This window comes from Corella eumyota, chromosome 4 (genome assembly GCF_963082875.1).
Source record: "Corella eumyota chromosome 4, kaCorEumy4.1, whole genome shotgun sequence".
In the NCBI taxonomy this organism is placed as follows: Eukaryota; Metazoa; Chordata; class Ascidiacea; order Phlebobranchia; family Corellidae; genus Corella; species Corella eumyota.
Window position 1 is genome coordinate 3123484 of NC_137493.1, and position 61927 is coordinate 3185410.

Sequence of the window (61927 nt, forward strand, 5' to 3'; positions counted from 1 at the left end):
AAAAGTACGTAAAATATTTTTATTTAAATTTTTTTTTTAATTTTAAAAATAACTTAACATTACATTTTTTCTCTGTTTTGAATAAATTTACTAGAAAAAGGTTTTAAATTTTTATTGTCGCCTGTTTATATAGTTGTGACTTTTCAACCTGTCAAGAAGTTAAAATCAGTTCAAATAAATAAAGATCAAGAAATGAGCACACACTCATGTAAGTACTTTGGCTCGATTTTTAAATTATAAAAGTAATATATACCAATTTAAAATATTTGATGAACTGTTTAAAAACTTGCGTTACTCTATTATTTGGAATTTTCCAACTGGTAATCAGATAACCTAAACCCGAAGTACTTTGAACTTAGTTTTTAAATTATAAAAATAATCTAACAATTTAAAATATTTGATGAACTACTTAATCACTTACGTTACTTCATTAGGAATCTTCCAACCTTTAATAAGATAACCTAAGACCAATAAAAAAAAATTAAATAATGTTTTCATTGTGTGTACCAAAAGTAAGTCACTTTTTTCATATAAAAGTTAGTTATGTTTTAAAATTAAATCTTTTTAATAACATAATAAATATTTATTTATTCAGCTGTGAAGTTAAGGAAGAAAAAACTTCCCAAGATAAAGAAAAACCAAACAAAAAACTTTGACAATTCTTGGTTAATTTTAATCAAAAAAAAAAACATTTGGAAAAATTGGATCAGACAAACATCACCTCAGAAGTCTTTAATAAACCTACCCTTGGAGAATGGGTTAATTAAAATATCGTCGTTATTCACCAAACCTACTCTATTTACTGCTGAATAACTAAGAAAAACGATACTTTTATTTTTTTTTTCATTCTGTATTTTTTCGTTTTGTGTTTCCTTTTTGTTTTGTGTTGATTTCAGTGTTGTGTTGATTTTTTGTTGTGCTTGTTTAGGTGCAGTACTTAAATTTTTAACTAGGCTCTAAGGTAGGCAGAAGCTTGGAAACTGTTAATCCTAAACAAGGCGTCTTGCAAGTATCTTTTAGGATGGGCACTTGGTTTATAACTTTGACGTAAGCTCTTTTACTTAAAAATTTTGGGGTAAGCACTTGTGCTTATACCTAGATTTGGCACCTTTACCTATAACTTTGAAGTAGGCTCTTTTACTTGTAACTTCAGGGTAAGGCACTTTTTTTTAACTTTGATGAAGGTCTTTTTACTTCTAAATTTTGGCGTAGGCATTTGTGCCTTTACATAAATTAAGGCATCTTTAGCCTACCTGTAACTTTGAGGAAGGCATATATATCTATGACTCAGTGGTAGGCCATATTAATATAACTTTAAGGAAAGCACTTTCGCGTTGGCCTAACTAACATTCAAGATAAAACATTTCGTAAAAATTTCTGATAGAAAAAAAGTTTGAGCTAATTTTTATTTTGGGTTTAATTAGGTCACGTAATATTTTGGCCTATAATATTGCATATAATTTTTTTTTAAAAATGAAAAATTTTAAATCAAAAAGTAGTTGTTTTGTTAGAATCGCATAGGTCTAATAAACGTATTTACCAAATATTTTTCAAAAATATTAATATTCATAAAAGTTATGACATTTTTATTAAAAATTTATGAAATTTCAAAACCTAAAATATTATATTTTATTAGACGCGCATTGGCCTAATTAACATTCAAGATAAAACATTTCGCAAAAATTTTTAGTAAAACAAAAGTTACAGCAAATTTTTATTCTGGGTTTAATTAGGTCACGTGATATTTTTGGCCAATGCTATTGCATATAAATTAAAAAAAATAAATAAAAAATTTCAAATCAAAAAATAAGTGTTCTGTTAGAACTGCACATGCCCAATTAACGTGTTTACGAAATATTTAAAAAAAATATTAATATTCATAAAAGTTATGACACTTTTATTAAAAATTTATGAAATTCCAAAACCCAAAATATTATATTTTATTAGACGCGCATTGGCCTAATTAACATTCAAGATAAAACATTTCGTTAAAATTTTTAATAGAAAAAAAGTTAAAGTTAATTTTTATTTTGTGTTTAATTAGGTTACGTGTTATTTCGGCCTATGATATTAAATACAAATTTTTTTAAAAAAAAAATAAAAAATTTTAAATAAAAAAATATTGGTTTTGTTAGAACTGCATAGGTCTAATAAACGTGTTTACGAAATATTTTTCAAAAATATTAATATTCATAAAAGTTATGACACTTTTAATTAAAAATTTATGAAATTTCAAAACCCAAAATTTTATATTTTATTAGACGCGCTTTGGCCTAATTAACATTCAAGATAAAACATTTCGTTAAAATTTTTAATAGAAAAAAAGTTAAAGCTAATTTTTATTTTGTGTTTAATTAGGTCACGTGTTATTTTGGCCTATGATATTACATACAAATTTTTTTGAAAAAAAAATAAAAAATTTTAAATCAAAAAATATTGGTTTTGTTAGAACTGCATAGGTCTAATAAACGTGTTTACGAAATATTTTTCAAAAATATTAATATTCATAAAAGTTATGACACTTTTATTAAAAATTGATGAAATCTCAAAACTTAAAATTTTATATTTTATTAGACGCGCATTGGCCTAATTAACATTCAAGATAAAACATTTCGTTAAAATTTTTAATAGAAAAAAAGTTAAAGCTAATTTTTATTTTGTGTTTAATTAGGTCACGTGTTATTTCGGCCTATGATATTAAATACAAATTTTTTTGAAAAAAAAATAAAAATTTTAAATCGAAAAATATTTGTTTTGTTAGAACTGCATAGGTCTAATAAACGTGTTTACGAAATATTTTTCAAAAATATTAATAATCATAAAAGTTATGACACTTTAATTAAAAATTTATGAAATTTCAAAACCCAAAATTTTATATTTTATTAGACGCGCATTGGCCTAATTAACATTCAAGATAAAACATTTCGTTAAAATTTTTAATAGAAAAAAAGTTAAAGCTAATTTTTATTTTGTGTTTAATTAGGTCACGCGTTATTTCGGCCTATGATATTACATACAAATTTTTTTGAAAACAAAAAATAAAAAATTTCAAATCAAAAAATATTTGTTTTGTTAGAACTGCATAGGTCTAATAAACGTGTTTACGAAATATTTTTCAAAAATATTAATATTCATAAAAGTTATGACACTTTTATTGAAAATTTATGAAATTTCAAAACCCAAAATTTTATATTTTATTAGACGCGCATTGGCCTAATTAAAATTCAAGATAAAACATTTCGTTAAAATTTTTAATAGAAAAAAAGTTAAAGCTAATTTTTATTTTGTTTTTAATTAGGTCACGTGTTATTTTGGCCTATGATATTACATACAAATTTTTTTTTTTTAAAAATAAAAAATTTCAAATCAAAAAATATTTGTTTTATTAGAACTGCATAGGTCTAATAAACGTGTTTACGAAATATTTTTCAAAAATATTTATTCATAAAAGTTATGACACTTTTATTAAAAATTTATAAAATATCAAAACCCAAAATTTTATATTTTATTAGACGCGCATTGGCCTAATTAACATTCAAGATACAACATTTCGTTAAAATTTTTAATAGAAAAAAAGTTAAAGCTAATTTTTATTTTGTGTTTAATTAGGTCACGTGTTATTTTGGCCTATGATATTACATACAAATTTTTTTGAAAAAAAAATAAAAATTTCAAATCGAAAAATATTTGTTTTGTTAGAACTGCATAGGTCTAATAAACGTGTTTACGAAATATTTTTCAAAAATATTAATATTCATAAAAGTTATGACACTTTTATTAAAAATTTATGAAATTTCAAAACCCAAAATTTTATATTTTATTAGACGCGCATTGGCTTAATTAAAATTCAAGATAAAACATTTCGTTAAAATTTTTAATAGAAAAAAAGTTAAAGCTAATTTTTATTTTGTTTTTAATTAGGTCACGTGTTATTTTGGCCTATGCTATTACATACAAATTTTTTTTTTTAAAAAATAAAAAATTTCAAATCAAAAAATATTTGTTTTATTAGAACTGCATAGGTCTATTAAACGTGTTTACGAAATATTTTTCAAAAATATTAATATTCATAAAAGTTATGACACTTTTATTAAAAATTTATGAAATTTCAAAACCCAAAATTTTATATTTTATTAGACGCGCATTGGCCTAATTAAAATTCAAGATAAAACATTTCGTTAAAATTTTTAATAGAAAAAAAGTTAAAGCTAATTTTTATTTTGTGTTTAATTAGGTCACGTGTTATTTTGGCCTATGATATTACATACAAATTTTTTTTGAAAACAAAAAATAAAAAATTTCAAATCAAAAAATATTTGTTTTGTTAGAACTGCATAGGTCTAATAAACGTGAATACGAAATATTTTTCAAAAATATTAATATTCATAAAAGTTATGACACTTTTATTAAAAATTTATGAAATTTCAAAACACAAAATTTTATATTTTATTAGACGCGCATTGGCCTAATTAACATTCAAGATAAAACATTTTGTTAAAATTTTTAATAGAAAAAAAGTTAAAGCTAATTTTTATTTTGTGTTTAATTAGGTCACGTGTTATTTCGGCCTATGATATTACATACAAATTTTTTTGAAAACAAAAAATAAAAAATTTCAAATCAAAAAATATTAGTTTTGTTAGAACTGCATAGGTCTAATAAACGTGTTTACGAAATATTTTTCAAAAATATTAATATTCATAAAAGTTATGACACTTTTATTAAAAATTTATGAAATTTCAAAACCCAAAATTTTATATTTTATTAGACGCGCATTGGCCTAATTAAAATTCAAGATAAAACATTTCGTTAAAATTTTTAATAGAAAAAAAGTTAAAGCTAATTTTTATTTTGTGTTTAATTAGGTCACGTGTTATTTTGGCCTATGATATTACATACAAATTTTTTAAAAAAAAAAATTAAAAATTTCAAATCAAAAAATATTTGTTTTATTAGAACTGCATAGGTCTAATAAACGTGTTTACGAAATATTTTTCAAAAATATTAATATTCATGAAAGTTATGACACTTTTATTGAAAATTTATGAAATTTCAAAACCCAAAATTTTATATTTTATTAGACGCGCATTGGCCTAATTAACATTCAAGATACAACATTTCGTTAAAATTTTTAATAGAAAAAAAGTTAAAGCTAATTTTTATTTTGTGTTTAATTAGGTCACGTGTTATTTTGGCCTATGATATTACATAAAAATTTTTTTGAAAAAAAAATAAAAAATTTTAAATCGAAAAATATTTGTTTTATTAGAACTGCATATGTCTAATAAACGTGTTTACGAAATATTTTTCAAAAATATTAATATTCATAAAAGTTATGACACTTTTATTAAAAATTTATGAAATTTCAAAACCCAAAATTTTATATTTTATTAGACGCGCATTGGCCTAATTAACATTCAAGATAAAACATTTTGTTAAAATTTTTAATAGAAAAAAGGTTAAAGCTAATTTTTATTTTGTGTTTAATTAGGTCACGTGTTATTTCGTTCTATGATATTACATACAAATTTTTTTGAAAAAAAATAAAAAATTTCAAATCAAAAAATATTTGTTTTGTGAGAACTGCATAGGGTAATAAACGTGTTTACGAAATATTTTTAAAAAATATTAATATTCATAAAAGTTACGACGCTTTTATTAAAAATTTATAAAATTTTACACCCTAAATTTTATATTTGTAAATGACAATAACAGGAATCGAACCTAGAGTTGAGAATTACCTTTACCAGTACGCTACCTTGACATTAGAACCACTGTTGCAAATATGTGTATATATAATAAAAATAAAAAATTGAAAAATAAATATTCATCTTGTATATGACTCAAGGCACATTTCAAGCATAATTGTGACAGAGTTTGCAGTTCACCCTAAAAAAAATTTGCCATATCCTTTTTACAAATTTTTTTAATAGTTATTTAAGTTATACCAATACAAGTTTAATCAACCCAATAAATTTAATTTTAAAAATTTGGCGATTTTTATGAAATATGTTCATAACTTTTATGAATGAATATAATTTTTTTTTAATAATAGTTTTTAAATACGTGTATTGGTAAAGTAAATAAAAAAACGCCTAAAAAAATCGTAAGTGGAATGAGAAAACCATCCACAGATGGGGGGGCTCTTTCCACTTGTCCAGCAAAAACAGCTTTCATCTAGAAAAACAAAATAGGGCAAAAATTATTATCATAAAAAGTGTTAAATAACTTATACCCGTCCATTTGTTAGATGGAGCTGTTAATGAAAACAGGAAAGGTAAAAGATACAAATGATAAGAACAAGCCTGCACATATGATCTTATTTTCAGGAAGTACCATAAAAAGTTATACGAATAAAAAAAAACTTTTGTTTGTGGTGCCTAAATAAAATTTATTCTTTAAAATTATTGCGCACCACAAATAGTAAGATATTTATTTATAAGATGTAAGAGCAAATGTGCAATTATTTGTGGGGTCCTCCTCCCAACAATTTAAATCAACAAAAATATCATATTTATAAATTTGATGTTTGGAGAACAGGTTTGTTATAACGTAAAGTTGACCCATACCGTCCTGGTCTATTTACAATAACTTACAGGATCAAAAATACGAAGGACTCAGATCTTGGAAACTACAATTGCAAAGCATCTATAGGTCGACTTGGAAAAGTTTATAATTTTAAGGACCAGTACGAAAACTTTTCTTACACAAAAAACATAAGTAAGAGAAACATACTCACAATATTTTATATTAAAAATTATTATCCAATATTAAAAAGTTATTTAAATTGACAACTAATATTGAAACATTCATGCAAACTAATTTTCAATATTAAATAATTTCTGAAATGAAATGTTCTTAACAAATTTTTAATTAAATTTTTATCGAAATTAGAACTTTAACACTAAGAATTATGTCACTACACAATTTAACTTTTGTTACGCAATTAGCTCCCCCGCAGATCAGGTTAAAGCATAATAAGACAGTAGTTGTGCTTAAAAATTAACAAGGTTTTGCTATGCAAGCCCACACACCTAAGTGATTCAACACTTTAGAAATAATAACTTCACATAGGAATTTATGGAAAAAACGATTTGTATAAAACATTTTAGGAAAGTTTACTCTTTCTTAGACATTATTATTTTGGCAAAGCAAAACCTTTTTGTATGTTACAATATACCTCCACCGAAGGAATTAAAATAGATAAACAAATATCATAAGAATACCTTTCTCATGGGATTATTGTTGCTGCATTTGATACAACTACAAATGCTGTGTTAGCAGCGAGTTTGAATGTAATGGAAGGAGTGGAAAAACTACTTAAAAACAACTCTCTTACGTTTGTGGATCCAAAATTAGAAGCCAATTTTCGATTTATCGAGTTTATCGAATAGAACCTTTCACAACTATACCTTATGCCAAGCAACTGATTAAATATAGTACAGGTGTAGTACATAAGAGTTGCAGAACTAAAGGTGTAACTTAAAATGTGTGTTTTTACAATAAAACTAGCTCAAACCTTAGTGAATATGTTGTTGAAATATTTACAATGGTATTTTATCCAGGGAAATTGAATTTTAAGGGTATAAAGAAAATTAGGCAGGGCTTAGTTATAGAACCGCATATCCATACAATGCTAGTGTATTTTCCTTGTGTAATAACTGCTAAACTTAAGTAGAAATTATAATATTGGAAAGTTTTTACTACGATTTACAACTACATGCAATTGCTTGACATTGTTTTTCTGAAATTAGATAACGTATGGTAATTCCTATCAAAAAGGTAAAATGTAAAGCATTTATTATGGCATTAAATATTTTTTTTATTGATTTTTATGTTAAATTACGGAAATAACATTTTTTAATGTATTTTCGTCTTTTAGCTCTGGTTTGTTAGTAATAAGCCATTGCACCACGTCAAGGTCAACCAGAAAGCAACAGGTTATTTTACCCAATAGGAAGGCAAACGATGGGATTTTAGAGGTACCTTGGAAAGGTAAGACACCTAAAAAATTCCAACCAAAAGCCTTTAATTTAGTAATCAGCCAATTTTTTTCCCCAACCCCAATTTAAACTAAGTTCGAGGGTGCGCGCGACTAATTTTTAATGCTCGGTATAGTAAAAAACGTTCTTCCTTTTACGGTTCTAAACCGTATAATTAAAGAAGGCTGATTTTTATCTAAAATATAAAGAGTCCAAGAGAATCGTCAAAACGAATTAGGAGCCTGTAAAATAAATGATTATAAGTGTTAATTTATAGCCTAAAAAATATGATTTAAAACCTGTAAAAAAACAAAAATGGTTAGAGAAAAATTGTAAGAGAGATGGCAACGAACCATATTTAAGTATTTTAATTACCATGTGAATATGATTCCAGATCTTCTTTCACCAGAACGAAAAAGAAATACTATACCGAGCAAACTGACAACTAATTATCCTTTCTACTTTTTTCAACTTCAGACAATGTTAATAACTTTGTGGTTTACCCAACTCCAACAAAGTTGAAACATTTTTTTAAACTCGACCAATTTAAATTTTAAAATCGCAATTTAAATTTTTTGTTTAGGCCTAATACAAACACAATAAAGAATTGGGAGAAGAGAAAAATATTTTGGTTTTAGGTTCTAAGTTTTAAACAAGTTATAATAACCCTAAATTATTGCAAATTAACCAGATACCTAAGAACTATTCGATAAAATTACCTAACATTACATTAACTTTTAAAAGTTCCGAGTTGTTGCCTAATTACAAAATTTAAACCCTAGATGAGAATAGTTGTTTTTTAACTTTATCTAGTATTTAAGATATGGCATTGAATACATACCTACGATATGACGCCACACCAATGATAATAATGACAAAAAATGGGTCAGAATTTTGTTTAAGTTTTAGAGTTTATATATTTTTACTTAACTCTTAATTATGTTCCATCCACGTTCTCCTACCCTGCGAAGTTAAATTTCCATTTTCACGAGCTAATAACTTACAATTCTGCAGACTAAGCATGGCGCTATATACTACCCACGAGTAAAACGCACCATGCTCACTAAGGAAGAAAATAATTGATAGAAAGTAGAAAACCGGGGTTTATAGATGCCGGTATTTAATTAGCGCGAAACTTTGAATATAATTAACTCTGCTGCACCCCCAAGCGTGTTGCTTCTTTAGTTATAGTTTAGTCCCTGGCTATTGAGGATAAGCCTCCACAATATTTAATTGTTCGATGCGTTTTTACCCTATCAGATGAGCTGTGCGTTGTTTATGTTGAAAAAGTAATTATGATATGCCACGGAATACAACAGCAATAAAAATTAAATGTGAAAAAAATAAACAACATGGGACAACCCGGACGACCATTTGGCGATACGTGGTTCTGCTGACCATAAGGGCCAAAACACAGACTAGTTCTGGCACATGGGACACTAAGGGGACCTAACAGTAATGGTAATGTGACAATGGCCGCCGGGAACGCATCAGCTCATTGACTGTTTAATCCCAAACTTCGACCGCCCCACGAAGCGAAATGGGTAAATCTAGGTTTGGGCAGTCCGCAAAATAAATATACACTGGGAGAAGAGAAAGATATTGCATACAATTCTGTTTAATTCTAGTACTTGTCAGACCTCAAAATTAGTGACTGAAGTCAAAAATTCTAAATCTAATCTCAATGTCCATTACTTTTTAGATCATTTATTAATGACCTTATCCCACGTCACATTGACCATACGTGACGTCACAATTGTTGAATCCAAAAATCATCGTTATAGTGATTGAATCTAAAATCATCATTTTTGAACAATAGAAAATCGCATATAGGAACAATAGGAACCAAGAATAAAAGAAGCCGCATCATTTCCGGATATCTAAACGTTAAAAAGGTATTAAAAATGTGCCAAAAGTATTTGTGTATCAAGTTAAAAGTTATATAAAGCTATATAGATACAAAACATACTTTAAGCCATTTGGGTTACGTCATATATAAAACAACTTGTCATTTGCAAAAGCTTTTACTTCACAATTTTACAATTAGTTTAAATATCGAATTTTCATTTAAAATATTTAAAATAATTTACCTTCAACATAGGGAGAAAGAACATTTACAGTTCCCATTCTGGCTCTAATCTTATCAGTTGTGACGTAATTAGCGATGACGTCACTCGCAGGTGATAAGATGAACATAAAAGTGATGTTGATATATCACTGTAACAAAAAAAAGTAATTAATTAGTTAAAAAATAATTAAAAGACAATAATATGAAAGTATATTATTCTAAAAACAAATTTTTTCAACCATAAATTAAAATTACAAATAGTTAATATAAACGCAATTACCTTTTATAAATTAGGAACTGGCGGTATGAGTGACGTTATTTGTAGGCTATAATGACGTCACTTAGGCACGATAAGTTTTTAAGGTCGTTTGGGGTGGGAAAATTTGATCTAATAAATAAACTAAAAAATTGAATATTTTATTTAAATCTTAATAATTATACCCATGGTTATACAAATTGTTTAAAAATATATCCCTAATTGATTAAAGCTAATATAAAAATATAATCACTTACAAAATATATTAAAAATAAATACCTTTTAACTTATTTGAGTGCTGCTTTTCTTTTGCAAAAAATTATCGGTATTTGCAAAACAATAGCGTAAAATATATCCATATGGGGTAAATCTTCCTCGGGTTTCTAATACAAAAACATAATAATAATATAAATTTCCATTTAAAACAGTTACATTATCAGATTTAAGTTTAAGACTGTGACGCATATTACTATATTTGACATTCCTGTATACGTGTTACGTACAATTACGTCATATATGTATGCTCAAACGTCACAAACAAAATCTAATAACGTCATAGCTTGATAACAAACACAATTACAAAATTTTTATTTAAATAAAGTTTAGTAATTTACCTTCGGCATAAAGCGGACGGGCGTTCCAGTTCCTATTCCGGCTCCAATCTCATCAGTTGTGACGTAGATGATGTCACTTGCTGGTGATAAGATGAACATAAAAGTGACGTTGAATTATCACTGCAACAAAAAATTAAATTTAGTAAAAAATAATCAAGACACTTATTATATATACATTAACAAAACAATAATTAAAAAAAAGAACTAAAATAATATTTAATTTTTCTTAAATGCATAACTTTAAATTGCCAAAACCCGATAATGATGATTGTATGAAGTTAAGTATTTACCTTTTATTAATCAGGAACTGGTGTTATGAGTGACGTCATTTAGGTTGTAATGACACCACTAATGCACGATAAGTTTTAAAGACCATTGGGCTACAGTCGATCTAAAAAAATAAAATAAAGTCCTTAAAATTAATTTAAACAAGAATAGAGTTGTATTTTAGTACTACAAAAAAAGTATGTAGTTAAGGTACTGTAAAGAAAATAAGTTTAATCAAATACCTTTAAGCTTATTTTGGTGCACTTTCATATTTCTTCGACAACAAGGCGATCACGCTGTCGAATTGATGGCGTCATAAACTTGTGATTGTTTAGTTGATAACGTTGCATAATAACTGGTGACGTCAAATGACGTAAGGTCTTGGAATGCTCAAACTCCAGCGACAAAGAAGAGAACAAATCAGAGATTCGTTAAATAGAAAGCGACGGATTTGTCGTCAATCAATTTATTTGCTTTCAACTAAATTTTGTTTTACAAATCAACTAATATATTAAAAAATCGAAATAACCTGGTTTTTAAATACAAAAAAGTTTGTCAAAATGAACCGAGAAAATATATATAAATAAAAATTTACTCAAAAAACAAAAAAAACATGCAACATGCAGCATACATGAAAATATAAAATATAAATTGCAGCAAACATGCAAAAAAAATAAAATATAAATTCTCAGTTCATTTTGGCAAATTTTTTACATTAAAAAACCAACCTATTACGTTTCTTAATACACCAGCTTACCGATAAAACTAAATTAATGTCTACACACGAATAATTAACCAACTTGAAATCACCATGACGTCATGGTATACGTTACAATCTACGTCACAAATAACCAACCATCCCCTACTCCGCCAACTCTCGTCGAAACATTGTCTACAAAATTTTTTAATTATTTTATATATTTTTGAGGTGATTAACAGCTATATGTTACAAAATATATAAAAATAAGCTTTTAAACTAACCCAAGGTTCGAACATTTAATTAAAAATTTTAAACAAAACATAAATTAAATTTGTCAAACATTTTTAAAATTAATTTTACCTTATTTGGCGTAAGATCGACCTTCAAGACCTTTGATGTTAAAATTGATTTTGATTTCCACTTCTGAATGTAGTTGTGCTTTCTTGTCTCTTGTATGACGTCATAAAATTTAAGTTGTCTATAAATTCTTGAACTTTTTTCTTTTAGATGGTTTGTACTCCAGTATGGCGTAACAATAACTATACTCTTTTGATTCTATGGTAAAATTGTCGCAAAAATACTTGAAAGTTGACGATGAAACTTGATATAATCTGAGCATAGATTTTAACAACCTTCTACCACGTGGTCGAGACAAGAAAGAACTACGTGTCTCAGTTTTCTAGAATTTGCGCTTCTTGAAAACCTGGGGCCGAAAATTGCAAAATCCGGCGTGAATTTAATCAGCGCGCGCGTCTCTCTCGTTTAGGTTGAATTAGTGAAATGTTTTTCTAGACGAGAACTTACAAATTGGTTTGTAGGCATTTACGCTTTAATTAAAATTTTTTTACTTTATACAAAATCTTAGGTTTTTACGATAAATATATAAGTAAATTTTAAAAATATTAATTTTTTTTAATAATTTTTAAAAAATTTTAAAAATCATTAGTTTAATTAAAATAGAGTTCATTTTTTAAATTTTTATAAAACATTGTCACTTTACATTCTTACCGAAATGTCAAGGTCTTCCATTTTTGTCTTTTTTGCAACATCCTCCACAAACCTCTCGTTGTCCCGTTGTTTTTCCCTTTACTTCTCCCATCTTCTGTAAAATTCAGAAAGCTTTTAAACTTGATCCGTTTTTGAAAATAGTTTTTTTTATTAATCTTAAAATTAACAATATTTTAAAACTGGGTTAGAGAATTAAGATATGACAAAATAAGTTTTAGTGTATAAAAGTTTGTTGAAGTAGGGACAAATAATTATGACATTGTTGTAAGACTTATCTGAGACATAGTTAGTTGAGTTATAACTCAATAGTTTATGAATGTGACCAATTATGATTCTAAAAATGTTACAGATTGAAGAAAAAACTTTCTATTAGTTTAATGACAGAATAATATGTTGTTGTACCAGTTGATTTTGTACCTAAATAAAAAGTAAATTTGTTAGGATGGATTTTTAAACATTATTTTAAATATTGCTAGGCAACAAACTATTATATGCCAAAAAATTTTAATTTTTTAGACAGTTTAAGATGTTGGGCAAAAAATTTTAAAATTCATTGGTTTAATTAAAATAGAGTTCATTTTTTTTTAGTTTTTATTAAACATTGCCATTACATTCTTACCAAAATGTCAAAGTCTTCCATTTTTGTCTTTTTTGCAACATTCTCCACGAACCTTTTGTTGTCCCGTTGTTTTTCCCTTTACTTCTCCCATCTTCTGTAAGAATTAGAAAGCTTTTAAACTTGATTTATTTTCAAAAACGATTTTTTATTAATCTTGAAATTAACAATATTTTAAAACTGAGTCAGAGAATTATGATATGACAAAATAAGTTTTAAGATATAAAAATTTAATTATGCAGGGACAAATAATTATGCAATTGCTGTAAGACTTATTTGGGACATAGTTAGTTTAGTTATAACTCAATAGTTTATGAATGTGACCAATTATGATTCTAAAAATGTTACAGATTGAAGAAAAAACTTTCTATTAGTTTAATGACAGAATAATATGTTGTTGGACCAGTTGATTTAGTACCTAAATAAAAAGTAAATTTGTTAGGATGGATTTTTAAACATTATTTTAAATATTGCTAGGCAACAAACTATTATATGCCAAAAAAATTTAATTTTTTAGACAGTTTAAGATGTTGGGCAAAAAATTTTAAAATTCATTAGTTTAATTAAAATAGAGTTCATTTTTTTAGTTTTTATTAAACATTGCCACTTTACATTCTTACCGAAATGTCAAGGGTTCCATCTTTGTCTTTTTTGCAACATCCTCCGTGAACCTTTCGTTGTCCTGTTGTTTTTCCCTCTACTTCTCCCATCTTCTGTAAGATCTAGAAAGCTCTTAAACTTGATCTATTTTTGAAAATAATTTTTTAATAATCTTGAAATTAACAATATTTTAAAACTGGGTCAGAGAATTATGATATGGTAAATAAGTATTAGTGTATAACAGTTTAATTATGTAGGGCCAAATAACTATAACATTGTTGTTAGACTTAGATGGTCAAAGAGTTTAATAAGTTTAATATTTGGCAGCTTAGAGCCATAAAGGGATTCTATGATGTTTATTTGGTGTTTTAAATATTGAAATCGATGTTCATTTCATCAGTTGTTTTTCTAAATAAAAATACAATGTCAGATTTGTTTAAATTATTTTTTTAAATATTATTTGCTTTAAAGAACACAATATGATAGATTAAACAGTTTAAAATCTTTAAAATATTGGATAAAAAATTGTACAAAATGCAAAATAATTTAAATTTTTTTAAAATACATAGCAAAAGTGTTATAAATGACAATAACATTGTGAAATTAAGAATAATACCAACTGCTAGTTATGATTTGTTTAAAACCAACTTTTCTTTAATTGTTCTTGTTTGTCATTAACATTGTTACCAGAATTCTCATTGGGTTTTCATTGTTCCTCCCCATTTTTATTCCATCAGGTTAAATACCATAAAAAAAAATTAAAAAAGTTTAAGATATTTTTTACATGACATAAAGTTGATAAATCTATTTAACTGTTTTTTTTGCTTGGATTTTTATATATATATATTGCAAATATATTATATATATATTAAATTAAAAAGGTTTTCTCATTTAAAATTTCCAACAAAAAATCACCATTAACAACAACAATAAACAAAAAGACACCACCAAAAACACCCTTCAATAAAATTCATCACAAAAAAATATCCAACAAAAAAGCCACCAGCAAAATTATCAGCGATAAAAACCACCAGCAAAAACAATTAACAAAAAAAACAACAGCAAAAACAACCAACGAAAAAGCCAACAGCCAAAACAACCAACAATAAAAGCAAACAGCACAAAAACAACCAACAAATGAGCCACCAGCTAAAACAACCCACAATAAAAGCAACCAGCAAAAACAATTCACAATAAAACCCACAAGCAAAATCAACCAACAACAAATAAGCCACCAGCAAAAACAACGAACAAAAAAGCACCAGCAAAAACAACCAACTTTTTTTGTAAAGTAGACACCAGCAAAAACACCCCAAAAAGACACCAGCAAAAACAACCAACAAAAAAGACACCAGCAAAAACAACCAAAAAAGGCACCAGCAAAAACAACCAAAAAAGGGCACCAGCAAAAACAACCAAAAAAAAGTCACCAGCAAAAACAACCAACAAAAAAGCCAACAGCCAAAACAACCAACAATAAAAGCAAACAGCAAAAAACAACCATCAAATAAGCCACCAGCTAAAACAACCCACAATAAAAGCAACCAGCAAAAACAATTCACAATATAACCCACAAGCAAAAACAACCAACAACAAAAAACACTAGCAAAAACAACCAACAATAAAAGTCAACAGTAAAAACAACCAACAAAAAATACACCAGCAAAAACACCCAAAAAAGAGACCAGCAAAAACAACCAACAAAATCACCAAAAAAAGCACCAGCAAAAACAACCAATAAAAAAGACACCAGCAAAACAACCAACAAAAAGGCCAACAGCAAAAACAACTAACAATAAAAGTCTACCATAAAAAATAACCATCAACAAAGATACCAACCTTAACAACCAACAACAACAAAAAAACACCAAAAAAGTCAACAGCAAAAACAACCAACAAAAAAGACACCAGCAAAAACACCCAACAATAAAACACAACCAGCCACAACAACAAAAAAATCAAGAACGGCAAAGCCGGAACACACTTTAAAATTACAATATATTAAAAATTGCAAAATGTCTATAACTAATGGAATAAAAATTATACCAAACATGTTTTAACTAAAAAATTAAACGTGAGGCCTATAAGTATATTAACAAAACTTACGTGATGACGTTTATAATCAAGAACTAGATAAGAGACGTTATCACTCGTTGCTATGCTTTCCACTTTTGACGTCATCACTCGTTGCAAGGCTTTCCCGTCTTTTCCCTTTTTTGGTGCAAGTCCAAATCGTGTCAGATTTTTTTTTATTCAAACTCATCAGATTCTGTAAGAAATTTATAATTTTTAATGCTTTTTCTTACTTATTCTTAATTATTAAAACAACTCCTGTATTTACTTAACTTACTTACAGACAGATTAAACCATTAACAATCCAAAATCATTATTTTTTGTAAATTTGAAACTTCTCTGTCATCATTATCGGTAACCTACCTTCTCTAGACTTGTCTGTGGCAATGGCTGAACATAATCTAAAAAAGAAACTGTAACATTTTAATCTTATAATAATCACTTTTATGTTCAATAAAGTCTTTAGTAAAAATTTTATACTATTACATAGCTTTATAAGCAACTGTTTATGACGTTATTATAAGTTATAATGCCTGAACTTTAATTTACCTTCCTAGTGCGGGATGAACTTTTGACATCAATATATTATATTCTAAACAAAAAAACAAGTTAATTTTCAATTTTTAATAGTATATATATTTATTAGAACTGCTACTTATTCTTAAAAACAAAATAAGATCGTGGCTCTAACTACAACTTCATCAGTTGAAAAAAAATTGCCAAAAAGATTGTCTTTAGCCTAATACTAAATAAAAACAGTACACTACCCAGCCTTAATAATGTTAATATACCCAAAATTGGTCGAATTTAGCCTAAAGTTAAGTTAAAAGTTGCCTTTTTAACGATGTAATCGCCATTTTGAAAATGCCTAAATTTAGCCTAACAAAATTTGTATTTTGTTGCAACCTACAGCCTAAGAAACTAATTACTTTAAAAAAGCTTGGTTACATTTTACCTAACTATAAATTAAAAAACATATTTCTTGCCTAAAACTGACCTTTAAGTCTTTTAAAACGATCTGTAAAACTTGTAAAAATCTCCGCAGCAAAATTCCGACCGGTTCTCGACGAAAGTTTTAGCGAAAGACAGAAATTTCGTCTCAAGCGCAGCCCGATGATTTGACGTCAATCAATCCTATTGGTCGAAAAAGTGTCGTCTGATTTTCGCGGCGGGAATTTCCATAGAAATGTTATTTTAATTAATTTTTTATCCCATTTTAAGTCTGATATCTTTTTTTATTCCATTTTAAGTCTGATATATTAGATTATTGGATAATTATGCTAAGTTTTTGAAATTGTTTCTAATTGTCTATCAAAAAAAGTAAAATGTAACTAATTTATAATAAAAAAGAAAACTTCTGTTATCATGTATTTGTGTCTTTTAACTCTGGTTCGTTAGTAATGAGCCATTGTATCACGTCAAAGTCAACCAGAAAGCAACAGGTTACTTAACCCAATAGAAAGGTTAATATTGGGATTTTAAAAGTACCTTGGAAAAGTAAGATACCTGAAAAATCCCAACCAAAAGCCTTTAATTTAGTAATCAGCCTATTTTTTCCGTTCCCAACCAAAAGCCTTTAATTTAGTAATCAGCCTATAAGTGCGATGGCGGAAGAGTCGTCAGTGACCAAGGTTTACCACAAGAGTTAGACAGGAATCAGTGCATTAGGGACACTAACGTCAAGAGTTAAAAGTTGCTGAAATGTAAGTAATTACAAAAAATATAAATTTATATTTTTACAATGCATGCGTCAAGTCAAAATTTAAAACGATTTTTTCTTAAGCTTAAATAAATAATTTTTTAAATTGTGTAACCTTACAACAAAGAATTCAAAATTTTAAAGAATTTGCATAATTTTGATTATTTTTACCAAAATAGATTTTCAACAATGCAACAGGTTTTAGTGTATTTACCGAAATTCTAAATGTCCTTTAAACCATGATGTCATTCTCATTAAATAATAATGACATCACTGCGGCGCGCAATTCGACAGAGTAGCACAAAATCATATTAAGAAAGTTTATTAGAAAGAGAACATCAATATCTTGACATTTTTTTTTTGGTTTGTAAATAAGCATTAACTTATAATAAAGCACCCCATTGACACTGCACGTAACACAAGTTTGATAAGAAAAACTTACTAGTTTACTTAACAGTTTAATAATTGAATGTAAACGTACTTTAATCCGACATAATGATAGATGTTTAAACCATACTAACTCATAGTTTTAAATTTTTATAATTAGAAAAGTTTCTTAATCATCAATAAATTTTGCAACCACTTTATGAGCAGCAAATTCTTCATTTAATTGCGTAACAACAAACCATTCATCATCTTCAATGTTGTATTTGTGGATTGAGTTTTGCTGTTTACGACTAAAAAATTAAAAAACAAATTATTTATACACCAAATTTGCCTTTCAAGATCTTATAGTAATGTAGTAGCCTACCCGCCAACAACATAGATATCATCATGTAATAAACAACCCCCAAAAGATCTTCGCTTCACCAACATATCGCTTACACTGTTCCATACATTTGTGTTAACATCATACATTTCCACTGATTTTAAATCACCATGTTTATTGCAACCACCTGTTAAAGTTACTATAAGTTTAACTACATAAATATTTAAATAATTCTGCTAAATATTTTTTCTTTAATTAGGAACTATTTTGTTTAGCTAATGTTACCCATAACAAAAATAGATCGTTCAGTTGCCGTAGCAACAAACCAATGTCGAGCAATTTGCAAAGGTGCAACTAACTCCCATTTGTTTTGGTTTGAAATATAACGTTCTACAGAGTTTGTTGTTTCATTATATGTTTTCCCACCAATTGAATAAAGATATCCTTAAAAGCAATAAATTCTCCTTACTATCATATATTTATAACAAAGTCATTTGTTACAAATGTCATTTATATATTTAAATTCTTTCACCTTTGCATTGAACTAGTTCATGATAATGTCTAGGCTGCAGCATATCAGCAAAGTAACTCCAGTTGTTTAACTTCTCTGTGTAATATTCACAAGTGCTTGTTGATTCAAAACCTCCAGTGACACAAATCAATCCTATAAAAAAGTATAATAAATAAATAAAAATATTCGACATTTTTCGAAAGTGCAAACAGAATACTTTTCGCAATTTTTGGTTATAAGATGTAACGTAAACGTTACAACAGTACTAAAAGTGACGCAACCAGCTCAACGACTGCAAACATTGCCTTTCTTAGTATTTACGAAAAGTTATGTTTAAAACATAGATAATGTCAAAATACTGTTTTTTATATTCACAACCAAGAAAAGTCTTATCATTTTTGGGCAACAATTTAAATGATTTAAAGTGTAATATGTTTCTTTTAACAAAATGTAATCGTCATGTATTAGGTAATGTTATAACAGAATTTTTCGCGTAAACGGTCGTAATGTAGAAACTACATATTATAATTTATTCTTTTGGTCTTTTAAGTATTTTACAAGAGCCATAGTTTTTTTTTTATCGGGCGGTCTTGTTTAGGAAAGCACGCATCCAAATTATTTACAATGCAATATCTTTTTTTTCCATCAATTGTACGATTTTTGGCCAAAAAATCGTATTTAAAAATATAATGACAAACTGTATTAACTTAATAATCAATTCAAAATCGGATTTCCGTGCAATAATAAACTAAATTTTAAATTTGATGGGAAAACACGATCTGATTTCCTGTCCTTAATAGTTTTTGTTGTATCGTTTACTGATTTATTTTATTATACGTTTTTAAACATAGTTTTGTATATAACTATTCTATATTTCGTGTCATATTGTTAACATGCCTGTGTATAATGTAGTTGTATATTATAGTTAATGTTTTTTGCGTAATGTAGTTTTGTATTAAAACTTTTGTATAAACTCTCATCAAAAAACATTTACATTAATTCGATTTTTGTTTTGACCATTGGCTAACTTAATCAAGATTTGAACAAATTTAAATAATATACAAATTGACATTTTAACACTTCTGTTATCAATCTAAGCTAGTTACCCTAAGATATAGATATAAAGTATAGCATAATGTGATGTTACAATATCACTGCAGTTATATAATGATGCTTTAACCAGTATATATATTTTTATTAACAAAAACTTTATCATACCATCTAATAAAGTTGATCCAAAACGAGATCTTTCATTGTTCATGGATGCAACTTGTTCCCATTTCGGGGGATTTTCTTTGAATTTTATTCTGTAAACTAAACTTGATATACCAGCAAGTTCTTCAGCTCCACCAAACACATAAACTTTGTCATTTAAAACCACACAGCCATGTCCAACCACTTTTCGTGGAAGGTTCTATAAAATTAAACTATTCTTAGTTGAAACAAAATAATGTACATTTAAAATTAACCTGTAAATATGCAAGATGTATAAAAACCAATATTTATTTGAATAAAACAACTGATACCAAATCAAACCTCTTTTTTTTCAAAATTGTTTTCTTCGATATTATATTGGATCACAGTTGTCAAGGTTAGATGCCCACCACTAATAAGAAGTGCAGCTACAAAAATAGAAAGGTTTTTTATTTTCTATTTTTAATTTTTGAACCACTAATTTGAAAGAACACTAACCTTTCTTTCTGGTAGTGGGTGACCTTATTGCATCAAGAACAAGATTCAGATAATTATTATTATCACATATAAATTCCTATAGTGCAAAAAGATATTTAAATACAAAATTATTCTATTAACAATACTGTTTAATATTAGGGTATAAGTTTACCTCAAGACTGACAACATTGTTTAAAAAATCCAGTGGTAATTGAGAAAGTTTTAGTTCAACTTTGTCAAGAATTTCAATAAATCTTTTTTTTCTTTCATCAAGATTAAATTTTATCCATTTAGCAACAGCAACGAATAGTGACTTTTTATCAACCTAGAAATAAACGTTTAAATTTTTAAATACAAAAACTTTGATATGGTTTTTTTATTCAGTTGAAAGTTGTCAAATTATTTTAAAGAAAAGTATATTTATTTTGAAACAAAATATTTAAATAAAATTGTTTTTTTACATATATATATATCTTTGTTCTCAGTTTGGGAAGATCAACTGCTCATCCTAAACAGAGAGTAACATCAGTTACCCCGTTTTGAGTCACTTTTGGAAGTTAAGGTATAGATTATAATTGTTGGGAAATTAGGTGTTGACTAGGCAGAAGGTCATACCATTTATAGTACCTTACTCAAGGGCGCTACAGCATGTGAGCATTGGGGATTAAACCCACGCCGCCGATTAAATAGTTTAACTTACAAATTTCATATTGGAACAAAACTCATCTTCACTCAAACTTTTAAACTCATTTCGACTCAAAATTGTTTTAATATTTTTCTTTGTGAACTGCCTGACAAGATTGGTGAGCTGATTTATGTGGTAACATACACTAAGAACACTAAGAGTGCAAATATTTTCACAAGTCATAGCTTTGCTTAAATAGTCAGTACAATGAAGTTTCAAGTCTAAAAAAAGAGAAGTTAAGCAAGATATAAATGGTTTTATTAACTTAAATGAAGTTTAACAGCATTCTCAGCTAAGTATATCCAAAGTGCATTACAAAATATAAATTAAAAATTTTCAGAATGTTTGTAATCATAAATTGACAATTATTATCTAATAGGCCTACATGTCATCCAAAAAATATTAAAATAATTTTAGAGTTACCGACAATTTGCAGATATTCAGCAGCATTAAGTAAATCACAAACATTTTTGGTGTCAATATCAATATCTCCACTGTAAAAATAATCCAAAATCAACTTCATTAAATCAGAATTAATTCCTTTAACATCAATTGTCGAACCATACTTTTCTTTTATCTAAAACACAATCAATGATTCTTTTTTAAACACATGATTCTATAACATTATAAGATCACTTGTTTAATAAATCCAAAAAATCCAAGAAATGCAAACAATTAAAACGCTAAGAATAAATTACTAAAAAAATCTCAAAAAGTTCTATTTCGTCAAAATTTATACACCAAGTTCATGTTATCACAAGAATGTTAAATTAAATGGTTTAAAAACCTAACATATTAAATTATTTTGAAACCCTATAAAACAAGTAAGAAGAACAAATGTACTGACTTCAGGCTGAAAAGCTTCTTGAAAGAAAACACTGAAGCAAGACAACACCAACAAATTTGCTGCAAAAACTTGATTTTCTGTTTGAATTTTAACATCATTGTACGATTTTCTATTCCTTTAAATTAACAAATTTAAATCCAACTTAGAGTAAAGGGCTTAAACTCAATTTAAAATAAAAAACTTACAGGTTGACAAATTTCTGTAAATGTTGAATATTATTTTTTCTGCTATACTTTATTACTCCAACTTCTGAGGTTCCAAAAATTGCGAAAAATACCATTTTAAATTGTAAATATTAAAATGATTTTGCTAAGCATTTATCTACAATCTGACAATCAAACTAAGTTTGTTAAAAATGTTACTGTTGATTAAAAAACTAATATATTTACAAAATAAATCCAACACATTGGCACCTGATAATAAAAAACTCCTGCGTTACGATTGAACATTTAAAGATTATATTAAAACTGGGTATTACCCTAAATACAGTGTTTCCAAATAATTTTAATTTATTTTACAGTTTTTTAGGCTTATCCTCGTTTTTAAACTTTGCATGACAGTAAAATAAAAGAATAAAAAGGCTTATATTAATATTAGTTTAAATTTAACCAAAAAATTAACCAAAAACTTGCTCCAGGTGAGGCTCGAACTCACAACCTCCGCATTTCTCCGTGACTGTCATATAAGTACGGCGCGCTAACCGATTGCGCCACTGGAGCTGATGTTATTATTGCAATAAAAATGTATTTACAATAAAAATGCATGCTTTAATGGGTAACACTTGAAGGAGAAAGTAAAGTGCAGACAGAAAGGAAAGCCTTAAAAGGAGAAAAAAAAGAGGGTGGGAAGCTAAAGAAAGTATTTTGCAGTCATTTTTTAGCAAGCAAAAATTGTAACTACTATGGGGCAATAATAAGAAAGCATTGACAACTTTAGCTTCTTACTAAAAATGGCTGCAAAATACTCTCTCTTTAGCCCCCCTCCTTGCCTTCTTTTAGTGCTTTCCCCTTTTTCCTGTCCACTCTTCCATACCTCCTTTTAGTATTGATTGGTCTTTACTATTGCAGATAATGTCCAAAACAAAAGTAATTCTTGGTCAAAATTATCTAAAAACTTGCTCCAGGTGAGGCTCGAACTCACAACCTCCGCATTTCTCCGTGACTGTTATATAAGTACGGCGCGCTAACCGATTGCGCCACTGGAGCTGGTGTTCACAACGTAAAACATAAATCATTTTTATAAAAAATTTAACTTGACAGTTCATGGTAACATAGCGCAATTATAGATAGCGCAAGTCGCAACCATAAGATGCCTTTGATAAATCTGCTTTTTCTGTGTGTCTGTAATTTTTATTAATATAAACTAGTTACTTTAAATATGGTTTAAAGTTGTTTTTATTAATATATAGGTTTGGTCAATTTTTTAGCATAAAAATTAAAATATCGACGTAAAAACATTAAAAAACAGTTAAAAAAAAACTAAATATTCAGAAAAATAGTATTAATTTGTTTAATTAAAATAAACACGTCAGCAAAATAATTAATTCTAAAAAGCAAATGTTGTGTTGAAGATTCAGGTTTAGGTCGGTGTTTTAATATATACAGTTTTAAGTTCAGTGTAAGACTCCAAAGCCTTTTGACCTAAATCCCTTCCAATTCCTGATTGTTTAAATCCTCCAAATGAAGCGGCAGGGTTTAGTTGAAAAAAACAGTTCACCCTACATAGCACATATTTACTTTTATGTAATCAATTAATTGTCAAATTACATAGCTAGCAACATGCTTAACAATGTTCAAAACTGCCAAAGACAACTCAAGACTGGGTCGAGTAAGGGTAACGACTGTTATGTTACCTTTATGCTGTGAAATCGTCCTAACTACACAAAGGTTATAACAAGATATAAAGCCATTAATATATTAAGATTCAGAAAAAAAGTAAACTTACCAAATTGTGCCTGCTTGTACTTGGTTTGAAACCTGCATAGCTGTGTTAACATCGTTGGTCATTACTCCAGCAATAAGACCGTATGCTGAATCGTTAGCTCGTTTTATAACTTCAGCCACACTTTTAAATTTGTAAATCAATTCTACGGGACCAAATACCTAAAAACAGCAACACGTTTATTATACGACTTCAATTTAAATAGATCTAATTGGTAAATATTTATCTGCAGCGTGGTGTAGTAGTAAAAACACTTGGCTTTACTACATTGAGTCCCGGGTTTGATCCGGACTGCTCTCATGCTGTATCGCCTTTCAGTAAGGCTCTTTAAGCAATAAAAACTCCTACTGAGTCAATAGCTTAATTATCGGGCAAATATAATGTATTATATTCTAAACTGGCAATGGCAACTCGAGACTAGTTCAGGGTAACTAATGTTACTCTACGTTTAGGGCGTAAAGTCGACCTATCCACATAGAGAATAAATAATCAATTGTAAAAAATATATATATTTTAAGCGATAGTCTTTAAATAGATGACTTAATAATATTTATAAGCAGCTAAAGCTGTAAAAAATTAGGCTTACCTCCTCTTTAGAAATAGTTAAATCGTCAGATAAATTTGTTATCACGGTTGGTTGAACAAAATACCCATCTTCCGCCTCCACCTTTCCACCCCCACACATCACAGTACAGCCCCCTGAAACCCCCTCTTTGATCATATTTATTATCCTGTTCTGTTGTTGTCCGCTTATCTGTTAATATTTAAATATTTTAGTTTTTAACAAGAATTTTGTGCTTCAAATGTTTTAAAAATACTAGTCGATAGCCCTCCCTACAGTCGGCTTTTTAGCCATGGTCGCAATTCCCAACTAATATTTGCAAGTAATAATTTACCCGTGCCTTACAAACAGCAGTTTTAGTTAGTTTGTAGGCCTATAAATTAGACATTTAAATGTAGTCCGCTAAGCTCTATTATTATATAGACGATCAAGTGAAATTTTTTAACTATAATTTTTGGGAAGTTTTAATTGTGCATAGGTAATATTAAAGGTGTAATCACCACAAAGCTTTTAGAAACACGACAATAATATTTTTACACCCAGTAACGGCAAATGTATTACGTAAGATAAATTATTACCTGCGGTCCTTGGGCTACACTTAAATCAAGTGGATCCCCCAGTTTTCTCGATTTAGCCTTCGCGATACTTTTCTTCACAAACTCCTCGTAAATATCCTCGTGTACGAAAGTCCGAGCGCCTGCACAACAAACTTGTCCGCCCTGGGAGAAAATTGCAACGTGGGCCATGTTTACTGCTTCGTCGACTAAACAAGTTAAAAATACAAAATTAATACAATCAAAATATATATATATATATTAGAATGACGAATATTATAACTGGACGATATAGAAATGCCTGAACAAATATTTTGTTAAATGACCTTTTTCATATAATCTTATAGTAATAGAATATATATTTAACTTGTAAAAAGATAACTTTAAATGCCGTAAAAATATAGCTTTAATATGTAAACCTATATTTAAAATTACATTTAAGTCAATTAAATGAATTTCCATTAGTCCACCGTTTCAAAACATAAAAACAAAATAGCACACAAAATATCGAATATTTACCGTTTACATCAGGAAATATAATTAAAGGATTTTTGCCTCCAAGTTCTAGAGTTAACCGCTTAAAGTTTGAGTCTGCTGATGCTTTCTGGATTAATCTTCCGACCCGAGTTGATCCGGTAAATGAGATTTTATGAACGTCCATGTGTTTAGTTAAAGCAGCTCCTGCTGAGCTTCCGTAACCTTAATTAGATGGGAAATTATATTCAGATTATTAAATTTAATAATAAACCAAAGCATTTAAAAAAAAAATACAAAAAAATGTATTAAAAGGTATTAAAATTTTTTTTTACAATTTCAAAAAATAACGTTTTATTCTCATTAAACAATTTATGAACTTAGTTTTTTTAATATTAATCTGCACAAATCGCACTAACCTGGCACTACGTTAAACACTCCAGGTGGAAATCCCGCCTCCTTGACCAGAGAAGCAACGTAAAGAGAGGATAGCGGGGTTAATTCGGAAGGTTTAAGCACGATAGTGTTACCGGCAGCAAGACATGGACCTGTTTTCCAACCCAACATAATTAAAGGAACATTCCACTACGAAAAATTGTAAATTTTTGCTTTAATTTATATTTTTTCTGCTATTAATTTTTGCTTTAATTTATATTTTTTCTGCTATTGAATAGTTAAAAAATTCAAGAATTTATAGAACCGACTAGGATAATTTATACACATTTAATTTTTTACATAATAAGACTTGTTTTAGAGCTTTCTCATTTAAAATAAAAAAAGGTATAAATCTTGCAATTTTACTGTCATTATTTAAGGTGCTGACGTTTATTATAATAGTAAGGCAATTTAAAATAAAATATAATCAAGTTTAAAGGTTAACTTAGAGAAAGCTATTTTTAGGTATAAAAATTGCATTTTATTTTTTGTTTTTTAACAAACTGAATGAACTTTTGATGTTTCGCGTGATACATTTATATACCATAATATTGTTAACCCAAATTACTATAATTTCACTCGTAAAAACAACAATTTAGGTTATAGTACACCCACAACACAGCCGCGTAAGGCCTACCAAAGTATTAAGATTCAAAGAATAAAAATGATAATTTAGTCCAAAATGATTGCATATTTTTTAACAAATCCCAAAACAAAAATGAAGACACAAGTTAACTTCCTTTAAAGCTATATTTTTACTGGTAGTTTAATAACTTACTGGGGTTATGGCACCACACACACCTATAGGTTCATATTTCGTATATGCGAAGTAGTCGTCACCTAAACATAAAAATATTTTAATTTATATTTTATTTAAACATACTAAAAAAATATATATTTTATAATGTTTTATGCAATAGTAGGTAAAGAATAAAACTGTATTTAGAATCTATCAATACTTTTAGTCGTTTACCCCAGCCCTATACAAGTTGCATTTTAATTGCCGTAATATGGTTTGCAACTCTCAAATAATATTTGCCCGTGATTATTTTCCTGCGCACTGCAAATGCCAGTTTTTTTTAATTTAGTAAGCCTATAAATTGGATATACATATCTATATCTTTTATCCACCAAGCTACATTATATATAGATTTACGCTATACATGTTTTAAACTTAGGCTGTGATAAGCCTTTCTTACTTAAACAGATTACATTTTACACGAGTAACTTAAGTCAAGCATGAACATTGGTAGCATGCCTGTTTATATTCAATTAACAATCGATCTTCGAGTTATGTTAACGATAAAACGTTTTAGCATAAACGCGTTTAAAATTAACTAAAGACATTTGTGAAATTTTGGCAATAATGAACAATAAGTGGCCATCATTATTCTCAAATATATTTAAATTGTAAACATTTGATACTAATGATTAAAACACAATATTTTAAATGTAATGGAAACATATATAGCCTAAACCCAGTTCTAACAAAAGTTAAAAACTCCCTTTTAAAAGAACTTATGTTAACTTATTCATGTGTTTATTAAACCATAATACCCAAAACAAAAAAGGAGGCAAACAAGTAAGTTAAACTTAAGTTTTAAAACTTAAAATTGACTTATGACTAACCGTGTTTGTAAACATCCTATAATTGAATTGTTTATAATGAATCACTTGCAAAAAAAGGGTGACGACATAACTTACCAATCGGTATTGTTGTCCCATGCAGTTTATCAGTCCATCCTGCATAATAACGCAAGGTGTCAATAACTCGGCTGACGTCACTCTCGTATATCCTTGAATATACTTTCCCAATATCCATGCTTTCTATTGTCTAAACATAAAAGCTTTAAAAATTTTTGTTTAGTTTATAAGTGCACGTTTGGGCTATAAAAATAAATTACAAGTTACACTGAATAAATGAACGACTTGCGGTTCTTTTTAAATTTCCAAAACCGTGTCTTTAATTTAAATAAAAAAGAAATTTACCAAGGTGTGTTTCAAGGAAAAATTGTAAAAGTTATTTTTAAATTTTTACGGATTCGAGAAAGTGTTGTCGGGCACTCCAAAAAAATCTAACAACCTTGGTATTCATAAATGTTATTTTTACCCACCGCTAAAATAATTCGGTCACGTTCGATCAGATCAGCAAGCCTGTTTAAAAGTAAAGCTCGCTGCGGTGGCTTCATTTTCCTCCATGAGGAATTCGGTTCAAATGCCTTCTTGGCCGCAGCTACAGCCAAATCAATGTCAGCCTTTATTAACAATTAAACTAATATTTATTAATAATATAAATCACTTAACATGCATGTCAATTATAGTTAATTTTAATATGACATTTACGCAAAGGTGGGCACCAAATCGTTAATGCGTTAAACGTTAAATAACCAAGTTAATTTTTTTGTTAAAATTTAACTTTTAAGTTAATTTTAAAAATCGTTATCGGACCTGTTAACTTTCGTTAAATTGTGCTTCCGTTAAATTAAGCCCGTTAACTCCATATTTCACAAGTAAATCCATGGTAATATAAGGAATATATATGTTTAATATCGCCGTTTATCGGGTTTAATCGTCGCAATTTTTAAACGATGTAAGTAATTACTATCCGGCCACTGTTATTTGGGCATTAGGCCTATGCCAGTTTTAAAAACTTCTTCTTAACCATTTTCGTCTAGTTAAAACATCGATTAAAGGAAAAACTATTTTTTTTAAATCTTTTTTTATAAAAAAGGTAATTTCTTTGTTTGTTTTAATTAAATTTTAACGTTAACGTTTAACGATAACTTCCGTTACACTTGGTTTAATTTACCGAAAAAACGTTAGCGAAGTTACTGTTATGTGTAACGAATAACCATTTAACGAAGTTGCTTTTTCGTTTAACTGTGCCCACCTATGCGATTTACGCAACTATCCAATATTCAAATTAGCCCTAATTTTATTATATGTATTTAATTTGATTTTCAAGCCAAAAATAATAATTATATCCTATAATTTGTATATACAAATATAATTTCATAGAGTATAGGCCTGAAAATGCTAAAAAACCAAAAGCATGACGGCCTTAAAACCGCTTTAAATTAACTTTTAAGATATTATCTTTTAACCTGTTTTCCCTGTGCTACTTGACATATAGGTTTCGTGGTGAAAGGGTTAATCGTAGTGAAGCTTGAACCATCTTGCGCAGAAACCCACTCATTATTTATAAACAACTGTCAAATAAAGTGTTTAAATTCATTAAAAGGTCATTGCTTTATTTTGGTGATTTTGGTAACGTTACTACTTTGCCGAATACCGATAAAATGTATGTACACAATACCATAGGCTTTATATTGCCGAAAACCTTTGTGTACTTTGCATTTAAATGTTTAATTTTAAAATATAATGGATCACTATTTAAATACTTTCGTGTTTTTAAACAAAACAATTTAAACAAAACTTACCTTAGTGTACTTGATTTCTAAATTGTGCAAAGGAGATGGTATTTCGCACATTTTTCGCTGTTGAAAAGTTTCCTAAATGACTCAACTTTGCTCTTTCAACAGAGTATACACTCAAAATAGAGCAGTTTTTGTACAATAGACTGTTTTTGACCTAAGAACAAAAGACTGAGTAAACTCGCTCCAGCAACCTTTGACAAAAAGCCAAAATATTTTGCGCAAATACTTCTGAAAGCTAACCTAGTTCTAATTTAAACAAACAAGTGCCTTTAACCCTTGAGCTAAATAAAAGAGAACAGCCAAGTTCAGTCAAAAAAATAAATAAGAAAATCATCTTATAATAATATGGCCTTATATGCACAAATGCACGCTAACCTAACTTAGAACCGCCTACTTGAACAAAAATAGTTGATAAAACGTTTAAGCCATTAGCCAAACCTTTTCTACCGACGTATTACGTTATCACCTCGTCTGGTAAAGTGACGATGTTGTGTTGTGTTTAAATAAAGGCGTAGTAAGTTGTAAAAAAAATGAACTACCTTTTTTCTCAAACAAGCCTATGTGCAATTCTCTTTTTAATTTCTATTTAAAACTACCAACTTTACCTTTTCTGTATTGAAATTTATCTTGCAAATATTAAAGCTTAAACCATGCTGTTAGGAAATATCACTCAGAACTGTAATAGTTTGACATTAAAAACGTTAACTGTTATGACGATGTTATCATTAAACTAAATAAACAACGTTGAAACGTTGTCAGAATTTTGACAAATTTGCGACCCAGACCAGACAAAGCTTATTTTAAAAGGCCCTGAAGTGTGTATACTGAAAACTAACCACTCGAGTCTGCTATTTAGAATTCGTGTTCAGAAAAAAAGCGAAAAACAAAATGCTTACCAACGTGCAAGAATTGCGTAGACACGAAAAAAAAGAAGCCATAAGTATTTTGGTAACGTGGATACAGAATCAAATAGTTTAACAACATTTCCAATGTCAAATTTTACCAAAATAATATTCAACAAAAAATAAATTGTAAAAAATGATTGTGGCCGATTTTTTAAAAGAAATTAAACGTACGAGAATGGACAAAAAAAAACGAACCAACAACACACTTGTGAACAACAGCAAAAAAACAATAAAAAAATTGTTAAATCCAAAGAACATAAATTCTGCTTCAACGCCCAAAAAAAACAGTATCTATTACCTAAATTTTACAAGTTGCACCACAAATTAACACACAGTATATTCGTACTAAACGGTCTGTACCACTCTAGTACTTTGGATTTAACCAGATTGTATAATAACGGGTTATAGGAAATCGTGATTTCCAAATTTAGTGAAATTGTGTAAGTGTTCGTAAACCACACTGAAATGCTGAAGGGCTGTTTACGAAACAAGCCCAAATTTTATTTAAATTAATTTGGGTTGGTCTTTTAAAAAATTCTATTACGCCATGTTACATCATCGTTATAAATGAACAACAACGAATACGTGTCTAACTAAGTCAAGCCCATGGCCTAGTAAGAGTAATAAATTACAAAAAAGCATTGCAAAGAACGTACATTGTAACACAACAAAGACAAAAGAACGCAAATTTAGCAACCAGACCATGTTAATATTACGGACAAAAAAAAGCCACTTTAGAAAGACTATAAGTTGCTACGGTATATAGAAAGCTTGTTTAACGCATGTTGGGTACCCCAAAAATGTTCAGATTAAAAGCTAAGATGCTCTGATAAACAGCTTAGCTTAAAAGTTAAATAACTTAGCGTTTTTTTTATTAAAAATGCATTACGTTGAATCTATGAAAGTAGGAACGATTTTTGGCCTTCCGCGGTTGCTTTTTGAAGGCGCTGTTGCATGACTGTTTCGCTTGAGTAGTCAGGAAGTTTAAGATAGTTGACACACGTCATCACGGAGGGAAGATATTCATCCGCGTTCATTCCTTCCTCCGGAGTTTTGCGGACGATTGTAAGAGGAGGATGTAAAGAAATAAGTCCTTTAATTTTTTTTAAAAATAAAAAAAAATAAAAAAAATTTAAATTTAAATAAATAAGAAGGTTTAATAAATAAGTAGGGGTAATAAATAAGTAGTGGTAATAAATAAGTTGGGGTAATAATAAAAAACTAAAAAATATAAATATTAAAAAAAACGACATTTAAAAAAAAAAATTTAAGTTTTACCTCCAACTGGCAAATGAGGACTTCCGGTCACAAACTGCAAGAATGACCTTTGTTCTGTGACGTCATATCGCGACATGACGCGAAAGAGTGTCTTCACGGCTTCACTGTCGTGAGTGTATCCGTGATCAGTCTTACATGAGTCGAACAACTCACGTTCACTCCAAGGCTGATATCTCGCTCCACAAAATAATTGATCCAACTAAAAAAAAAATTTTAAATTTTGTTTGAGTATTTTTGGAGTATTTTCTTTAAAGTATTTTTTAAAATATTTTTTAAGTATTTTTTTGAAAGTATTTTTTGAGTATTTTCTTTTAAGTATTTTTTTAAATATTTTTTAAGTATTTTTTTAAATATTTTTTAAGTATTTTTTTTGAAAGTATTTTTTGAGTATTTTCTTTTAAGTATTTTTTTAAATATTTTTAAAATATTTTTTAAGTATTTTTTTTCGAGGTTCTTTTACAATGTCTCAACAAGTCATAGAAAAAAAGCACAACAAGCTATAGAAAATTTACCTACATAAACGTGATATAAAAAAGTTATTGTTAAGCCTACTAACGTTAATATACAATAAATTAGATCATTTAAAAATATATTTATAAAAACGTGACATAATGTGGTATGGAAATTTTCTAATACTCCGAAATTATAAAAAATAATTTTTTATTATTTAGGTTATTTTTAAACTTACTTCGTCGGGAAAGAAAAAATCGATTGATTGGAGTGAAAAAACAGATTGAAATCCTTCTCGCATTGCTTCTAATTGTTGGTGGACCCCTTCTCGTAAGGTCCAGTAAGCAATTAGCTGTTAAAAAAAAAAATTTGTAAAAAAAAATTTTGACATTCACAAAAAAATTTAATTTTTTTAACCCATGATATTTATAAAATAATTGGTGACCATTTTTGTTTAATTAGAAAACCACAGAAATTTTTAAATAAATATAACTTTTTTGATTTGTTTATTGTGCGCAAATAGATATAGAAATGTAAGTAGCATATCTAAGCGCATTAACATTTTTTAAAGGTCAAATACAAAAGCAAAAACGCGTAGGCGTATCATAACTATACCAAGTATATACACATATCAGCTAGAGTGCTATTTTTTTATTTTTGGACGGCTTTTATTAAACTATTGGCAAAATAAGAGAAAACACGGACCACTTATTTCTAAAGTGTAGACAAGATTTTAAATAAAAATATTTACGGATCACTGGTGTTTTATGGTCCTCCAAAAAGTACAAAAAAGAATAAGCAAAAACCATAAAGTACAATTAGTTTAATAACTATAAAAACCAAGTAATCTTTATTTTAAAACTTACGTTTAAATATTTATCCAAATTGTTGATCGTAAGTTGAACTTTTGACCCGCCTTTCATGAGTTCAATATTTGGAAAGCCGGGAAGTAAGAAGTCGAGACCTAAATCTTCTAAACTACATCCATCCATAGTTAAAGCTAAAACCTTTTCGTTAACTCCGTCCTATGAATAAAAAAATTAATAAAAATAAGGGCTTATTCTGTAGTTATTTAAATATAAGTTCATTCGGTTTTTGAAAATTCGAAGCCTAAAAGTTTTTTTGTTTTTAATTGCACAAGTTTTTAATTTTTCCTTAACCTAAATAATGCTTTTTTTATTTAATTTATTTACTATCCCGACCCAGTCTCAAGTTGACTTTGGCAGTTGAGATATTATCAATTTTAATTGTCTAATAATTAAGCCACTGATCAAGTGCTGGCTCAGCATGAGTTTATAACGTTTATAGCGCCTTACTCAAGAGAGCTACAGCATGAGAGCAGTGGGGATCAAACAAAAGACCTCATGTAGTAAAGCCAAGTGTTCTGAACCACTGCACCACGCCACCTGTCAATTTGTAATTAATTACTACCAACCACCTTATAAGAATAAAATTAACCTTATAAGAATAAAAAGTTACCTTATTATCATGTTCAAGTGAGGCACGTTGATGTAGCACATTCTTGAGTTTGTTGAAAGTCAAGTTCATTCCTGGATCAACTTGTTCCAAATCCAACCAAGTTATTGTTTTTTCCTGACCCAACAACCACTTGTAGCATATAGTACTTAGAGGTAAGTCAACCTGTAAAAATAATTATGACTTTTTTTATTTTAGGTTTTGGGTTCGTCTGATAGTGTGGTATACAGATCATGGCAGCAGACTTCAAAAAAGTTTGGGGTCAGAGCCGCACCAATGCCACACTATTCACCCTTGAGCTCAGCGTTTATGGATAGCTAAAAATAACTATTCCAACAGCACACTCTTACTACCGATACAAACGCTATAAACGGTATGAAATCCTGCTAAGCCAGCACCCAATCAGCAGTATAATTATCGGGCAATTAAAATTTATATATATCCCAAACTGCCACAGGCAACTCAAGACTGGGTCGGGGTAACTGATGTTACTCTATGTTTGGGTTGCACATTCGACCTTCCCATATCGAGGATAAAGATATATATAAAAAAACAATAAATAAAACTATAATTTAAGAGAAAATTTGGAACTTACCAGTCTGCCATCCATAACAGACTTCGCAATAAATTTCCCCATAAATCTAAACTTGCTACAAATCTTCGCCGTCTTGTTGACTTTTGATGTTTTGCCCACTGGAAGGGGGTAGAGACCCACAGGAGAGTGAACAAAACTGTCCTCGTTGTTGTTTTCGCTTTCTTCTTCAACAACAACATTCGATAATTTTTTGACTTTTTCTTTGAGAGAGGTTGGTTGTGCGTTGTGACTACTATCTGCTCAGAAAAATTTTTTTTTTAATTTATTTGAATTTATTAAAAGCAGTTTTAAAATTTTTCTATAAATACAATTCGGATATAGATATACCTGAATTCTTACATAAATATATTTTTTAAAAGATTTTAAGAGTTTTAATGTTGTAGATTACAAAGGTGACCTTTAATAAAGTCAAGATGTAAAAAAATGTAAGAGTCAACATTTTTTTTTATAAACTCTTAAAATAAAAAAATAATGTAACATAGTGGCTGATATATATATATATATATATATAAATATGTTTAATTTATAGACCTGAAAAATTAAAAAAAAACTGCAATTTGTGTTGCACGGGCAAATATTAGTTAGTGATTAATTGCAACCATTTAACAGCAAAAATTCTGACTGTGGGCCATGCTATCAACAAGTTATTCTAAAAACACAAAGATCAAATAAAATATATTTGTAAAGAATTTTCAAATTAACTTACCAACTCTGTTTGTCTTTTCATCTGATCTCCACAAACCCAACTCACTTCTTTGTAGCTCATGGCTGGTGAGTGTGTAAAACTCAAGAGTCGGCCCCAACCCAGTCCCCACTTCACCCTCGTACTGGATTTCCAACAATGCCCTCAGGTGGCCATAATCTCCGATCACCTTGCCAGCTTGTTGAAGTAGGTTTTCACGCTTCACAACACACTGAAAAAAAAACAAAATTTTTTTTTATTTTTTATCAATATAAAAAAACTTCTAGATGTGTTTAAAATTTTGATTTTGTTGTATTTTTATTTTAAAAATCTTAACTTTTATTTGCCAATGATAATTTATTCGTGCACCACAAAAGGCAGTTTAAATTATTTTGTGGGCCTATAAATTAGACATACATATATGGTGGCCAGACATTTAAACCCCTTTATCTGAACCCCTTAAATTTAAACCCCTTTATTGAAATCTTTAACAATTAAACCCTTAATATATATATAGATTATATATAAATACCAACAAAATAACTAAATAAATTTACCTTTTTCTTTTCGATTTTAGGCATTAATCTGCTCGATGCATCATGACTTAAAGAAGAGGAGGGATTACTCGTGGAGTTTGCGCTGAGGTCGGGTAAAGCTCCGATGTCCAACAAATACTGCATCGCTCGATCCCGATCAAATGAAACAATCCGGAACAACAGTTGTCGGGTCTCGAAGGGTAAAATAAAGGGACATGAATGAGCAAGTTGGCTGAGCCAGGATGGAAGCTCCCCAGTCATTATCATAAGTGGATCTAAACAAAGAAGTTTTACAAAATTAAACAATTACAGCTATTTTAAATTGAAAAAATGTTAAAGTTTAAATAACTTGCATAAAATAAAAATAATTGATTGAAAAAAATTTATTCAAAAAAAAAAAAAAAAAAAAAATTTTATTTTTATATAAAAATTTTATTCAAAAACAACTAAAAAATTTTTGTCAGGAAATAAATATCAACAAAAAATTGTCTCAATTTAATAAAAACACATAAATGCTTTTAAGTATATTTTTACTTGTTTACAAAATTGATCAATTTTATCATTTTACAATAACAAAAACCTTAAAATTTATATAAAAAAACATTTAAAATTCACCTTGTAGTTGTCTGTGACATTTTGCTGCAAGTTTAGAGTTAATAAAATCCACAACATTGATCAAAGATCGGTTACTTGTATGTGAGGTTGGGGAGTAAAGGTTGTGCCAAAAACAATTTAAACCATGTAATACCCTCATTAGACATAATACCTTAAAAATAATGAAGCACGTTAGTAAAAAAATTAATATTTTCTATTGTTTAATTTTATTACCCAAATTTTTTTAGTATTTACTAAATTTTGATTAGTATTTCCAATTTTTGATTGGTATTTTCAAATTTAAGATAAGTACTTCATAATTTCTTACTAGTATTTCCTATTTTTTTATAACAAAATGTGTTAAAAACAAAACTCTTAATATTTAATTTTTTTTAATTTTATATACTTCAAACATTTATTACGTTAACTAAAAAGCATTTTTTTAATTTAGCCATATTCAAAAATATTTTTTTAGCTTACTTCAGTACAAGGATCTTTAGTTAAGAAAGTAGCTGGTAATTCCTTGTTTAAAAGTTTATCCAATGGTCGTTCCAATTCAGGTATCATGCCACCTAAAAATACACAAAAAAATATCACAAGTGCTAGCTTTAAGTCTATTGCGCTAACAGGCCTAGTTCTTTTTAAATACAGTTTTCTATATCAATCAGTGACACTTTTTAACCACCATATTAATAACACTAACCTGAAAAACTTTATTTTAAACAGTCATAATTCTACCCTAACAGCCAAGTTTAATTTAAAATTAAGCTTACCAGTCCAGAGGGTATCCATCTTTTTAGAAATCTTCGGAGAAACTTTAAACGAGCCTTTCTTTCCACCAGATGTCGCCCCTTGCTGTTCGGGTTCAGTAACTAACTTGTAACTATAAAAAATGAAATTAATATTTAACAAAAAATCATTAACATAAGCTAATACATTATAAATCTAAATTAATTGTACATGCGTTTGACAGCATTTTAATTCTTGTAATGGGACTTAAACTTGCAACTAGTATATGTTTGCCATAATTAACCTGTGCACCAGCCTATTTAGGCATTTAAATTGGCTATATTGTATATATTGCCCACTAAGGTCCAAGAAGTAAAGACATACATATATAATTAACATTTCACAAAAAAAATTTAATTTATGAAAAAATTGCCAGGGCAGACATGTTGTTTTATATGTTCTAAAAAAATTTAAATTTCCAAACAAGAAAAGGTAGTTTACTGAATAACATGAGTTGTACTCCAAACCCCAGTGCTCGCTATACTCGATATTTCATCTTCTTCATCTCTCTCATCCGATGATGTCATCAGCGACGGAGATCGACTGCTGTCCTCATAAAAATGTTTCACCGCCTAGAAATTTATTTTTTGATTATTATTTTTTTACCATATTCAAATAAAACGTGAAAATTTCAACACATTTAAAAAGAGTGATAGCAAACCTAATTGGTATACTTTTTATTAGTAATTGATTTTAAAGTAGTTTACCTGATAAACAGTCATGCTGTAAGGTAGTTTGTTTCCACTAATGTAAAGTTCAAGTCGATGTTTTCCACTTTTAATTCCACTTGAAGATGGAGGTGTTCCTGGAAAAAATTCAAAATAAAATTTATTTTGCTAATTTACCAAGAGTTTTTAAGCAATTAAAGGTCGATATATAATAAACTGTTAAAATATTTAAATTAAATGTATATACCAATAATAAAACAAACTACGATATAAAAAAACAATATCTTAATACACTTTTATTAAAAATAGACCATTTAAACCAAATTAAATAACAAAATAGAATAAACATAAATCATTTTTAACATAAACCATTTTTAAAATAGACTATTTAAACCAAATTAAATAACAATATAGACCAATATACATAAATTATTTTTAACATAAACCATTTTTAAAATAGACTATTTAAACCAAATTAAATAACAAAATAGACCAATATACATAAATCATTTTTAACATAAACCATTTTTAAAATAGACTATTTAAACCAAATTAAATAACAAAATAGATCAATATACAAAAATCATTTTTAACATAAACCATTTTTAAAATAGACCATTTAAACCAAATTAAATAACAAAATAGACCAATATACAAAAATCATTTTTAACATAAACCATTTTTAAAATTGACTATTTAAACCAAATTAAATAACAATATAGACCAATATACATAAATCATTTTTAACATAAACCATTTTTAAAATAGACCATTTAAACCAAATTAAATAACAATATAGACCAATATACAAAAAACATTTTTAACATAAACCATTTTTAAAATAGACTATTTAAACCAAATTAAATAACAATATAGACCAATATACATGAATCTTTTTTAACAAAAACCATATTTAAAATAGACCATTTAAAAATAAAGCAATTAAAAAACAATTTCTAAAACTACCAATATTAAATCAAAAAAAACACCATTATAAAAAAACTATTAAAACTTAATAAAAATAAACCATTATTAGAAGCTGAATGGTCTTCCACTTCGTCTTCCTCTTCTTCATCATCCTCCACTTCAATCTCATCCTCAGACCCATCATCATCTCCCATCAACATCATGTTCTTCTCCTCATCTTTGCTCGATCCCTGGGATCCGTATCCTCTTCCGATCAGGTACTTCTCGATTGCTTGCACAAGAGCAAGAGGATCAACCTAAAAAAAAATTCAACTTTAAAATAAAAAAAAAATTTTAAATTTCTACAAGGTTTTGTATCACGAATGCACAAGCAATCTTTGTTAATACCAAGCAAATACTAACTTAAAATAGTCTTAAAGCAAATAAAATTTTACTTACATTTACTTACAAATCTTGGCCAGGACCAAATCATAATTAAAACAAAAAAGTTTTATGTGTAACAAAATATATTTAATGAATTTTAAAGCAAAACTTATCATTAAAACAACATATATTAAATATTAAGATTTTTGAATAGAAATAAAAAATGTGACCTACCCTTACTGGACCTCCATGCCACTGTTTGGATTTATTACAATCTGGATGTCTGTGAAGTTGACATTTTAGTTGGTGGCGTGCAAAAAATGACAAAGCCTGTGAACCCCTGTAGAAAATATTAAAAAATGTAAATAATAAGTTGAATAAAAATGTTTTTATTAATGATAATTTAAATATTAGTAGACAGCCCACCCCTCAATTAAGTTTTAATTGTCATATTATAGTCGCAACTCTTAATTAATATTTGCTAGTGATAGTTTATCAGTCCACCACAAACTGGAGTTTTTTTTAAATTGGTAAGGCTAAAAATTAAACATACTTTCAGATATTATTATCCACTAAGTTCCATTAAATATAGATTGAATATAAAAAATAAAACTGCTACAACTTACAAAGTTATTATTTTTTCCAGTAAAAATATTAGTTAGATTATAAATCTGAATTTCAAAAATCTTAATTTAAATTTAAAAATTATCTTTAAACATTCTAAGTAATTTGTTTCTACCTTCCAGGAGCACTTGGTAGTTTATGAGATTTCACAGAAAATTGTTCCAACTGACTCACACAAAGATTTAGTTTGTGAACCAAATTCTTTAAAGATTCCATGTCCGATAAGTCAGATAAATTAAATATTTTCGAATTAAAATAACTCGTCTGTTAAATATAATTTACAGTTAAAAAATACAGAAACCCAAGTCCCTATAAATATTTAATAACTTAAGTTAAAAATATGTTTAATAAAAAATAAGAAAAATTTAAATAAAATAGAAAAAAACCTGAAAATAAAACTTATTGGTAAACTTACAGGCAGAGCAGTAAAAACATTCAAAAAAGTTCTTAGTCTTTGATCTCTTTCAATATAATTCTCATTTTGTTCTAGTGGTGTCGTTAAATTTTTAATATTATCCGTAACTTCACTTTCAAAAGCATCAAGTCGCAAATTAGGAAGCTCGGGTAAATCCCCTAGGGGCTGAACCCCCGATGATGATTTGGGTCTCACATTTTGGGGTGACTCAGCTGTACGGTTGTCCGTGTCAAGCGATTGTGAAGTTTTTGTAACTTCTGTTCTGCTTCGTCTTCTGGTAACCATCGGCGATGTTGAAGCAGTAAATTGTGTTTTTGTTTGATATTTAGAGTTTTCGTTAGTTTTGTTATCCTCGTAAGTTAGATAATGAAGTAAAGATGTAACAATTCCACTGTGCTGAAGTTCAAAAGATGAAACATCAGATGTACTTGTGATTTCACATAGTAATGTCAAGTTCTTTTCTGCTTCAGTGGCCTGTGTTAGAAAAAGTTTGTCAAATTAATTATTAAGATAACAAGCATAGTAAAATATTAACACAATTTAAAAGGACTATATTGGAGAGTTTTTGCAAGACACCAAAAACCAGGTTACCATATTTTTTCGTGTGACATAGAAAGTACTAAGTAGCGTAGTGAATGTATACAAGCTAGTACTTTCTACGTCATTACAAACAGGGCACTCCTATCCTTTTTTTTAAACATAAAAAGTAAGTAAAAAATATTTAAAGTTAAAACCATTTTTGTGTTCAGTGACACCAACTTTATCAATTTTCGCCAATATAGGACTTTAAAATTATCCCATATAACTTACATCAGACAAGGAAAGTGATTTAGCAATATTTGTAAGTTGGTGAAGTAGAGAATTGTTGTTAACTTCCCCGTCCACGCTACAATCTCCTTCATTATTGTTTGTGAAATATTGTTGCAGAAATAATTTGGCTTGTTCTCGAACCCACTGTTTTACTTTCTCCTTGCTACAAAGAAATTGAATATTGTTGGCTTGAATATAAGAGTAAAAGCTTTTTATGCAAGTTAAGATACTTGCCCATACTACCAAAACTTTAACCTAGGGTATATTTTCAAAAAAAAATTTCCAAAAAAAAGTTCGAAACTGACATTTTACTTAATTTAAAATCATTATTTTTTAGGAGTTAAAAGAACATTACAGAAAAGGGTTAAGATAAAAATGGGTAGTTAGAAAAGGTTTTATTGTCGATAATAAGGTATTTTTAAGCATATGACAGTATTCAGCAAATTAAAGTGATACTAGAAAGTTTTTATATGAAGACTTTTAAAATCTTACTTTTGTTTTTTTATAGTTGTTGGAAAAGTTAATTTTTTGGCGTTAATATTCAAAATATATATATTCTTTTAAATAAAAACTTTTTAAATTTTAACTCATTGTAATTAAAATAATTTAAATCATAAAAAATAAAAAAAAATTTTAAAAAGTTTCATGACTTAAATTTTGTTGATAAAATATTTCAACTTACTTTTCACTTTTTTCTTTTGAGCTGAGTGAATGTTTAAGATTAGGAAGAATGAGATTCTCCCTCGAAAGAGGAGACGAAGACGAGGTTTGGGATGCAAGAGAGTTAATGGACTGAGCGGAACTCAAGGAAGAATGACCCTGACTGGAGGAAGATGTTTTACCCCAACGAGATGGGTTTAAGTTGTAGAAAAATGACGATGCAGCAGAACGAGCCCCAGTTCCACTTCCTATATAAATATAACAATAAAATAAAAAACTGCCATTTGTGGTTAGTCGTAAAATTTTATTAAATTAAACTCTTTTTTTTAAATACGTTCCAAAATAGTTGCAAATATAATAATTTAAAAAATCTCAAATATATTGTAAGAATATAACTAAAGTTTACTCAAAAATGTATTTTTTTTTAATTAAAAACTGTAAACACCCACAAAAAAAAAACTTAAATTAGTAATCTTAAATTTATTTTATATTTGACTTTTGTTAAGGCAACGTCAGCAACAGTTTCTGATTTAATGATTTTTTTTTTAAACTTACCAGATTTAAACTTGGGGCCAGTTGGTGTATCGGTATGAGCATCATAGTTAGCAGCAAAAGCCTTGGCTTTAGTTAAAGGAGGAGAGATAATCCGCTCCGTGGGTGAAGACAACCCAGAACGAACCCTAAAAAATTTATTTAAAACATTATTTATAAAAGTAAATAGTTTTATTGGCTAAAAAATTAACTTTCTTTAAAAAAATTGTATTTTTTCCACTTTTATATATTTTTTTTATATTATACAAATGGCATTTACTGACATGAATATTGTTATTTACAATTTTAATACAGATACAAAAAAAATCATACAAAAAATATTTATTTAGAATAATCTACCCTGCTTGCCTTAACTCTTGGTAATACCAATATTAGCACAACTTTTTTTAAACAAATAGATGTTTCAAACATATAACAAAAAATTAATTTTTTACAGTTGGCAAATATTTTTTAAGTTACCTGCTTGATTTGTTTGTGGAGCTAGCGTCATCCACAGCAGGTGATAAAGATGAGGAAGAGAGACGTTTGCTCCCTGTGCTTCTCCGTGGTTGATACTTTCTCCTTAAAATGTCCGATAACCTTCTACAAAAAAAAATTTTTAATGTAAGCACAAATAAAAAAAAAACAATTATAAAAAATGTTTTTTGTAATTTTTTTTAACCAAATACCTGATTCTGTGAAAAGCCAAAAAGCGTAAATAAAAAAAAGATTTATTAGAGCACATTGTATATCAGGTTTTTAAATTTTTACATAGACAAACAGTTGACGGTAATTTTCATATTTAAAATTTTTGATTTTAAATTGCCATGATCATGAATTATTGATTGTTAAAATGAAAAATTTTACAGAAACTGGGCTTAATAAGCTTGGTATAATGCAATTTGTAAAATAGTGTATTAAATTGTCAAGTTTTTAAGAGAAAATTTAAAAAAACAATTTTTGTTATGTGCATTCACAAACATTTTTAAACTAAAAATTTAAAAAAAAATTTTTAAAAGAACTTACCCTGGCATAATATCGGACGGTGACGGTTCGGTGCTACTTGGTGCACCTTCAAATACCGGGGTTGTTTGGTTGGAGGGGCCTGGAATATTACTAGGTGGTGAATGTTGATTTATCCCCACTACTTTGTGGTTAGGGTCCAAGAGTTGTTCGACCTAAATTACATTTTTCATAAAAGTCATTAGTAATACTAGTTGGGAGCTCACTCTACAGACTACATTTTAATTGTAATAATATGGTTGCAACTTTCAACTAATATTCGCCAATGATAATTCACCCTTGCATGACAACTGGCTTTTATTTAGAATTACATGTTTATATTTATCATCCACTAAGCTCCTCTGCATATTTTTTAGTTATTTTTAAAAATATTTTTGAGATCATAATTTTCCTTATTAAAAAGCAAGACAAAACTTGATTTGACAGCGTTATTAAAACCAATGTGACCTCCATTTAATAAATATAAAAACTGGATCTGAACAAAGTAAAGTGTTTGTTCTTACCTGATGAGTTACCCCTTGTCTTCTGAAATAAACTTCAAATACATCGGGTAATTTGTTCATTAATATCATGGCCATCTGTAATGCTCCCACCACCACCTTGAGGTCAGTGCTCGATAACATTGAAGCTATGTGACTGTTAAATTAAAAAAATTAGCATAAATATTGAATATTCTAATCAATTTAGTTTTTTTTTAGTTTTAGCAAATCTAACAACTAATGTTTGACTGTGATAATTTACCTGCACACCTCAAATGGCAGTTTTATTAATTTTATAGTCTTTCAAATGAAACATATATATCATCCACTAGGCTCCGTTATATATAGATGATTTTTAAATACAATTTGGAGTAACATAATAGTAAGAGGTTATAGCAACTTTTAAGTGATAATCAATGTTTTTTTTTAGCTTTGCATATGGTTTTTAGCTTTAAATTAAATAGAAAAACATGATCATTTACCTAGAAACTGACAGGTTACGCAGAACATCCCTCAATAACTCTGGTTCAGCATAATAAACCATCCTCTGCACTGCTCGTAGACATTTGTGGCGCACTGCTGGTGAACCAGCTGAAGAACCATAAACCTAAACCAAATAAAACAACCAATTAAACACTAAAACAACCATTAAACCAATTTAAAAAAAATAATAAATAAAACAAGCCATTAGTGAAATAAATCAACCATTTAACCAAATAAAAAAACCATTTAATTCCATAAGGCGACCATTAAACCATATAACATAACCTTTTAGAACCATACATATTTAGATGACTGAAACTTGCCATCAAAAATTTAAAAAAAATTGTATATATAAACTAAATGTTAAAAATAAATAAACTAACCCACAATTTAAATTAATATTAATATACCCAGAGGGCATTTAAAATTACCAAATAAAATGTTTTTTACATCATCAATGGTAAAAATACAAAAATAATGTAAACAAATCGTTTTAAATAAAATTTATGGCTGATAAAATCACTTTCCTAGAAATGTGCCCCGTCAAATTACACAGTTTTAAAAAAAGATGTTTGTAATACAAGAACACACACACTTAAAGGTGTATTAAGTCAACAAAATATGTTAAACATTAAGTGTGATTTTCATACTAGGCACTATTCACTGTAAGTACAGATTACTCATACAATTTTGAGTTTTTAATTTTTTACAAAGACATATATTTAAATAAAAAATATAAAAATTTGTTATTATAAAATAACTAAAGCAAAAAACGTTTAATTTCTGATAAAAAGGTGCCAATTTATTAATGATTTTAAAGTAATGTTTAATAGATGTTGTTAACATCAAAAAAATGTATTACCATTTTTGTAAACCATTAGCTTAATATAAACAGTGTTTAAAATATTTCCTTACCTCATATAGTAATGTGAACAAGGATCTAACAAATTGAGATATAATCACACTATCTTCTTTCACCATGGACACCCTGGCATCTGTCATTGTCCCTGACTCCTTTTTTACAGCTTTCTCTACAAATTAAATAAAATGTTTAAATCCCAAAAAATGTCTGATAATAAGATAATAATTTTCAAGAAGCGATTTATATTTATTAATTTATTTTTTTTATTGAATATAACACTAAAATGTTAATTTTAAAAAGGCAAATTTAGTAGTTTCAATGAAAGCAGTATGTTTCTAGTAATATTAAATTTTTATTTAACCGACAGTGTGGTGTAGTGGTAAGAACACTTGCTACACCACACATGAGGTCATGGGTTCAATCTCCACTGCTCTCATGCTGTACCGCCCTTGAGTAAGGCACTATAAACGGTATGAACTACTGCTGAGCCAGCACTTAATCAGCAGCATGATTACCGGGCAATTATAATCTATAATATCCCAAACCGCTAAAGACAACTCGAGACTGGGTCAGAGTAACTGATGTTACTCTATGTTTAAGTCGCGCATTTGACTTTCCCGCATCAAAGATAGAGATATATACAAAAAAAATAAATTTCAATATTATTTGTTAAATAAAAAAAGGTATGAAACCTAAACTAAAATGACCCAATTTAAATATGAAATAACACATGAACATTTTTTACCTTTATGACCTCTCTCTGGTTGCCTTCTTATTGCTCTGGTATTTCCAGAATCTTCGTTAACTTGTTGCATGACTGTAAAATCTAGAGCATAAACTCGACCGTGAATTAACAAGTTTGCTTCATGGTCGTTGTTCTTATGAGCATCCTCTATTAACCTATAAAATAAAAAAATTTTTTTTAAAGTAAAAAAGTAACAAGTTTTGTATAGCTACTAGTTGAATCTACAGGGTCAGTATTTTAATTGTTGCAATATAGTTGCAAGCGACTAATATTTGCCAGCAATATTTATCCATGTACCACAAACTACAGTTTTTTTGTTGTAGGCACAGAAATTTAGTAGCTTTTTAAGCTTAATTATATATATAGAGATTAATTGTAACAAATGCATAAAAAATGCATAAAATATAAGTCCGGTAGTGTGGCGAACCGGTCGGCGACAATGGCGACAATCTTAGAGGGTTCGAGACACACTATATACACATTATTTGCCCATGGGCCCGGCATTTATGAATAGCTCAAACACAGACTAATAACACCCTCACACCCAATAATATATAAAAAAAATACCCCTAAAGGAAATATGGAAAAATGGGTACATAAAAAATATATTTTTTGATATGGCCCAATAAATTATAAAAGGTTTAATTCCTACCTAATGTACAAAACATAACAAAATTTAAAATTACAAAACAAATTTATAACATTGATGTTTAACAATGTGAAAAAATTACCTGTTATCATGCCTTGAATAAGGTTTCCATGAATTGTCATCAGCTTTCCACTGCCATGTAGGTTCATTATCGCCACCCTGCTTGTTATTTTGTTTAAGTAATCGATCTACACTGAACATTGGATCATCTCGTGGTAGTCGAGGCATCAACTCACTGTTAAAATACAAGAGTTTAAGTTATTTTTAAAAGTTGTCATTTTAATAGAAAATTTGATACTTTTACGCTTTTTATACGAATAAATTAACTAGCAGTGGACTTATCTTAAGAATTAATTTTAGGCAATAAGTGATTAAGAATAAATAATGCAACCAAATTTTGTTATAAAAATCACTAAAGAAATCTATTGTTGAACTTTTTAATATTGTTATTACTTTTATATAGATATATATAGCTTTAATATGTACAGTTGGACATATAATTTATGTTAATCAAAACCTTAATTTAAGTCAATATTGTTTAGTTTTGCAAGCATAAATATTGTTCTATTACCAAGAAGTTTATAACAAAAAATATAACCAAAATCAAAAACAAGATTAAAGATTGTTGCAACATTAAACTTGCGCAGTTGCATGCAACACAAAAAAATAGCTTCAGGCAAAAAAAACTAATTACCAAATATCATAAAAAGCAAAACATTACACATAAATAGCACATACCCTATAAGAGAAGTGATCTCATATAATTCTTGTGGAGATCGTGGTACAAGTTCAATTTGTTTACTTTCAGTTGCTGTGCCGCATAATAAGTATCTTAGTGTGTCCACTATGTCTAAATAACAATATTTATGTTTATGTTTATTTTAATATTTAGTTAAAGTGCTATAGAGTTTTTCAGTTTTATAAGTGATGTATAACAAGTTGGTATGGTTGACACTGAATCATAAAATGTCTTTAGAATCTTAAAAAAGTGTCTGTGGTACTTACAATTTAATTTTCAAAACTACTGGAAAATGATAAACATCAATAACCAGGTTACCATATTTTTTCATGTGACGTCGAAAGTACCAAGTAACAAAGTGAATGTATACAAGCTAGTAATATCTACGTTATCACAAACAGGCCTTTCCTTTTTTCTTTTTTTAAATTAAATTTTTTTTTTTTAAAGTTGTATATATAACTTAAAAAGTAAGCAAAATTATTAAAAGTTAAAAACATATTTGCGTTCAGTGACACAAACTTTATCAATTTTTGAGTAAAAAAATATTGCTAATATAGATTTTTCTTACTAAATAATACAAAATTTCCAAATATGGTAAAAACAAATAGCCATATTGTAAACAGATAAGAATATTCAATATAAAAAACTTACTGTTTCTAACAAGCTGGGCAGCAAGGTTAGGGCATGAGGAACAAAGATGGCACATTGTCCTTATAACCATCACAAATGTGCTACTTCCAATTAATGGTGGGGTGACTAGAAGCAAATTCTATAAATGCCAAAGTTGAATTTTATTTAAAAAAATAGACGTTTTCAAATATATATTTAAACATAATGGTCTATTGAAATATATTTTTATTAGTTTTATTTGAACTTTTAATGAAGAAAACCCTTTAAAACTTAAAACAATATTTTTCTATATTTATAACCCACTATAAAAGCGGTTTAGTTATTAGTAATTCAATTAAAGCAGTGACCTTTATATTAAAATTAAACGAAAACATTGTTTTTAGTGTACTAACAAACGGTTTGATAAATATCATAAGTAATTGTATGTGCTATAGTAATTACTGTATACACCCTTTGTAGGGTTTCAATAAAGAAATAAATACTAATTGCATGTTTAATAGACGAATATAAAAACTGGTATACAATTATATGTAACAAATATATGTAAATATGTTAGAGATTGTCATTTAGGTTTAAAATTATGCAAACACTATTAGATTTTGTAACAAAATATCTTAGTTTAACTACCTTACAAATCTAATACCATAAATAATGTAACCTGTAAACATTTACGTGAAAACTTTGGTTTGTTACCTGGAAATTTTCTAGTAGTGGATTGCAAGCAATTTTGACCAAAATTGACGACTCGTTGCGATAATTGTCAACCAAGCGAGCAAAGCATAAACATACACTCTCAACACACTTCTTATCCTACATGTATAAAAAAAACATTAAATATTAAAAAAAAATGAAATATAAAATATATTATTTTCTAAGCTGTTTGCCATAATAATTTTCATAAAAATTAAATTACAGAAAAAGCTAATAAGATAGGCTATTTAAAACGATCAAATTAGAAATAAAATAAAGACATAAAGTGTGTATTTTTCTAAAAAAAGTATCTTACCGAAAAAACATTATTTTAAATTAAAAAAAATCCCACCAAAGTTACAGATTTGCTAAAAATAACAAATCCTTTACCAAACTAGTCTTTATGTTAAACCACAACACTTACATGATGGCTCAATCTTTGCACCAACATACTAATACTACTCCCATAATATTTGTCAAAATCACTTTGGGGGTCACTTGATGACATCACAAAGCAACAGTTTGCTGCCACCGAGAGGGAATTCCTCTGCGCAGGTAACGAGAAAAAATCCAGAAATAATAAACACGACGATAATCCGTTAGCTCGTAAAATTGATGGGCCGTGACGTCTTGATAACATTTCTAATGCCGTCAAAGATTGTTCTGCTACATCCATACATTGAATACTTTGCAACTACAAATAAATGGATTTAAAACTTAAATAAAATAAACAAGAAAACAAATTGTAAAAAAATGTGTTTATATAAATAATGGAGCTTAGTAAGCGATATGTATGTACAATTTATAATCTTACAAAATAAAAAAACTGCTGTTTGTGGTGTGCGGGTAAATTATCACAGACAAACATTAGTTGAGAATTGCGACCATATAACAACACTAAAGTCCTGACTGTAAGCTGGGCTATTGACTAGTACTTATAAAAAGAAGATATCTATTCTAAAGCCTAAACTTTTTAAATTAAGTTCATACTCTTATTTAAACTCTTTCTGTTGAATTTTCCTATTTAAGAAAATGCCTATTATTTAAAATCAATTTAAAAATTTATCTTAAAAAGTTGTTCGACTTATTTAAGTTTGATACCAAATTAAAAAATGTTTTTTACCTTCTCGAGGAACACAGGAACGGCATCAACAACTACAGCAGAAGACCGAGGAAGAGCTTCCATCATGTAAGTTAACGCTCGACATGCATGGTTCATCATATCAAAATTATGTTCCATCTAATTCACATATAACCATGTTATTAACAAGTCATATTTTTAGTTACACCATCATTTATTAACACAGAGTTAAATGTACTTAACTTTTAAAGATAAAATTTTTTGGGTTTGACGAAATATTTTTTCTTTCAATACATTTTTTTTACTAAAAAAATATCACTGAATAAGCATTGGACATATTTGTGTGTAATTTGTAATATAAACTGTGTAAGAACTACAACTATATTGTTATAAACCACATTGTTTATTTAAAATAAAAGTAAAAAACAGATAACTAATATTTTTAAATTTTTAGATTTAAATGCTGTACATACAGGTACAATCCCTCTTATAACAATAATGACTTTTTTTTATTATGAATAAATTATAACAAATAAATTAACAAAAAAACATAGGATTTATGTGTTTTACCAACCTTTAACAGTGTAATAAGTGAAGGAACCACCATTTTGATGGGAAATCCTGTCAAAGTGTCTTCGTTGCCCATCACCAACAGTTGGCACATTTCAATGACAGACTGAAGCTGTCGTGATTCATCACCACTTGCCTGCATCCCTTGTAGTAGTTGCTGGGCTTTTGAGCCTGCAAAAAGTACAAAGAAAATTGCTCTACTAAACTGCTATTGTTGTTTAAATACACCGGATAATATTATTTTTATGCCAGTTTCTTATCCCTACTCTAAACTGCAAAATTGTTTAAGTTAAAATTAAATATTTATTAAGTAATTAATTTTTACAGACGGGGTATAGGAATATGTATATATGCAGACATAAATAATCATAAACATAACATGGCTGTTAAAACAACATCAAAACACACATGCTTAACATACCACACTAGACCTTGCAATATTACCACATTTATCTATATAGAACATACTTGTACCGCTGTTAATTGATCGGTGCAAAATATGCTGAACTCTCGGTCCCAAGCTACCAAAAAAGTGGGATGGTAGACCACGTGCTTCCAATAAAGCTATAAAAATAACAGACAAACCACTTCATTGTTGGGGTAAAAACACATCAAATATCAAAAAAAAAACAAGCAAACCAAGGCATAAGGATCAAGTAATTTAAATCTTAACAAAATGTGCTGTAACCAAAAACAATTTCACTATTTTGCGACAAAAAAAAGCTGCAGACCGATTTAATTTAAAATAGAGTTTTTTCAACTCAATTTAAAAACCAAGTGCATTAAATTCAAAGAAATTTCTAACAAATTATATTAATGCCACAAGCAAGGCATTTTAATTTTAAGCCATTCAGGTCAGAAAAATTTCAATTTAAAACCAACAAAAAAAGAAAATTTTGCCAAGTCATCGCACCTTGTAATCTGGACATATCTGAGTCATCGAATTCGGCGTCAGCATTTTCCCCTTCAGGGGAGTTTTCATCTCTAGCAGCTAAATAAAGAAAAAGGGGGCAGGTAAAGAGAGAGTGATGACAAAAAAAGAAAGTAAACCAAAAAAATTTAAACGAGCCTTTAGAAACTTGAATTTATTTGAAATTAATAGCTTAAAATTAGACAGTAATTTTTAATTTATTGCATAAATTGAATTCAGTTGATTTTCTAACAAATTTATAATTTAACTATTTATTTTCATTTTAAAATTATAAAATCATGCACAAATTATTACATTTCGAAATCAAAATTCACTTTTAATAATTCTCAACTGTTTAATTTAGGGTTTAAACAAATATGAAAAAATTAATAGATATAAAACATCCATTACAAACATGCAAGTGTACTCTCTTTCTGTTATTTACAATGTTAATATAAAAGTTGACCACACAAATACTTTCAATCAAACAAATAAAGGCATTATAATATTTAATCACTATAGATATTAAACATATACATTTGACAAAACATTTAAAAATTAATTAACTTTATATTATAAAATCTAATAATTGTATTGTTGGTATTAACTAACTGGGATAACATTAAACAAGTTTAATATTGGTTATTACATAAAATAAATCCTGTCAAAAATAGTTTAACTAGTAAAGAGATAAAGAGAGAACCCAAGTTAGATAATAACAACTTTGTTTAAGAAAGTAAGTTTAAAGTACCTGCTGGGTTGTTTGGTGCATTGTTCTGTGGTGAAGCTTCTTCTCTTGACATCGTGGAAGCTCCTCCGGTAGTTGATGGGTCCTCCTGGTGGGGCTCTGTACCACTTGAAGATTTACCCCGACCCCTACGACTGTACAAAATATAAATTTCTTTAGTTACTTTAAATTACAATAAGAACAAAAATAGGTCACCCAAAAAAATCAACATATGAATAGAATTAAGCTAAAAAGACAAAATATATACATATGTGTATATATATAAAGCCTTTAAATAAAATAAACTGCTGTTTGTGGCGCATGTATATACAGTATATACATAAAATTCTAGGAATTTAACTTATTTTCAGAAATATAACTATTGCTTTGTCATTAAGCCGTAATGACATTGCGCTTTATTGAGTAGCATCACCATATTTGTACAAGAATATTAAAAAAAAAATTGTGTTTAATTACCTGGTGCTTGCACAAGACCCCGTTTTGCTTGTGTTAGTTGAAGCTCTTCTGGAGAACACAGTTGGAGGAGATTTCTTCCCTTTCTCCTTTAACGAAGAACTTTTACCTAAAACAATATTTTCATTTAACAAAATTCAAAAATTTTTAAGTTTTATTTTATTTAATTGTGTTAAATTAACCACATAACTAACATGATAGTGCCGAAATAATAAGCTTTTTAAAATAATTTTGAAGTATATTATAAAAATGTTTTATCAACTGGTTGATGGTTTCCTAGAAAAAAAATTATTATTAAAATAAAAAATATTTTTAAAATAAGATTCGTTTTTATTTTAAATTTCATAATTGTTAAATGTTGCAATTTTTTCTGTTTTAAACCATGTTAAAAATATGTGAAATGTTAACAATTTTTTTAAAATCCATTACACTAAAAATCGAAGTTTTTAATTTATATAAACACAAAAAATAATTACTTTTACTATTTTTCGAAAAAAAATTTGTTTTATGGACGCATATACAACAGCCCAATGTTTAATAATACAATACTCTTAACATTTAAGTTTTTAATTTAAAAATAAAAACTAATTACCTTTATTATTTTTTGAGAACTTGTACTTTGTTGAGTTAGATCGAGTTTTTACTCCAAATACTGAAGTTCCACTTTCTTGACTAACACTACTTTCAGACTTTGAATCTAAAAAGAAACTGAAATTTTCAACCAAATGACCAGCATAAAATATGTTATTATTCAACAATAAATAAACTGTAAAAATAAAATGCCAGTGTACCAAATAAGTAATATTTGTTTTTTAATTTCTTGGAATCATCTGTTCTTATAATGTTATTAATAATTAATAATGTCTATAGATTCTTTGTAAATTTTTACAACAGCTTGACAACACAATAACAAATGGCCTACATTTTTTTAATATTACATAAAACATATATAATTATAAACTGATACTAGTTAAATAACACTAATAAAGCTAAGTGGTGACCTCTTAAGTATAAGCACACCTAACACAAATGAAGTTAATACACAATAAAACGGTCATATAAATTCTAAAACATAGCCTTTCTTTAAAAATCAATAATTTAATAAAATATCAATAGACCGCAGCATGTAATAATCACTCGGTTTTATATATGTTTGTGTGTAATAAAGATAAATCACGCCATGTCAAAGATTAAACAAATACAGCAGTTCACTTTTACTAAGTAAAAATTTAAGTTTGCCACATTTTTTTTAAATAAAAGATAAGTAGTGTTACAACTTAACAACAAACCAGGCTTATTTTTAAATTAAAAAATTTCAACCCAAAAAATATTAAGATGACTTTTTGTTGGAAAATTTTTAAAATAAATTTTTAACTTACGTGAAGCTTCTTGCTTGCTACCTTTTCCAACTTTGATTTTTAAACTTGATTTGGAACCTCCAACTTTTGTTTTAGTTGAAGGTAATGAAGCTAAAACCCATTAAACCATATTAATAAACTGTTTAAATATTAAAAACATCCAAAAAATTTGTTTAAAAGCACATAAAAAAATGTTAAAAACACAGAAACTACAACAGTACATAGAGCTTGACTGTCTTTGTTAAGTTCTCTTTCAAAAAATCTTTAATATTTCACAAGCAAAAATCAAACTTACATGATGCTGGTTCAGTTTTAGGCAGATCAACCGAACTCGAAGCAGTAGAAATTGAGTTTGTTTTTGAACTTGTTTTGTTATTTGATTTAGTGAGTCGTGACGCCAGTTTTCTTGTAGGATTCGTTGTAGCAGATGTGCTACAACTCTAAAATTGAAAAGTTTTTCGGGTTAATGTTACTTAAAAAAAACTTTTTCATATTTTTAAGCTCATGTATTTTTAAATAAATATATGTAAATAAAGAATAGCAAACTGTCTGTAGCATTGATTTTCTCTGTTTAAATGTAAATTAGATTATTTTATGGTATAAAACCATTAGCATTTTAGTATTTTTTCCATTAAGTATAATAACCATATGACCATGCTTAACAAATTGTATGAAAAAAATCAAATAATAAAACATGGAATACAATTGACTATACTTAGTTATATTGATCCACAGCTGCAAGACTGCATACTATTTTTTAATAGCAGGCAAATCACAAAATCAATATTATTATTAGTATAAGACTGTTATAACAAAACCCAAATAAGCATGTTTATTAAAAATTTACAAGAAAAAAATAAAGAATTTAAATTTTTCCCAACGAATTGCAAAATTTAAAAAACATATATATTATAAAATTTTGCTCAACGTAAAAAAAAACATGAAACTTTTGTATTTGTACAGAAAATTTACTTAACAAAAAATTTGAAAAAATAACAAAGACCATATTCCATATTTTACCTTTTAAATTTTAACAAAAAAGATATTTATGATTTGCTTTTAAGTTGAAGTTAGGCAAACTTAGGTCCTGTACATTAAATACAAGGTAATTTACCTGATTAAACCTGTCGTCGACTTCGGAGTCTGAATCTGAAGAAGCAACAGGGGCAATAAAAGGATACCAAAGTTTTGTGGCAACTTCTTTTACCTAAAAGAAAATTAAAATTAAAATCCAACAACACAGTTCGCAATTCAAAAAGTCACCAAAAAATGCCTAGTGTTGTATAATATAAATACTGCTAGTATTAACTGAGTCACTTTTATTAACCTATCCATTTCTCTATTTACCTTTGATTGAGAGCTTTTTCTACCTTTCTTTGCTTTATCAGTATTTCTGAAAAATAAAAAAGTTATTTAAAATTCTCGGTTGGGCAACCGTAAAGTTAACTTGAACAATTTATTAAAAGAACCTAATGTAGATTAGTATCAGTTCATGTTGTTTTTAAATGTTGAAACTTGATTTTATTTTAAGAAACTTACATTACAACTCCTTCAGGTAAAGCAGATGCTTCAGATCGAACTCGCTTTGGTGGAACAAATTCAGCTCCACAAGTTGAACTTTTAGATTTTCCTGAATTTAAAGTTTTATTTAAACACAAAAATCTATTAAAAGTTTTATTGATACATTAACTTGTATTAAATATGCAAGTCAAGCTTTATTTAAAAACTAAACAAAGTTAACAATTGGTAAGGATCATCAGTTGCTTTGTTTTTACATTTTTATAAAAATTTCATTTTTTGTATACACTTAAACTAAGAGGAAATAGTAATTAACTGCAGTGTGTTTTGATACAACGTTAGGCAAACAACTACATTTTGTTAAAAATTATAACACCACTTAACATTTATCAACAAATTAAGTCACTATAAAGCTTTAAGCAGAAACTAATAAAAATCTGATGATGCCAAACAATTATGTAATGTCAACAGTCTCATGACACAGCAATACTTATATTTAATCATTAAATATAGCTAAGACATTATGTTTTTAGTAAATGTGCTATTCTGAAATATTGATATCAAATTTAGATATTACAAATTCTTTTAAGTTTATTATACAGGCTATAAACGGTTTCACAAATCGTTAGATATGCTAATATGAACTACCTGGTAATTTATCTTTAGTAATTGCTGCTTTTCGCAAAAGACTAGCTCTAGTTGGGCGTATATTAATTTCTACAAAAACTTATTAATAAAAAATAAGTTAATATCACATGAAAACTTCACTAAGTACCACACAGCAATAAATCAAACTTCGTATAAGAGTTTGGTGTTAATGGATTACTTATATAAAGGCATTTCACATACTTGAAACTTGAGATTCTGAGGCACTTTTCTTTACAGGATTTTTCTCAAATTGAGATACCCTTTTTTTCTTAGCAGGCGAAGGAGACCTAAAAATAATAATTGCATAATTAAGATGTATAATAAAATTTTTATAACAGACATAAATAACATAAGATTCTCTAAACATAAATCACTCACAAACACCGTCTATGTCAGGTGTGTTAGACCATGTTAGGTAATATGTTTATTTATTAAAATTAGGTAAATCACTCACCGATAATAATCTGTCTGGCAAGTAGGCCTTGGTCTTAGTTTTGAGGTATAACTAAATTAATATAAAAATTATTATTAAATTTAAAATAAAATGTTTCCAGCAATTGAACTATAACCATAAATGGATGTGAGTTTTTTTCAATACATCACTATATTTTTTTACCTCTAGACCAATTTAAAGCAGGTGAATTCACCAATTAAAAACACTACCATCCCACTCTTGTTTACAACAAAATATCAAACTGTGCCTGATTTTCATATTTTTTAATTGATTTATGCCCAAAATTTAATAAAAATTAGATGTTTACCAACCTCAAAAGTTTACTTGAAGATTGTTGACTGGTTTGATCTTCTGGTGGATTGTTGTTAATAGTTTTGAACAAAGATTTAGCTCCCGGCGCCCCGGTTGAGTTACTACAACGACTGTACATATGAGAGGGCTTTGAAAGAACTCATTCCCGTGCAAAACTACACTATTTTGAAAAATTAACCTAATAAGTTTACCTGCAAATATCACAGAAAAACATATTAAACACCCTGCTTAAATTGGTAAATGATAATACAAGCAACTGTCTATACTCAGTCAGGTAGTTTTATAACCTTTTTCTAACCCCTGTTTGTTAACTGACAGCTCATCTTATCTTGTCGGGTTAGTACGGTTTTTCCCAAACAAAACCTACTTTGAATGTCAAAACGTCACCAACATGTTACATGATTAAACCACAAATTAATGTTTACATAATAAACAAGGAGGTGCTATACCTTGTTTATTTAATTTAAAAATAAATAATTTCTTTAAACATTATTTTGGTAAAATCACCTAATATTAAGGCAATGCCAGCTGGCTTTGAGTGTTTGATATACTAGCAGCCAAACAGGATACAGAGAAAAGATTAGAAAAAGTAATATTAAATCAATCTATTTTAAATACATTTTCATTGATTCTTAAAATTCATTTAAAACCAATATTAAATCAAGCTCTAATTAAAATAGAAAATTCATGTTTTAATCAAAAAAATATTAATATCAACATGAAATACAGGTTATTAAAAAACAATTGTGTTATTTAATATTTATTTTCTTACTTAAAAACCTAATATAAAAATTTGTATATATCTAAAAAATTTATGGTTTAATTTTAACACTTTATAAAGCAGAATTCAGTCATTTCTTTATAGCAAACAAAACCTAGGAAGTAAATTATTTGAATACAAATGAACCTTTGTTAAATTGTTTGCCTTTGTTACTGTACTTAACATACTAAAATTAACAAAAAAGTACAATTTGTGAAATTAAAATGAACTGTATTTCCTTGTCATGTTAAAAATCCACATAATGATTCACAGCTTATTGTTTAAAACTTGTAAAAATAGCACCCTCAAATACTGTTGTAGTAAAGGTGATAAAATGAGTAATATCTAAGTTAAAATAGTCTGACCTATAAACGATGTCAATCAAGATTTTACTGTGAATACTTTGTTAACAATAAGATTACCAATAAAGTTTTACAGTAAACAAACTATTTTTGATAAAAAAAATTAACCTTTAAACACTAACCAATTTATTTAAACCTTAGTTTTAAACTTAAAAAATATATTCATGGTAAAAAAAAACATTTCCATGATAATGAATTATCCCAAATCAGTGATACTCAACACATTGTAAAATATCTATTTTAAAATCATTTAAAATTTATTTAACATAATTTAATGTAAAGAATTATGTAAGAGGGTGAATTTTTTTTAATTTTATTATTTTGGTTTTTCGCGCATTGATAAATGTAAATAATAAATACGATATACAATTAATATTACAATAATGAGACGAATAAAAATGTTAAAATCAATTTAATGATTTAAAACATGCCAAAAATATTAATGTTTACATGAAGATTTTAAGTATTTTATGGCATGGTCACCAAACCCAGAATTACTAAATTAATCCTCAAGATTTAAGTTGGGGCCTTTATATATTCTACATCACTCTTTTATTCACATTAAATCAAAGGTGGCAAACTTATTTTCCTTAAAAAAAATTTTGAGTTATCTTCTACTAAACAAGTTAAACCTATTTCAGATTTATCTGTTTATAGACTACTAATATCTGAATATAAATCCATGCAGTCGGACAAATACATTATATTTAACAACAGCTATTGCTTATTATTGATTAATTCCACATTACCATCTTCTTTAGTTTAAATCTCATTTCCTTGTCTAGTTAAATAGTCAGTTAGTTCATTTTAAAAAAGTTCAAAAAATACATGCGTTTTTATGTTTAACTGTTTCAAAAATTGTCAACTTAAAACACATTTTATTAAGTTAAAGTTGTATATAAGTAACAATTAATAAGTGTTGGACAACTAATACAATTATACTTCTAAACCAACCTTGCTTACCAACCAGCCACGAGACTTTCTTAGACAAACAAAACAATAGACATCGCCAACGAGTTAACAACATTGCTCAGTTGTTAAAAGAATCAGCTGTTTAATATTAGCCTCAAAACAGGCTATCTGTGAAAAACATATCATGTCATTTTCAAATTTATTACATCATTAATTTTTTCCGTTTTTGAATAATATTTATAACATTTTTTCTTTGTTAAATAAAATGTTTTCAATCAAACTGTAACAGTAAAATATTTGACTTTTTTAAAACATCTGTTTTCTATTTCCACAAAGCACTACACTGTGTTTTATTAACCCATGACGCTTAAAATCTAGTAAAATAGAATCTTCAACAATTTTTCATTCATGTAAATTTAAATAATATAAATAACTGCTTAAACTACAATTTACCATTTACTATTACACCACAAATTAACCTATAAAACGATGAGAAATGGAAGTAATTAGTTTTTTAATTCCAAAACAATTGGCGACATACAAAAGTAATAAGGAAACAGCACAGGTCTGCAAAATGTGTAATTAGTATTTATTATCTTAACGTTAAAAATAAATTGAATAGAAATTTCACGACCCTTTATCATTGCAGTGCAGAGTCTTGTCAAACTGCTATTAGGTTATCCTTAAACTTTTTTGTGCGCATGCGTATGTAAAAACAAAAAATAAAAAGTGCCTGAACTCAACTAAAAAAAATTTTGTTAAAGAGATTTATTTAAAAATCACCTAAAAGCGCCATTACTACACAATAAATACAATGACAGACCCTGCAAAAATTTTCAAATTTTTAGTATTAAAATTTATTTTTCTATTTTTATCTAATCAATGATAAAATTCCCTCATACTTCCTTCGGTATTGACATTCGAAGCCTCTATCTTATAAGTATAACAAATACCAAAAATATTGTTGGTTTACCCAATTAATCGAAATTAAAAAATTTTTAATAAGTTGTAATGAGAATTGTCTTTTTAGTCATTATTTTGTTTAATATTTTTGTTAGTCAAGTCTAAGGACAAGGCTGTGTAAGAATTAAACAAAAACAAAGATAACGGTTAAAAAAATTAAAACAAAAATATAAAAAAAATAAAAGAAAATCATATACATTTTTTTAGAAGAGTTGCTATTGAAATAAGAAAAAGCTTAAATTAAAATTTTTGTTAAGGTTTTGTTCGTTTGTGTTAAAAAATGTTAATGAATAATGTTCGGGTCCCTGTTGCGAAGGTTGATGACGTAGACTCTGATGAACAAAGTCTTGTTAACAAACTGACATTTCTTTGAATGCTCAAAATGAATGAGGCGGTTTCGAAATAATAAAATTTTCTCAAAACGACCAAACAACCCAAAATGACGACCGTTTTGATTCTCTGGGCATTTTTAATTCAACTTTCACAGCATGGCACACAGCAGGACTCCTTAAAGTTTCGTCAACCGTTTTTAACTAAAATGTTTTCATTTAAATGAGTTAAGTGTATAGGCGAAAAAATTGTTTTCCCTTTTTGATTTAATGTAATATGACGCACTGCTTTACTATGTTGTTTTAATTGTTAAAATCTTATAACAAAATTTTGTAAAATAAAATTTTAAAACGTAACCTAGAACTTTTTAAACATCACCTTTGGAGATTTTTTTTCAAGTATCTTGAAATTTTAACATAATTTTTTATAAAAAACTAGCTTAATTATTTCATTTGGTTAATCTTAAAATTAAAATTCGGTTTATCTAATTTAATAAAACTTAAAAAACTTCTTTAAAAAATAGCCAAAAATTTACCATAAATTTTATCGGTGTTGTAAACAAAAGTTCTTTTGCGATCGTCTTTTTTTAATACAACTAAACATGTTCGATATAAAAGAATATTCAGTTATTTTAATAATCCGTACCCAAGAATAAAAAATAATAAAAAATAAATAAATTTGGTGAAATGATTCATCTTTTTTATAATCCGATACACAAAGAAAAATATTATTCGAGATAATTCTATTAAATAAACAAAGCTGAATAAGCAAAATAGATTGCAAGGATTATTATTTTGTTTATTTGTTTGCAATAGAGTATGATGTCATCAAAAAAAAGCCCGCTTTTGTTTGAGTTGACGTCATCATTGTTCAGTAGCAAACGGATTTTAGTGTCCCGCTGTGCCCGAAGAGTAAAAAGCAAAGCAATAAATTTGCGCGACCCCTATTCATCTTGGTCATTTGGGCGGAATTATTGGGTTGTATATACGTAAGAGAGAGAAAAAAATAGACAAAAATTCGCAAACCACGAACGACTGAAGCGAAAACCGAACATTTTAATGAGATTTTTATTATTCCGCTTTCAGTGAAAACTTTGCCAGTTTCGCCAGAGCGACCTTAATCAGAGCGCTTACTTTGAACAAATCCAAAACCAATCGCTTTAACTCTTAATGCGATCTTTAACTTTTCAATTGAAATAAACATATTAGTTTTGATTTCAATTATTTTAACAATTAACATAATAAGATTTCGTTTCAACCAAAAATTTGTACCAACTCCGGTCCATTTTTCACACAATAAAAACTTATTAAAAATAATGTAATAACATTTTGGGTATGTGAAATTTTTTTAAGAATTCCAAATCAATAATTGGATTAAACAACTATTGCTACCAAGGGAGCTTACTTAACAAAACTGAAACAAATTCTCATGCTTGTTAAAATAAATCTTTCACAATAATCAATAAGCTAATTCGTCACGAAGGTAAAATAGTTGAATTCTCACGCTGTTTAAGAAAAAAGCTTATTTTTAAATAAATTTTTTTTTTCGAATATTTAACATTTTTTTTTTTTAAATAAAATTTCGAAAAAAATTTAAAGGTTTCATCAAAAAAGTCAATACAATTTAAATAGACCCTTTGCTTTTTTGTTATCTAATACAAAAACTATATACATATTTTAAACTTATAAAAATCGTTTTATGCAAGAAAATACTAGCAACTGCAAAACAAAATCTTGCAGTTTTTTTTTTCAGCAATATACAAAAACAATTAAATTTGTTTAAAAAAATAATTAAAAAATCCTAACAAATTTCGCTCTTTGAAAAAGCAAAAATAAATATTAAATCAATTTCAAAAAATATGTATTGTATTTTTAGTTGTTATCTTACTTTAATTTATTTAAAAAATAGTAAACTATAAAAAAAATATATATAAAAGTATTTTGTACAGTTTTATCAGTAAAACAATTCTATCTTTCAATAAAAACAGAACCAATTTATTGCTTATGATTTTTTTTATTTTGTTTAATTTTATTTTAAAACATATATGTACATAATATTTTAAAAGTAAAGAATATATATCACTTTATAGACACAATAAAATATGGCTATGCTTTATTTGTCTAAAATATAGGCAGGCAGAATGGTAGAAAAGGCACATTTGATTTTATTAAATCAAATATGAAGGCAAGTCAAATAAAATATAAAATACAATACTAATAACAAATAGTATAAAGTG

General features: G+C 27.8%; 3 protein-coding genes, 1 long non-coding RNA gene and 2 other non-coding genes across 8 annotated transcripts in view; 1 reads left to right on the top strand and 5 right to left on the bottom strand.

Annotated features, from left to right (window-relative positions):
• Positions 1 to 813, top strand: part of LOC145749819 (uncharacterized) — an 835-nt gene extending 22 nt beyond the window's left edge. The window contains exons 1-3 of the long non-coding RNA XR_014283654.1: positions 1 to 4; positions 134 to 208; positions 596 to 813. The exon at positions 1 to 4 is cut by the window's left edge and continues 22 nt beyond it. This is a non-coding gene — a long non-coding RNA (uncharacterized LOC145749819). The remainder of the gene's footprint in view (positions 5 to 133; positions 209 to 595) is intronic.
• A 17626-nt stretch (positions 814 to 18439) lies between these two features.
• Positions 18440 to 22586, bottom strand: LOC145749828 (kelch-like protein 12). Its single transcript, XM_082565693.1, has 12 exons — positions 22492 to 22586; positions 22307 to 22421; positions 21883 to 22036; positions 21475 to 21680; positions 20947 to 21099; positions 20796 to 20871; positions 20640 to 20725; positions 20322 to 20517; positions 19125 to 19256; positions 18878 to 19036; positions 18635 to 18779; positions 18440 to 18560 (listed from the first exon to the last, which is right to left on the bottom strand). The coding sequence occupies exons 1-12, from the start codon at positions 22584 to 22586 to the stop codon at positions 18440 to 18442; spliced, it is 1638 nt and encodes a 545-aa protein (XP_082421819.1).
• A 349-nt stretch (positions 22587 to 22935) lies between these two features.
• Positions 22936 to 23025, bottom strand: Trnai-uau (transfer RNA isoleucine (anticodon UAU)). The gene is given in 2 exon segments: positions 22936 to 22971; positions 22988 to 23025. It is a non-coding gene; the product is annotated as a tRNA-Ile (tRNA).
• Positions 23026 to 23421: 396 nt separating this feature from the next.
• Positions 23422 to 23511, bottom strand: Trnai-uau (transfer RNA isoleucine (anticodon UAU)). Its single transcript is given in 2 exon segments — positions 23422 to 23457; positions 23474 to 23511. It is a non-coding gene; the product is annotated as a tRNA-Ile (tRNA).
• A 181-nt stretch (positions 23512 to 23692) lies between these two features.
• On the bottom strand, positions 23693 to 30164 carry LOC145750066 (aldehyde dehydrogenase, cytosolic 1-like). The gene is made up of 11 exons (XM_082565991.1): positions 29713 to 30164; positions 29377 to 29481; positions 28387 to 28527; positions 27977 to 28106; positions 27051 to 27112; positions 26257 to 26422; positions 25883 to 26062; positions 25388 to 25572; positions 24834 to 25001; positions 24251 to 24408; positions 23693 to 24023 (listed from the first exon to the last, which is right to left on the bottom strand). Exons 1-11 carry the CDS (start codon positions 29761 to 29763, stop codon positions 23885 to 23887), a joined length of 1485 nt encoding a protein of 494 aa, XP_082422117.1. The 5' UTR covers positions 29764 to 30164; the 3' UTR covers positions 23693 to 23884.
• A 391-nt stretch (positions 30165 to 30555) lies between these two features.
• LOC145751118 (E3 ubiquitin-protein ligase TRIP12-like) lies at positions 30556 to 56549 on the bottom strand. Of its 3 annotated transcripts, none has more exons than XM_082567204.1 (46): positions 56364 to 56549; positions 56053 to 56103; positions 55800 to 55885; positions 54972 to 55062; positions 54780 to 54825; positions 54547 to 54639; positions 53728 to 53872; positions 53454 to 53543; positions 52667 to 52771; positions 52078 to 52183; positions 51625 to 51755; positions 50877 to 50954; positions 50438 to 50527; positions 49968 to 50134; positions 49436 to 49552; positions 48737 to 49006; positions 48316 to 48432; positions 47644 to 47761; positions 46992 to 47103; positions 46336 to 46488; positions 45605 to 45759; positions 44913 to 45028; positions 43997 to 44121; positions 43539 to 43671; positions 43039 to 43190; positions 42493 to 42615; positions 42037 to 42161; positions 41504 to 41729; positions 40822 to 40984; positions 40012 to 40485; positions 39712 to 39860; positions 39207 to 39312; positions 38710 to 38905; positions 37722 to 37819; positions 37456 to 37586; positions 36999 to 37108; positions 36706 to 36797; positions 36247 to 36397; positions 35653 to 35906; positions 35120 to 35327; positions 34414 to 34649; positions 33822 to 33983; positions 33209 to 33367; positions 32581 to 32694; positions 31893 to 32091; positions 30556 to 31707 (listed from the first exon to the last, which is right to left on the bottom strand). In XM_082567204.1, the coding sequence occupies exons 1-46, from the start codon at positions 56480 to 56482 to the stop codon at positions 31511 to 31513; spliced, it is 6639 nt and encodes a 2212-aa protein (XP_082423330.1). In that variant the 5' UTR covers positions 56483 to 56549; the 3' UTR covers positions 30556 to 31510. The 3 variants fall into 3 exon arrangements, with proteins under 3 accessions (XP_082423330.1, XP_082423329.1, XP_082423332.1); XM_082567203.1 differs by having other exon boundaries at positions 50432 to 50527; XM_082567206.1 differs by lacking the exons at positions 50438 to 50527; positions 50877 to 50954.
• Positions 56550 to 61927: the final 5378 nt, after the last annotated feature.

Coding starts and splice junctions, on each gene's coding strand:
- LOC145750066 (XM_082565991.1), bottom strand. CDS start 29,763: ATGTGCGAAATACCATCTCCTTTGCACAATTTAGAAATCAAGTACACT. Junction 29,482..29,712: donor TAGAAATCAAGTACACTAAG/GTAAGTTTTGTT, acceptor TTTATTTGACAG/TTGTTTATAAATAATGAGTG. Junction 27,113..27,976: donor TGGGACAACAATACCGATTG/GTAAGTTATGTC, acceptor TTTTATGTTTAG/GTGACGACTACTTCGCATAT.
- LOC145749828 (XM_082565693.1), bottom strand. CDS start 22,586: ATGGTATTTTTCGCAATTTTTGGAACCTCAGAAGTTGGAGTAATAAAG. Junction 20,518..20,639: donor ACAATTTTGAAAAAAAAGAG/GTTTGATTTGGT, acceptor TTAATTTTATAG/AACCTTCCACGAAAAGTGGT. Junction 18,780..18,877: donor ACGATCTATTTTTGTTATGG/GTAACATTAGCT, acceptor TAACTTTAACAG/GTGGTTGCAATAAACATGGT.
- LOC145751118 (XM_082567203.1), bottom strand. CDS start 56,482: ATGTACAGTCGTTGTAGTAACTCAACCGGGGCGCCGGGAGCTAAATCT. Junction 49,007..49,435: donor TTCCTGTGTTCCTCGAGAAG/GTAAAAAACATT, acceptor ATTTATTTGTAG/TTGCAAAGTATTCAATGTAT. Junction 39,313..39,711: donor CTACCAAGTGCTCCTGGAAG/GTAGAAACAAAT, acceptor TATTTTCTACAG/GGGTTCACAGGCTTTGTCAT.